The sequence below is a fragment of the Malania oleifera genome, chromosome 9, assembly GCF_029873635.1.
Source record: "Malania oleifera isolate guangnan ecotype guangnan chromosome 9, ASM2987363v1, whole genome shotgun sequence".
Lineage (NCBI taxonomy): Eukaryota > Viridiplantae > Streptophyta > Magnoliopsida > Santalales > Ximeniaceae > Malania > Malania oleifera.
The window spans coordinates 85814424-85886512 of NC_080425.1; the positions used below are offsets into that span (position 1 = coordinate 85814424).

General features: G+C 35.8%; 1 protein-coding gene and 2 long non-coding RNA genes across 10 annotated transcripts; all 3 read right to left on the reverse strand.

The window, feature by feature from the left end:
- Positions 1 to 5730: 5730 nt before the first annotated feature.
- LOC131164492 (uncharacterized) lies at positions 5731 to 7664 on the reverse strand. The gene is made up of 2 exons (XR_009139270.1): positions 7224 to 7664; positions 5731 to 6317 (listed from the first exon to the last, which is right to left on the reverse strand). It is a non-coding gene; the product is annotated as an uncharacterized LOC131164492 (long non-coding RNA).
- Positions 7665 to 19940: 12276 nt separating this feature from the next.
- LOC131164493 (uncharacterized) lies at positions 19941 to 38547 on the reverse strand. Its single transcript, XR_009139271.1, has 5 exons — positions 38510 to 38547; positions 33991 to 34058; positions 33783 to 33885; positions 31744 to 31828; positions 19941 to 20244 (listed from the first exon to the last, which is right to left on the reverse strand). It is a non-coding gene; the product is annotated as an uncharacterized LOC131164493 (long non-coding RNA).
- A 2569-nt stretch (positions 38548 to 41116) lies between these two features.
- On the reverse strand, positions 41117 to 51459 carry LOC131164494 (protein ELF4-LIKE 4). 8 transcript variants are annotated; one of them, XM_058121734.1, is made up of 6 exons: positions 51080 to 51446; positions 50796 to 50895; positions 49902 to 50263; positions 49313 to 49516; positions 43780 to 43839; positions 41898 to 42255 (listed from the first exon to the last, which is right to left on the reverse strand). In XM_058121734.1, the coding sequence occupies exons 3-6, from the start codon at positions 50222 to 50224 to the stop codon at positions 42213 to 42215; spliced, it is 630 nt and encodes a 209-aa protein (XP_057977717.1). In that variant the 5' UTR covers positions 50225 to 50263; positions 50796 to 50895; positions 51080 to 51446; the 3' UTR covers positions 41898 to 42212. The 8 variants fall into 8 exon arrangements, 7 of the variants coding, with proteins under 7 accessions (XP_057977717.1, XP_057977718.1, XP_057977720.1 ...); XR_009139272.1 differs by lacking the exons at positions 49313 to 49516; positions 50796 to 50895 and adding an exon at positions 41117 to 41209 and having other exon boundaries at positions 41385 to 42255; positions 51169 to 51457; XM_058121735.1 differs by lacking the exons at positions 41898 to 42255; positions 50796 to 50895 and adding an exon at positions 42760 to 43392 and having other exon boundaries at positions 49313 to 49438; positions 51169 to 51446.
- Positions 51460 to 72089: the final 20630 nt, after the last annotated feature.

Consider the following 72089-nt stretch of genomic DNA (forward strand, 5'->3'; position numbering starts at 1 on the left):
GAGCTGCAGATCCGCTACACTTTAGTTATCTCACACACCTGATCTGAGTTTTCATACACATATAGCTTACCAAAATACCCCGTCTCCGCGAGTGTAGCACTAAATGTTCCACAAAAACGTGGATTAACGAATTTTTCCATCAGTAATCTATGTTCAGTTTAGCTGTTTGCCGACGGCGAGCTACAACTCCCAACCTACAACGGTGGTATGCCAATATGAGGCTACTCATTTATTGTCATCCTATCTATCCCCCTTCCTTCTTCTCGCTCCGTCATCAACATCAAGACGCCCGTTACATACCTTCATTACGTACAATTCAACTTGTCTAACTCAACCTTTGTCTACACATAAATGTGGCCCACAATGAAATCACATTCTTCCGTAAACTCAATACAGCCATACATCACATAACTGTTCTAACAACACCATCATATATTTTCATTCTTGTGTTGCCTATTCAAACAATTTTGAATGAAAATCAATGTCATCAGAATAGTAGCATTAATTAATGAACGGTAGGTGCTAAACCCTTCTATTTGGTGTATGTACAAGAGCATCATGAATCTAGGATCCAAGAATTATGCGAGTTCCAACCTGATGAACAGAAGAAACCATCACCATCACGTCCCTGGCTCCTTCTTCACACTACATTTGCAGAAGTATAGAAACTGTCTGATTTTCTGCATTTCTTTCTTCACTTCAGACAATTTGATTGTGTGTGCCCTAATTCCCGCCAAATAAATAACTTATGGCTCTTAATTCCCAAACTGCCGACCCCGACCGACCGAAACTATTACCATGATCGCTCTGGAATTGCTTTTTCACATTCTTGGTTACATTTCCTTGTGAAATTTCATTGTAGTTCTTCTTTGATGAAAAAACCTGCAGTGGGTGTGCTTGTTAACCTCTACCAAATTGAGGGTTTCTTTCCCCAGGTTAGAGTAAGTAACAAAGATTTTACTAGTGTGAGACGCAGTTAGGAAATCGAATGCCAGCAATGTTTGTCATCTTCTCGACTCACATCAACTAGCATCAAAATCACTTACAATCTGATTGAGCATTGAATGTTGGGTTCAAATCTGAACCTCCAGCCTCTTAAAACCAATACCATTATAATGAAGACACAATTTGTCATTGAGACTTAGATATATCACGAATTTCAAGTTTTGGTCAAACAGCCGCAGGACGGTAGCCGAATCCATGACGTGATAAAGACATCATCGGCCAACAAAGTCTGATAGTCACACAAACATTCGATTCAATTCCTTCCAACTGTTTCATCCACCCCCCCAGCCTTCCGGTTGACCCGATAACCTGAACCTACCTTACACATAAAAATCTGTACATTTTTTGCCAGAGTCTGGAAGTTCCCATTCCAGCAACGAAAACATCAAAATTATAGAAAATTCCAGAAGCCATTATAACAAGCTCTAATACCAATTTTTGTGTGCAAATTAATATTCTACGGCAACAAACGATCTCACAATGCAACACTCAATAGTGAGATATACAGAAAACACAATCACACAGATTATATGAAAGCGATAAAACAATGACATGAATAATTATGTGGTTCGACAATGCCTACATCCATGGGAGCAAACGATAGTTTTTTTCACTATCTTTTTGTCCAAAGATATGAGAGTTACAACATATAACATACATATATAACCCTCCCAAAGGTTTTTCCCTCGAAACCCAACCTATGTAACTTCCTAGTTCAAAATTTAAAAACTAGCGCTGAAAAACCAAGCCAAATTGTCGACAGTTTCAGACATACCGTCGACCATTTAATACCAAGACCAAACAATTGAAGTAACAAAACTAGAATTGTCAATTGTTTCACTGCATCCTGACAAAACCGTCGACAATTTGCTCCTACAAACCATAGTTGCTGTTTTCTACCATGTTTTCTCATTTGTACATACGTTCCACTTAACATATGAGTCACATATTACAATAGGACTTGAGCATAAGGGGCGAAGCAAAGAGGATGAACATACTAGCGGGAACTAGCCATCGATTTCAACTAACCTCATTAGTAACTATTGATATTGATCAAGATCTTAGAATGAGTTGTTACTAAAGGTTTTCCTGTAAAAAAAGAAAGATATGTTCCAAAAGAGTTTCTGTTATAAGAAGTTTGGGCAACTTAAAAATATTGGCAAAGAAAGAAATGAAAATAGGAAAAGATTTGCACTTGTTCTGTTTTGTTACCGGGGGTGTTAAGTGAGAAAGGACATAAAAAATTTAGCAAATTAATGAACAAAAATTTTACTTACACCGTCCTTAAAGATTTGATTTTCTAATTTTTAATAATATTAAACAGTTCATTTTTAAGTGTAATTGATATTAGAGGAAGAAGAAAAGAGAAAATATAGTAAAAAATAAATTTCCTTCTTATTTTTCTTTCTTTTCCTTTCTCCAAGCAAAATCCTTAACAACAACCCATTTGAAACTTAGAACATATTGGGAAAATGAAAGGAAAATAAGAAGGATTCTATTTTTTCATATTTGGTTATCAATGAAAGTGAGAAAGAAAATAAAAAATATACCAAAACAATAACCAAAATTTAAATTTCACACATCCTTCATATTTAATTTTTATTAATTTTTAATCATATTAGAATAAATTTTTTAATTTCAAATGATATTTGATATAGACAAAAAAATATAATGAAAAATTATTTTTTTTTTCTTTTTCCTAGTAAAACCCTTGATCCAACTATCAAAGATTCTTAACAAGAGGAAAGAATAAGACACATAACTCCTTCACCTAAGATTAGAAACTAATCAGGATATCATGTTTGTACTTTAACTTATACAAGTGAGTAATATGTTTTAGTGTGACTTCAAAGATGTAACTTCCACAATATTTTCCCGAACCTAAATATTAGTATAACATGCCGTGAATTCCGAATTCTATTGTTTGTGAGCAATTATTTTAACTAAAATGCATGACTTACTTTCAATTAATGTTTGATGTCCTATGACGTAGTCACTTAGAATAAGAATGAACATTGGTGGCTTATAAACATTAATAAAATTTCACCTTAATTTTCGGAAAGAATAAAAAATAAAAAAACCAAAGCTAGAATTACGAATTCCAAACCAAGGGAGGTTCATTCCTATTGTTATGGCTCACAAAAATGAACCGCTCTTGGAAGTTGCCAACGAAGTGGTTTGCTTGGGCAAATAAAAAAAAAAATGAAGAAGATGCAAACCATGAGGGGTCTCTTGCAAGTAGTTGCAAAAATCAACAAGACTCGGTTGTAGAGAAGGGTGCAAGCAGCATCTAATAAGAATAAAATAAAGCTCCCTGGGCTACCTCTAAGTCAAGTTTCGGACGATTTAAAGCGGTTGTGCGATGGTTCCTGAAGAGGAAGTATGCATGAAGGTGTATGAGTCTGGTGTGAGTAAGGATCATTACAAAGAATTCGTGGCCATGCTACAAAGAGAGGGCAAGATATAGGAGAGTTATAAGCTAGGAAGGTAAGAAAGAAAAAATCAAAGTCCCTAGTGAGTCGGGGACAGGACAAAACGTGTGGCTGGTCCTGTTTGTTGTCTATTGTTGGTTTTTGTTGAATTCTGAATACTGGATCTTCAGTTTGCTGTAACACAGGATCGTTGGTTTTTGCAGCTGCTACTTGTAATTGATGCAATATTGCTTGTTTTCAGATTTTGAGTAATTGTGGCAGATTGCTCTTTTTTGGAATTTACAAGGTTTTCTTGTATTTATTATGGCTGGTTTTACCTTGTATTGATGTTTTTGGCTGGAATTGGTCTTGGTGCCCCTGGGTATGCCCAGATTTTATGTAACTTTCGTTCTTGTTTTGTTTGAATTGAAGCTTTGACCTCCTTGCTCTCTCGGGTATGTCCAAAGTCTCCTGTACATATCTTTTTTTATCAATATCATTATAATTTATGGATTAAAGAAAAAAAAAAAGTTGCTTTAAGAATGGACAGACGTCCCTCCTTGATTGGGCTTTACTTTGCTACAATCACCTCATTAGCTGGCAAACTTAGAATATGTGTGAACAGTTGGTGGCTTAGGAGTCCCAATCTCATCATTCTCCATGTAGACTTTCAAATCTAAACATTTCAAACGTTATCGTCCATTTACCAATTATTAAGCAAGTAATGGTCCTACCAGGAGAGAACCCATTGAATAGAATCTTACCTTTTGCATTTTTGCAACATAATGCTGGCTTAAAACTTTTGTCCTAATCAAAGTAATTTATCCCATCTCAGTGTTTGAATATGATGTCTTTAGAATATATAAATAAACTAATATAAAAATATGTTTACGAGCACATGTAGTGATCAAATAGTTATATCTTTTTTTGAGATCGACAGTTTCCATTCTGAAAAAAAAAAAAAAAAAAAAAAATGAAGAATTTGGTAGGCAGCCATCCAAAGGGATACAGTAGGTAAAGCAACCCTCTTCATAATTATCGCTCAAATCATTAAATGGTATCGAACAAAGGCCCTTGATCTGCAATTAATTAGTAAATTCACTTGTTTATACCTTTATTAAATGACTAAGAGCAGCAACATACCGACGAGATGCACTTAATCGCGGTCGGGATGTACCTACCGTGGTTTAAATTTTAAAATCCTTCCTGTCTCAAAACCCATATGAGGGATGAAAGGATTACAAATCCACAAGATCTAAGCAGGAGGACTGCTGATTCAAACAATCACCCCGCAAGGTTTTAACCCAAAATCAGGAATGATGTGGTGCTGAGGAATCCCATGGATAAAACAAAAACCAAAAAGAGAGGCAGAAGAGACAAGAGGGGCAAAAATGACAAGCGAACTAATAAAAGCTTCTATTCAATCACTGTGAACTTGTGAGGAGACTATAAATAATGGAGGAGATGACCGCCAAAATCATCAAAACGCAGCGCTAAAAGCCTGCATCACTTGCATTGATTAAGCTATTATTTGGATTCGCTGTTCAACAAACTTTTTCTCAAAAGAAATATATACCCATAATACCTGTTTTGAACAAATGGAAAAGGGCCCAAGTAAAGGGTTGGCTGATTCAAATATGGCTCTAAACTTCCAAGTGCAAATGAATCACTGGGCCCTTCTGTTGTTTTATCTTTCTGTCTCTTGGAACATTGATTTAGCTTTCTTGTGCATATCTTTATTGATTGATCAGTTTCGCCCACCAAAAGAAAATTCAATAGGCTACCATGGTCAAAAGGCTAATCATCTCCCTTGGGGAGGTCTGGCTAGAGGAAGGGGATTTGATTCTTTAAAAACCCAAAAGAAATGACCAAAGCAGCTTCCTCCAATGATCCCAAAGCAACTTTCAACCAAAATTCCACTCAGTTTCTCAATGTCATCACAGACACCCATGTTCTCTTTTCCCCCCACACAAACACGGCTCTGGGAAAATTGCCCTCTGCTATTTTCCCTAATCCAGGTCCAGGGGATGCAAACGCTAGAAGGAATCTCCTTTTGACAAACTCAGGAAAGGAATAAAGAGAGCTGTTGAAAGGCCCCTCAAAAGCAGGTCAGTGAAGAAGCATGATAGAGGAAAATTAACAAAAGCCCAAATCAGATTTTGGCATTTGGCAGTCTAGTGAGAAAGCTGAAAGGAGCTTAAACAGTTAAGGATGGGTTTTATAAAGCAATAATTAACAATTCAGAAAAGTACGATAGATGAGACGAAATAGAAAAGCGCCCACATTACACTACAAGGAACCGAATAAAAAAAGATTAGTATAGCACAAGCATGCGTGATTTTATAGATGAACAGAGTTACACAAATTACAATGGCTGATTAATCAAACTGTTATTTTCAAAGAAACTAGTGACAATTGAGGATCATTGAAAATCAAATAAAATTCTTCCAACCCAGTGAAAGAAAAGGGAAAAAAATCTCTTCTGCTCCTGTGGTAGATTGGAGAAAACAGTGCAGGTTTTCTAGAAAGAGGTCCAGTTGAGGAATTACCCAGATCTAACTCTCTTTTGACTGTGTTTTCCTCCCGATTCGCCTTCGGACGAAGCTTCCATCGATCTCGCGAAAGAGCTCGAAAGGTCAGCATAGAGATCCACCACCCTTCTGATGTTGTGTTGAGTCATATCTAATCGAACAAAACATTTTGCTCAAGTATCCGGCATCTTAGAGTCGCTGGTCATCTTATTTCGGATAGCACTCTTGTTCTGATCCAAAATGTTTGAACTTGCGTAAAGTTCTTCTGAAATGTCGTAAAACCTTGCCATCACTTGGGTTCCATTACCAATTCAAGGACAATAATCCCCTTCCTTTCAATCACTCAAGAGAATCAAAACCAGCCACGATCCTGCAGAAGAATATAACAATGATGAGAATCAAACAGAACACTTCACTGCTATGTCTATACATGATTTTTAAAAGGGGAGGCAAAAAGGGAAGGAACTAATCAGGGACAAGCTTCTCTGAACTTGAATTTTGATATTTTCTCTTCATGCTTTAAAACCCCTTCCAAGAAAATGAAAATTCCAAATGGGGATCGAAGGAATTATATGTGAAATTAATGCATGGCAAACAATGTGAGAAGAATAACTCTTCAAAGTTCAAACATGGGTCCGGCTTCATTATGTAAAAGCAGGCCCTTTTTCAATTAAAAAGAACCTTTTCTCTTTTGTGTTCCCAAAATACCAATCCAAAGCTCTATTTTAATGGAGAATCTAAGCATCGAGACACCCCCAAAAACCAGTCATTACACAAAACAGAAGAGAAAAAGTCATATCAGAATTAAGAACAAAAGAAAAAGATCAAAATGGCCCAATGACCAGCAAGAAATAAATCTTCTTTTCAGTGCAAGACAACAAAGGACTGAATTCGTACCTAGACAGATTAAAATAGGATATTATGCTACACAACTAGTAGCGAGAGCTATTCTCTTGGGGCAAAAAAAGAGCAAGTTCTTGCTGAAAGAAGCGTCAGATCTTCTGGAGAAAAAAAAAAAAAAAAAAAAAACTACTATTATTAAAAGCAAAATACGAAGTGCTGGAATTTACAGAACGGAGGAAAATTCTTCGGTAACTCGATGGAGACAAGAATAAGCAAACAAAATAAAATATTGTTTTAAAAAATCCCAAATCATAGAACAGTCATTTAGTATGGAAACCAAAACTGACCCATCAACGACGGAAGACCCAGGAGACTCCACATGATGAGAAAAGAAAAGAATCCTTGATTTTCTCAGCAGTTTCTGTTCGCTTACCTGGAAAATCTGGACCATTTTCTTTGGCAGTGTGGGAAAAGCCAGCCAGCAGCTCAATCGTCTTCGTCGTCTGGGTGCGCGACGGGCTTGAACACCAACTTCACAATGCCCCGAAAATCCAGAGAGGTGGTGAGGGAGTGAGATGTGAGCGTGCCGGCGTAGTATTTCGGGCAGCGTGGGTTGGTGTGAGAGAGAGCGAGAGAGGGAGAGAGAGAGAGCGTGTGAATTTGGTAGTCACACCTTTGGGTCCTTTACTAGTTTGTCTCTCTAGATATTTCCCTCCCTTCGTTCGACCTCGGCCTCGTTCGCTGCACCTCTCTCCTGCAATGCTTTACATTCATTCATTGCCTTCAGATGAAGGTTTTATTGTGTGGGACAGCATGATGTACTAACGAATCATTCTTTGCCGCGTGGAGGGCTTATGCACAATCTGGACCGTCCATCTAACTCATTCATCATGAGTTCATTTCAACCATCTGGGGTCAGAAACGATGGTCTTTCATACCCCGTTTGGCTTGATCCGCACAAACGATTTTACAATTGCACGCTGACCAAATTGTTGATTTTTTCTTTTAGTGAAATGTTGATTTTTTCCTTTTATGAATTGGAATGACAATTTTATTCCTATTTTAAAAAAAAATATTTGAAATACTTATAATTTATAAATTTCTAAGAATACATAAATCAATTATCTTCTAACCCTGCCACTAGTAGCCGATCTAGAATCAATATCCATAAATTACCAAAAAAGAAAAGAAAAGAAAAAAAATAATAGTTCATATGTTAGAATCTTAAGTAAATACAACCCACTTAAACGAATCATAGTTACATCAATGTGGACACACAGACATAAGTAGCACGATTTCTTTGTGAATGTGTGTCAACACGTGCAGACGGATCCAACATCTCGGCAGGATGACTATCTAAAAATGTATTAAATGTTTGTCAACACGTTCTGGAGGGCTGCTTCCTAAAAAGGAAGGGATAATCAAATCTCCGAACCGCCTCGACTAAATGTCGACTTCAACATTAATGGTGTATAATGAGTTTAAAACCTTATTCCATCTCTAAGTGAGGTTAGAATACTTTATTAATTACTATCAGTTAATAGGTCTCTAAACTAACCTAGGGTCAATGAATTGATAGTCAACATTCTGCACAACTAAATAAGGTTTAAAAGTACAGTTATGTGAGAATAAGATATTAACACCCTCTACAAACTTGTCTGATGGGTGGTACCTATTAACTTAAAATTATCTTTGAAATCAATCGCTTAAGACTTGTATTCTTCCATTCTTTGTTCAATTACCAAGCCTTTTGATATTGGATAGTCTTGCGTAAGACAGAAACTACTCTCACCTCAAGATCCCCAAGGGTATGCACGAACATAACCCCCAAGAATCCACAAGAAGACTTATTCTGTATTGAGTAGTTTTCCAATTTTTTATTCAGTGTGTTGTTTACAAATATAGAGAGATCTTGCACAGGGCAAAAACATCTCTCACTCTAAGATTCTCAAAGGTATGCAAATACATAACCCCTAAGTTTAATCAAGGATATATGAAGAGAAAGAAAACACATGCAAGTGAACATATCAAACTACTTTATACTCAAATACACATGCAAACAAACATACAAAACAAAAAAATTATTGAATACGTGTACTGTAATCAGAGGGTCTAATAGAATCGTCTCAAACAAGTTCAAAGTAATTCTATTAAACCTTCTGCCCCTCAAGAGATGATTGATGATTACATACCCTCATTTTTAAAAAAAGTTTCCTCATAGGGTTGTGCACACACACAAACATGCACATGCAGGGAAGATTAATATTTAAGACATTTTTTTCAAATATTTTTGAACAAAAATAACATTAACCACAAATATCTACTTTTTGGATTTTAAAAATTAATACAAAATGTAATCGGTCCCCACTAGAGTCTTTTATAGAGTCCAAGGGAGGGGTCGTCAGGAAGTGATATGGGACTTTTTGCCTATTGGGTTTTCTTTGCAAAATAAAACTCTTGACAAGATTACAAGCAATTATATCACAATATATAAAGAAAATCAAGCACAAGACAAAAATTAAAGCGGCAAGGGTGAGAGAGAGAAAGCTTAAACACCAAGTAATTTCACGGGTTTGCACAAAATCTTACATTCAGGTCTTCGCACAAATCAAGGTTCAACAATCTACTCAGCTACTCAGCACCAGCAGAGCAAGCTTACAAATCAAGTACCAAAAAACCCACACTCGGGAGGAAACAAATCCTACCCGCTCACAAAGAGCCTTTGGTTCACAAAGAACCTTCACCAACAACGGTTCATAAAGAACCTTTTACAAGATGATGGATAATACAAAACAATGCTCCTCACAATGAGCTGATATCAAATACAATCAAACCTCACGCTACTATCTCAAGAAATGATTCAAACAAAATAAGTGAGCAAGAGAGATTGAGGAATGAATAATTAAAATGCAAAGTGCTAGGTTTTGAATCAAAATGATATTTTTCACTATGAACTTGTATAATTTACTAAAACCATGCTAAACAAGTCTATGGACTTGTATTTAAAGCCAAAAACCCTTACTAGCCACTATTAGACCATTGGGAGCAATTCCTAAAAGAAACTATCCGTTTTCTAGCTGTTGGTGCACTGTTCACGATGCATATCGACTAGTCTACCCTACTCGTTGATGAGTGGCCCCCACTTGTCTACTAATGTCCTAAATCAAAAAAAGTCATCGACATGAAAGTTATGGGATTTTTTCGCTTTTCATAGATACCAAGATCGTCCTTTTTGAACTTTTCTAACAAAAGTTATGCCCCCAAATATCAAAGGGTGTTCAGGAAATTTGATAAGTGCATAACTGAGATTTTAAACCCAACTAAGACCAAGTTTGCAAAATATTATAATAATCTATATTTAAAACTGGGTCCTTATAAATTTATTTGATATATAAAGACATCTTATTTATGAAAACATATTTGAAAACTCATTTTGATATCTTATATGCTAAGTATGTCCTTTATAAAAGTGTATTTGACTTTCTTAAGGCTTTAGGACATAAAACATGTTTTTTCAAAGTCGGGACTAAGTATGAAAATGTTCTTAAAAATAGGATGTTGAAAACTTGTCCCTTATGAAAACATATTTAATTTGAGTTTAGGATTCTTTTGACAAACTCATAAGTTAAACTTTAAAAACCATGAAGGTTGAATTTGTGACTTAAGTGAAATCCTATAAACTCATGTGCCCTGGTATGCATGTGTGTGATGCCCCAATTTCCATAAAAAAAAATTTATTTAATTTTTTATCCACACCAATCGACCACGACATCAATTCTGATACCGTGCATATAACTTGACCCACATTGGGTATTGGGCGGATATACCAAGTCATAACATAAATAAATCACCTAGCAGCAGAAGTCATCATATATAAACATGCCACAGCAAATACACATACCGAAGTATATTTCACCCAAATCCATACTCATATCCAAAGTAAATTCCCAAACATTAAAACCCTAAAAAGCTATCCAACCCCATCTAACACACTCACCCTGTATATCAGGGTCCTTGCTCCACTCTATATGGGAGCTCTATCACCAGCTTGATCCCGATCCCCTGAAAATTTTAATACTTAGGTGAGACACATTTCAGTAAGATGAAATAAATTATTAACAGTGTGTGGTAATATGAGTATAGTTGTAATAATAAATAAAAGCTCTTTCAAACTGTTAATCATCTAAGAAAATAATGGTATATTGTAGAGACCTAAACCTTTTAAAACTGGATTCGTCGACGAAGGATCACATTCGTCGACGAAGTCTTTCAGAGCCTCGTCAACGAAATTTAGAGCCTCGTCGATGAGAGAATGCCGAGGGATTTTGATAGGTTCTCGGTAAATACTCGTCGACGAAATTCAGGTCCTCGTTGATGATTTGTGTGGTGGATTCGTCGACGAAGACGCTGCCTCGTCGATGAGTTGGATCAGGTCAAAGGCCCTATAAATATCCCATTTGAGTTGCTTAGGAGTTAAGATTCACCCAAAAGCTCTCTCTCTCTCTCTCTAGGATTCTTCGTCGTTCGCCGTACACTTCCAAAAAAGGAGGGTACTGCGTGGATTAGAAAAGAAAACTCTACAATTTTGGCGGATCGGATCGTCGTTTCGAAGATTTTTGAGTTTTACCCAAAAATCGAGCGGAGGTAGGTGATCTGTCTAGTTTTGATTGGTAGATTTAGATAGTAGTAGGAAAAGATAGTAAGGATTTATGTTAATGTGGTTGTAGGTTTTTCGGGATCCCGAGGTTGTCGATTGGACCGGTTCGTACGAAGTTTCAGGCGGAGATAAAGTAAGGGGAATTTGATTACAACAGTCATTTTTGGAAAACTAAACCGCTAAAAAAAACTATTTTATACTTATATGTATGATTTATTAGTTTATTTTCTAAATTCTACTGAGTAGAAATGCCGGTTTTACAATTTTACGATTTTTGGTAAAAACGAGGATTTCAGCGTATGATTCGAAAAACTTACAAAAAAAAAAAATCATTTATTACATTTATGACTATAGTAGGAGATGCTTCGAATCCTTTACTTATCATTTAAATGAGTTTACACTTGATTTATATCATTTAGCGGGTTTTGGCTAAACGTGTGTGTGTGATATATGTTGAAACTGGAAATGAATGGATTTTCTATTACTATGATATAGAATATGGGACACGAAGTTTCAATTTTATTATACTGAGAATGGATAAAACAGAGGCCGCCGGTGGTTATACACCGACTGATAGTAAACATAAGAGGGGGTAACTGAAGTGGATAAGGCGTCTTTTGAACCAAGGAGTATTTGAATTTGTGAAAAAATACGGAATTTGCATAGTTTACGTGTGTTATAATTGTATATATGAAACTGGAAACCACAGCTTATGACCAAAAAGAGGTTGAAGAACTTAGAAAAAAAGGCAGTGAAATACTCATTTCGGGGGTTAAATAAACTAAACTCCTAGGGCTGGTGTTACCGATGTTGGCAGACAGTGAACAATACATGAGAAAAGTAGTAGCGTACGTTAGGATGGTGCGATTTCGAGTGGGTAGTAAGCTATGGGAAAAATTACAAACTAGGGGCCTGGACGGTCGGATAATAAAAGGATGTCGGCTTTGTCGCTCACTTAAAAGGACACGCTCAGAGGCAATCGGTGCATAACCGTGGCCAAGGGTAAATAGGGAAAAAAAAATGGCCATACCAAGTTGGAGTTGTTCAAGAGGCGATGATTTTGAAATAGCTTATGTGTAAAAAATAAATTTATATGATACAGTATATAAAAAACAAATGTTGTGATGCATGAGGCTTATCAAAATTGCAATAGTATGTAGTCACACACGTTTGTACTTCCTTTTTCTTACTGATAGGTGTCTCACCCAGTATTACAACCATTGTTTCAGGTCCATCAGTGCGTGCATCATAATAGCTAAGGGACTGGGAGGGAGGATTATTTTTGGCCAATTTACGCAAGCATATGAATCTTCTATTAACTTTGATGAAGTTTCTTTTTGGAGTGTTGGTTGTAATAATGAGAATTAGATAGTCCAAAGTTATGTGAAATTATGGACTGTATAGTACGCTCTAGTATAAGTCTGCAGAAATACCAAGAATGGCTTGGTTATGTTTTTCTGTGCAGTTTACATCATTAATTAGGTATGATTTTTACCCGATGTCCCTGTTTAGGGTGGTTGTTTCCATATTTGAAACATGTATAGGATATTGAGTAGTATCAAGTGGAAGACACGGAGTCCATATAAAAGTGTTGGGTGTTTACATATATACAGATAATCACATAGATAGTCAACATAAGATTTTTATAAGCTTATCCATATTTTTCAATTCATTCATTTCCATTCCTTATTCTTATATTTTTTCCCTTTTTACCTATATTTTCCATGTTTCCTTTAGTAGGCACGGAGTTCCTCATACCTTGTACTATTCATGTCTGTAACTCATGGCCACTTCTTTCACATTTAGCCAGGGGTATCCTCATACCTTGTAACACGTGTTCGTGTCGTAACCAGACTGCCCTGAGGATTTATTCCCCGCCATGCTTCCCCATGGTTAGAGTTGTGCGACTGAAAGCTGGAATCTAATGCGGTTGCAATTCGCGTTAGATCAATATACCATAAGCATGTCTGTAGAACGACGTGGCCTTACCTCATACCTTGGTCAGCAATCCAAGGGCAATATACAACCCCATTTCCTAGCCTCACTCGCCTGCACACCACACACTTACGAGTCATGTGGTTATTAAATTACCCAAATGGGTGTGGTTGTTTGGTTAATGAACATGCATGGTTGTGTTTTGCATGCATGCAAAGGAACAGGGTTACAAGAAATTGTTTCCAGGGTGAAAAAGTGTTCGGCTCTATATTCGAGGGTTTGAAATATCACCTGCGATGTTTAGAAAGAGTGTCCGGCTCTATATCCGAGGGCGTGAGCTTTACCGGCTCATCATCGAAGGGTGTGGATCTACCAGTTGTACCAGTACCATGCCATGGGAGCTTGGGACTACGCCATGTGCTGGGGACGTCGTGTAATGCAGGCCGGTTTCGGGCCAAAGGGTGTGATGACACCGGGTTACTTGATTATAGGGGGGACGTGATATGCATTACTGGTGGACTATATTTTGGAGAATAGTAGAATAGCCATTGATTATGTATGTTTATGTCATGATCACACTCACCACGCCCCACACTGATAGAACGATTGCTTACTAAGAGGTGTCTCACCTCTATCGTACGCACATGTTTTTTAGGTCCTTCGAGTAACCAGAACTAGCGTCCTTGTGTTGGAAGCGTAGTGGTCGGTGTACTGCGGGCAGCACTTGTGTAAGTACTAGGACTATAACGGGTTGTCTTTTTGGGGTTTTGGTTGGCACCCGGGTTTATGTGTTGTAATATGGAACTTAGACTCTTTTTGTATAGACTCCGGTATGGTACAAGTTATGTATAGAAAGAACATTTTTCGCCGTGTATGTGTTATGTATGTGAATGTGTATAGGATGTATGTGAATCCCACGAGATTGGACCCTCGTTCATTATTGTATCATTGGTATTTTATATATAGTACAGAGACAGGTTAGGTTACTAATTCACCCTTGGATCCCATTACCAGGTTCGAGGTGTGATAGTAAAGCCATCATGTAGGCAACTGGACCCACTCGCTCAAGAATCTCAAATGATTCCCATAATATAGTGCTCAATTTCCCTTGCCTTCCCAAATTCATATCCCCTTCGGATGCGTGCCACCTTCAGGAATACATGATCCCCAATGTCAAACTCTAACTCTCTCCAGCGAGTATTAACATAACTTTTCTGCTAGTTCTACACTGTACTGATTCTGTCTCTAATAAGTCTGACTTTATCCCGAGTTTGCTGAATCAGCTTTGGCCTCAATAGTTGTCTCTCTCCTGTCTCATCTCAATATAATAGGGATCGACACCTCTTGTCATACAATGTCTCATATGGTGCCATCCCGATGCTGGCATGAAAGCTGTTATTGTAAGAAAACTCAATTAGTGGCATATATCGTACCCAGCTGCCTTCAAAGTCTAGCACGCATGCTCATAACATGTCCTCTAAAATCTGTATCACCCTCTCCGTCTGCCTATCTGACTGAGGATGAAACGTCGTGCTGAAGGATAACTGAGAACCCATAGCTCCTTGCAAACTCCTCCAAAAACAAAATGTGAACCGTGGGTCTCAATCTAATACTATGGACACAAAAACGTCGTGAAATCTAATTATCTCCTGTACATACAAATCTGTCAATTTGTCTATGGTGTAGTTAACTCGTACGAGAAGAAAGTGGGCAGTCTTCATTAGTATATCAATGACCACCCAGATGGCGTCCTGTCTTTGCTGTGTCAACGGTAATCTTATGACAAAATCCATCGATATATGATCCCACTTCCACATTGGAATAGGAAGTAGCTGCAATTGTCTCGCTGGTCTCTAGTGCTCAACCTTTACTTACTGGTATTTCAAACATTGCCCTATAAACTCGACTATCTTCCTCTTCATGCCGCTCCATCAGAATGATTCCCGAAGATCCTTGTACATCTTAGTACTACCCGGATGAACAGTATACAGAGATCTGTGCACTTCTTCCAGAATAACCTTTTTAATCTCAAGATCGACAGGTACACACAATCTGGTACGGAACCTTAATGCTCCATCGTTAGAAATACTGAAATCTACCTCCTGACCATCTCGTACTTTCTCCATAAGCTCAACTAATTCCGCATCCTCTTTCTAGGCTGGTTTAATTCTGTCTTGTAAAGTCGGCTGTAAAATTATATTGGTGATAAACACCTGATGGTCACCCTCAACCAACTTTACATCGAACCTCTCTAGATCCATCTGGATCGGGTGCTATATTTCCACTACAGCTACTGATGAATTCACTAACTTCCAGCTCAAAGCGTCAGCCAACACATTTGCCTTCCCTAGATGGTAGCTAATGGTGTAATGACCTGGCCCTTTATACGGACCCAGATCTCACTAACTTACATCGAATACCTATACCTACTCAAGATACATAAACAACTCGTCCTAAACAGGGACATACGGGTGTAACTCATACATAACTCGAATGCAAATGTTGCGGAAAAACATAAACATTCATCGAGATTTCTAATAGACGTATACTACAGTTTACTTGTCGTATTTATAAATTACATACATTCACCTAACACATGTCCAATACTTACAATCTCCAAAAAGTACTCCAACTACGTTCAATACATTATCAAAACACTTACGTAGGCTAAACCCAAAAACAACCTCCTGAGTACCTTTAGCTACTAGGATTGACGTCCTGATAGACTTGAAAATAAAGGTTAGATATGGGGTGAGACACTTCTCAGTAAGGTGGAAAGTATTACAATAGTGTGCGACTGCATATGCTCATTTTAATCAAATCCAATACATACAATGACCATTTTTCAATATGGTGGTGCAACCGGTATAGTAACGTAAATACGATATATATTTCTTCCATAAAAGCCTTTAAATCATGTATATGAATATTAGAACAACGACCAGCTTGGTATGACATAATTACGCTTATTTACCCCATGGTATGGGTTGTGCACTGATGACTTTAACATGCCCTGTTTGTGCAGACATTGCCGAACATCTATTCTATAGTCTGACTGCCTCCCTTGGTCTATAATTTCACCAGTGATTACAAACTCCTACAAGCTGACTATCTTATGTCCCCACACTGATTCACATGTATGATTGCACTGTACTTACTAGCTACGGAACCGAGCATCTAGGAGTATTTTTCAACCCCCGCACTGAAGTATATTTCAACTCCATTTTCTGAAGTATATTTCAACTCCTTTGATAGCAAGCTATGTTTCCATTTATCATATATACGATTTACAATGAAAACATAATAACCTATGCATTTCCAATATTTTCACAACTTATATAATCATTTCGGGCATAAATCAGCACACATCCTCTTAGTTTATCCTTTTCACGTTCATAGCTCGGTATATAACTGACTTTTGTTTTCCACATTTTCAGTATAGCAAAATGGAACTCCAGTTTCCATAGTTTATACAAGTATTGTAAAAGATTCTCATAATTCATTTCCATGCACATGTCACACTCTTTTAATCAAAAGCCTGCTATATAATACATAATACAATAAACATCATTTTAAATAGGAAATAATGGATTCCAGCATCTCCTACAATAATATTAGTGCAAATAAAGACGTTTTGTGAAGTTTGGAGATCATACGCCAAAATCCATATTTTTAACAAAAACTGTAACATCGCAAACCAGCATTTCTACCTAGTGGAATTTAGTAAATAAGCAATCAAATCATACATATAAGTGTAAACTATCTTTTTAGAGATTTAGTTTTACAAAAATACTATTGTAAACAAATTCCCTTTACCTTAAACCCGAAACGAAACCACGTACGAAACGGTCCAAACTGACAACCTGAGATCTTCGAAACCTAAAAACCACAGAACATTACCTTACTATAATTTCGACCACTATCCAACTATCTAATCGAAATCGAAATTAGATCCTTACCTCAATTTTTGAAAAAACCCAAAAATCTTCAAAACAACGATTTGATCTGCTAAAGTTGTAGAACTTTTTTCTCTGATCCACGCAGGAACCTCTGTTTTTAGAAACAGATGTCGAACGACAAAGAATCATAGAGAGAGAGAGAGAGAGAGAGGAATTTCGCTGGTTTAGAGAGAGAGAGAGAGTGTGTGTTTTTGAGTTTCTTAGCCCTTGAGCAACTAAAATGGATATTTATAAAGCTTTTGACTGAGTCAAACTCGTCGACGAGGCAGCGTCTTCGTCAATGAGCCAACCACACAACTCGTCGACGAAGCTATTGTAGTGATCCGAAGAGTAATAGTATTTAAATAATAATAAGGGAGAGAAATGGAAACAGAAATAGAATGAGGCAGTAAACTTCGTCGACGACATTGCATTTTGGAGATAATAATTTCAAGGAATTTCTAGGCTTCGTCGACGAAGGTCTTCAGTACCTCGTCGACGAGAAAATTCTGAGAGAAGGATTTGGCCTACTCTGAATTTCATCGACAAAGGGTAAGATTTGTCAACGAATTTACTGAAGGACTCGTCGACGAGGTGACGTGTCTCGTCGACGAACCTGGCTTTATAAATAGTGCAAACTCGAATTTTTATTCAATTTCAGTGCTTCTCTCTCTCTCTCTCTCCTCTCCTCTCCTCTCTCTCTCATACTATCTCTCTCCCTTCTCTCTTCATTTTTGGCCCCGCCAGTCGCCGGATCGACGATCTGAAGCCACCACGACGTTCCTGGTGAAGTTCTCTTCAAGTTTGCTGGGGTGGATCGTCGATGGGATCGAGTTGGATTTCATCCCAAATTTAGGGTAAGGCCTTTTAGTCAATTCTTAGCCTTCTAACAATTATAGGAAATGATGCAGGCAAAGAAATATTGATATTCTGTTCTGACAAATGTTGTTTTTAGGGTATTGTGTAGGAGGCCCTGCAGGTGTTAGACCAATATACCATAGGGGGTTTTCAGTAATCAGGTAAGGAAAATATGCTATGCTAGGCAATTTTTCTATGTTTCAGTATAAACTATACGTTTTATCAGATGATTATTCATGATAGAAATTTATACAGATTATTATTTATGTATAATATTTTTAAAATTACTGTGTGGTTTGAGAATATAGGTATAGTAAAAAAACATGTTTTATAGTATTTTTAAGATATGATTTACAGAATATACAGCAAGTGATTATGTTTTATAGTAATTACAGTACCATGATTATACAGTTTACAGTATCATGATTATACAGTTTTCAGTACCATGACTTACAGATTACAGTTCAGTTCAGAGATACAGATAATACAGTTATAGTTTATTTCATTGTCGTGGTTTATACAGTTACAACAGAATCATGGTAAACGCCTAGTTGTATATAGAAATCTATTATATAGTATCAGACCCTGTTAGACCATACAATTATAGAGCATGGTACCGTAGCTACATATAGTTTATAGAGTGCAACCACCTATTTAGATAATACGTGGTAGTAGGTCGATTGTATAGTGCCCTAGAAGTGGACAGACTCCCCATCAGATATAGGTTGAGGAGGGCAGATCAGACCGAGAGAGTATAGTGATTTACCCTGATCGGCCAGTCAGGGTAGATCCCGCCTACGGGCCGCACAACCCTGTCATGAGGGGTTAAATCATGACACACAATTATCCACAAAGAAAGTTTTCAGTTACTATTATGTATATACATATTTACATAAACAAAGAATATACTTATGTACATTAGAAGTATTTTGAATGATAACGTACAATACTGTTATGTTAAGCAACATGGAAATGATGGTGGATTTTATTATTTGTACTGTATTTACATATCCAGTTATACATGATTAAATAGAAACAGATTTTCATAATATTGTAACTCATTTTCCACACACTAGTAATAATATATTTCGTCTTACTAAGCGTTGGCTCATCACAATGTTGAATCATTTTTCAGATAATCCAAGTTGGCTCGCAGATAGAGGGGCTTCAATATTGCCCTGACAGTGAAATGAGTATTGTGGGAGTATTTTTGTATAACCCTAACCAGTTGAGGGTGTTTTGGGAGAACAAATATGTATATGTATATTTTGAGGATACATTCTAGCACTCTGGTATTGTATATATTTATATATGGATATGTTTATTTGATTTTTACTTCTCGCTGCTTAGGGTAATGATTAGGTTTACCCTAGTATGGTATTAGAACATGTTAAATGTCATAGTATAAAAAATAAAAATAAAAACCCAGAAATAGCTGGTCGTTACAGCTATTCCTTCGTCGACGAACCTCATTCAAATATTTTCTCCAACCCACTCAGTATTTCCTCGTCGACGACGCTCTGAATTTCGTCAACAAGGTACTGAAGGGACTTCGTCGATGAACTTGCTGCCTTCATCGACGAACCCTGCTAAAATATCCTGTATTACCCGTTTCTTATTTATTTTTCTTCATTTACGGGTTCGAGTTTCTACAATCTCCCCTTGTTATAAGAATTTCGTCCTCGAAATTTACTAAATATTACTAAACATAATATTTTCTTATAATTCCGATTTACAAAAGAGTCGACATGTAACAACCTGCTATTTAACTGAGATATTTTTTTATACTGTAAAATTTACAATGCTCTGATATCAAACTGGATTAACCCAACGATTAACCTAAGCAGCAAGAACCAGAAATCAAATAAACATAACCGTATATAATTATATACAATACCAGAGTGCTAACATATTTCTCAAAATATACACATATGACTATTTCCCACATATCATCAACTGGTGAGGGCTATGCAAAAATACTCTCAAAATATACTCACTCTCTACTGATAGGGCAATACTGAGGTCCCTCTATCTGCAAGCCTAGTCTGCTCGCCTACCTGGATCACCTGAAAAATGTTAAAATAACGGGATGAGTCAACGCTCAATAAGACGAAATATGCTATTACTAGTGCGTGGCAATTGAGTTACAATACTGTGAAAATCCATTACTATATAATCATGAATCACTGAAACTGTAAAATACAATACTAGTAATATAACCATCATTTTTCTCTTGTTGCTTAATATTTATGTACTTTAGGTTTCTACTCAAAATACTTCTAATGCATATATATATATATACTTTCTATCTCTATAAATCTGTATAAACATAGTAATAACTGAAAACTTCCCTGTGGATAACTATGTATCATGATTTAATCCCTCATGATAAGGTTGTGTAGCCTGAAGGCTAGATCTATCCTGCCTGGCCAACTAGGAATAAATCACAATACTCCATAGGTCTGATCAGCCATCCTCAACCCATATCTGATGGGGAGTCTATCCACTTGTGGACTCTATACGATTGACCTTTATACCATATATTTATCTAAATAGTTGGTTGCACTCTATATACTGTATATAGCTACGATACCATGCTTTGTAAACTGTATGGTCCAATAAGGTCTGATACTATATAATACATCTCTATATACAACTATTTGTTTTACCATGATTCTGTAATAACTGTATAAACCATGATGCTGTAGAAAATTGTATCTATATCAACTGTGTTTCTGTAATTAACTGTAAATATGTATATCATGGTACTGTAAAACTATATAATCATGGTATTTCTGTAATTGCTGTCAAATATATTCAGTGTCTGTATATTCTATAAAACATATCTCTGAAAAATACTATAAAGCATGTCTCTGTACTTTATTTATATTCTCAAGCCACACAGTAATTTAAAACATATTATACATAATAGATAAACTATAAAACTGTATTAATTCCTAGTGTAAATAATAATCTGGTATAAATATATATATATATAATGTACTGAAAATCATACTAAATTTTTCTAACATAACATATTTCACTTACCTGACTTCTACTAAAGTCCCCCTACTGAGACGGGCCCTACACCCGCAGGGTTCTCCACTCAACACCTTGAAAACCATATATCCTAAAACAAAACGTCACTATTTTTACGTCTACAGCATTTCTTACAACTACTCGAAAATCAAATTACGAATAAAAGACCTTACCCTGGATCTGAGATGAATTCCAACTTCATCCCACGAACGATCCGCCCCAGCAGACTTAAAGAGAACACCACCCGGAGCGTCGTGGTGGCCTCAGATCGTCGATCCGACGACTGACGGGGCCGAAATCGAAGAAATATGGAGGAGGAGTCGTAAAGGAGAGAGAGAGAGAGAGAGGGTTTCGGCTGAAATTTCTACGATTAAAATTAGTTTAGAATTATTTATACTGCGAGATTCATCGATGAGCCACGTCATCTCGTCGATGAGTCCTGTAGAAAGTTCGTCGACGAACCTGCACCCTCGTCCAGACCTCCAAAAATTCTCTCTCGGTATCTTCTCGTCGACAAAACTAGCCCTCGTCAACGAGACCCTCTTGTACCTTGTCGCCGAATCCCCTGTGTTCGTCGACGAGGCCTTGAGAAAATTCCTTGGGTTATTATATTTAAAATGCAATGTCGTCAACGAACGCTGCCTCCTCTATTACTGCTTTCATTTCTCTCCCTCTTTATTATTTAAATACTATTATTCTTCGAGTCACTACACGACAATCACCCACGAAGCGACTTCGGCCCAAATTCATTACGTACCCTCACATATGGCGAAGGAATACCGTGGTTATAAAAAGATACTCCAGAAGATTACATACACATACAAAACTCTCCCGAAGATCATGCCATTTAATCTAAACCATCTATACTACTACACATACTTACGTACTACCAAATAATTGCGGGTACTTTTGGCATATTTCAGATTCTAACTTCTATAAAGATTCTTCCACTGCATAGTTACGCCATAATACATTTACTAACAGTATTTCCTTAGTCCGTAACTGCTAAACCTTTCGATCCAATACCTGTACTTATACCTCCTCATATGATAAAGCATCACTGATCTCTAGATGTTCGTAACTCAGTATGTGTGATGGATCTGGTACGTACTTTCTCAGTACAGACACATGAAATACATCATGGATTCTAGATATTGCTGGGGGTAAAGCCACTCGATAAGCAACCGAACCTATCCTTTCTAGGATCTTGAAAGGCTCGATATACCAAGGATGTAGCTTCCCCTTCTTTCTGAATCTCATCACCCCTTTGATCAAAGCGATCCTCAGAAACACCATGTCTCCTACCTCAAATGCCAACTCACATCGACAAGTATCAGCATAACTCTTTTGTCAACTCTGAGCTGCCTTGATTCTTTCCCTGATCAACTTGACCTTTGCAGAGGCCCGTTGAACCAATTCTGGACCTAATAACTACCACTCACCTACCTGATCCCAGAACAGTGGAGATCGACACCGACGACCATATAGTGCTTCGTAAGGTGTCATATCTATACTAGCCTAGTAACTGTTGTTATATGCAAACTCAACAAGCGGTAAATATCATATCCAACTTTCACCAAAGTCCAGTACATAGGCCCGTAACATATCCTCTAACGTCTGAATAGTCCTCTCCGACTATCCATCCGTCTGCAGGTGAAAAGATGTACTGAACGTCAGTCGCGATCTCAAGGCATCCTATAGACTCTTATAGAAACAAGATGCAAAACGCGGATCTCGATCTGAAACAAAAAAAATAGGAACACCATAGAGTCGTACCACCTCCTGCACATAAAGCTCTGCCAGCCTATTCAGAAAGTAGCTAACTCTAATTGGAATGAAATGTGTAGTCTTCGTCAACCATCTACTATAACCTATATAGCATTCTACCCATGCACCACCGCAGGTAAACTCATCACAAAATTCATCGTGATGTGCTCTCATTTCCACTCAGGAGTACCAAGTAGCTGAAGTGGTCCTACGGGTCTCTGATGTTGTGCTTTGATCCGCTGACATGTTAGGCACTACTTTACAAAATGGGCAATCTCCCTTTTCATGTTGGACCACTAGAAAGATTCTCTCAAATTTCGGTACATCTTTGTACTACTAGGATGTACGATGTAGAGTGAACAATGTGCCTCCTCCAGAATTACCCGTTTAATCTTGGCATCATTTGGTACACAAACCCTGCTGTGAAATCTCAATATCCCATTGACAGAGATACTGAAATCCGGCCTCAACCCCTTCTGAACTTCTTCCATAACCTCAACCAACTTTGTATCCCCCTTCTGCGCCACACAAACCCTCTCTTGCAAAGTTGGCTGCACCACCAAATTGGAAAGAACAGCTTGATGATTTCCTTCCACCATCTCCAAACCCAACTTTTCAAGGTCTATACAAATCTGATGTTGAACTTTCATTGCTGAGACTGACGCATCATCAAACTTCCAACTCAGAGCATCGACTACCACATTAACCTTTCCAAGGTGATAGCTAATAATACAGTCGTAGTCTTTTATCAACTCAAGCCATTTGCGCTGTCTCATGTTCAGCTCTTTCTAGTTAAAAAAGTATTTAAGACTTTTATGATCGGTAAAAATCTCACATCTTTCACCGTATAGGTAGTGCCTCCAAAATTTCAATGCAAACACCACCGCTACTAATTTCATATCATATATTGGGTAGTTCTTCTCGTATTCTTTGAGTTGAAGAGAAGCACAAGCAACTACTTTGCCCTGTTGCATTAGAACACAGCCAAAACCATTTTTAGAAGCATCATTGTAAAAAACAAAGCCACCAACACCAGATGGAATAGTCAAAACTGGAGCAGTAACCAATCGCCGTTTCAGCTCCTGGAAATTCAGTTCACATTCATCAGTCCAATCGTACCTTACGTTCTTCCTCATGAGTCGCATCAAAGGACCTACTAAACTGGAGAACCCTTCTACGAACCGACGGTAGTAACCCACAAGATCCAGAAAACTTCTGATTTCCTAAACATTCTTTGGTCTCGCCCAGTTCACTATTGCTTCTATCTTACTCGGGTCCAATGATACTCCTTCTTTAGACACCACGTGCCCTAGAAATGCAATCTGTTCAAGTCAGAACTCGCACTTCTTTAGTTTAGCATACAACCTCTTATCCCTAAACATTTGCAATACCAACCTCAAATGAACTTCATGTTCTGCAGTACTCTTAGAATACACTCAGATATCATTGATAAATACCACGATGAACTAGTCTAGATATTCGTGAAAGACCATATTTATCAAATCCATAAATACTGCAGGTGCATTAGACAAACCAAAGGGCATAACCATAAATTCATAATGGCCATACCGAGTTCGAAATGTTGTCTTCGAGATATCCTCCGCTTTTACCTTCAGCTGGTGATACCCAGATCGTAGATCAATCTTAGAGAAGATCTGCGTACCCTGAAGCTGATCGAACAAATTATCGATCCTGGGTAGCGGGTATTTATTCTTTATCGTCATCTTGTTAAGCTCTCTATAGTCGATGCACATTCTCATCGACCCATCCTTCTTCTTCACAAATAACACCGGTGCTCCCTAAGGAGAAACATTTGATTGAATGTATCCATTGTCAAGTAGCTTTTGAAACTGTTCTTTCAACTCTCTCAATTCGGCTGGAGTCACCCCAGCCTGGGCCGTACCCCCTTGCTGACCACCATGTTGTGCCTGAGTATTTCCCCTTTATGGCTATTGCGAGGTTCCACTGTTTCCCTACACACGACAGTCTCTCAACTGATGCCCATGCCTACCACACCGCATACAAGCCCCCATAGTCAACCAACACTGCCTAGCATGTTTCTTACCACAAAGAGAGCAACTACGGTAAAATGTGATATTCTGTGACGTACCACCACTGTTCTTCTTCCAATTACCTTGCCTGGCGCCAGACGAAAAAACTAGGAGGCGTTGGCCTCTTCTTCGAGACCTGAACCTCTGTGTCCTCCAGCAAACTCTCCTCTACCATAGTGGCTTTGTCAACCAGTGTAGCAAAGTCCTACAACTATAAGATTGTCGTCTGCCTACGAATCTCCTTCCTTAGACCTATGAAACTTTCAGGTCTTCTTCGCTTCATCCGGTATTACGAATGGAGCGAATCGAGACAGCTCCTAGAATTTGGCAGCGTAATGCTGCACCATCAGCGACTCCTGCGTCAGGTTCATGAATTCCTCCATCTTCGCGTATCTGATCGTGGCTGGAAAATACCATTCAATGAATAACTCTTTGAACCGAACCAACGTCAACGTTACTGGTATCGGTCGGTTCTCCTCCATCTTCTTCACTGATACCCACCATCTCTCAACCTCCTCTGCCAACTTGAATGTGGCAAAGGTAACCTTTTGCTTCTTTGTGCAATTCAAAACATCCAGGATCTTCTTGATCTCCTGGATCCAATTCTCAGCACGAACTGGATCTGCACTTCCCACGAAAATCGAGGGCTTCAACCTGGTGAACTGTTCAATGGAGCGGCCCATCTCTGTCGAAGAACGGTCCTACCCTCTATTTGTTTGCACCACCTTAGCCATAAGCTGTTGTGCAAAATCCCACAATACACTAGTGGAGTCACTACCCACCTCATGGTCGGCACCTTCACTACTACTACCTCCCACGTTGGCAGTAATGTCCCTGGATTCCATCCTGAAAAGCAATTACAAGAATCCATTAAAAGAATAATAGCCTAAACATCGGCTAATACTATCATACTATAGATTCATTCTCCTAAATCCACCTCCTTAATATTGACGTACTCCATTAATTTGACATCATCCTTCTAACTCAAGTTCCGCCCTTCCACTTGGAAATAAAATCATCAATGGATTGCCGCGATTTTTTGAACCTTTCGATTGATCCAGAAAAACACAGAAGTCTATCAATGAATTTACGTTTCTAGGTATACAAAACAAAACCCAAGGTCTTATCCATGTCTTATACTCTGGTATATTCTAGACTGCAGAAACTAGCAAATCCTAAGTTCTGCACATATCCCTAACCAGGCAGGATGAATCACACCTCCGACTGGTTAAGGGCTCTGATACCAACTGTAATGACCCGAACTTTTATACAGACCCAGATGTCACTTACTTATACCGAATACTTATACCTGCTCAAGATACATAGACAACCCGCCCTAAACAAGGACATACAGGTGTAACTCATACATAACTCGAATGCAAATGTTACGGAAAAACATAAACATTTATCGGGATTTCTAATAGACATATACCAGAGTTTACTTGCTATATTTATAAATTACATACATTCACCTAACACATGTCCAATACTTACAATCTCCAAAAATTACTCCAACTACGTTCAATACATTATCAAAACACTTACGTAGGCTAAACCCAAAAACAACCTCTTGAGTCCCTCTAGCTACTAGACCGATGTAATGATGGACCTGAAAATAAAGATTAGATATGGGGTGAGATACTTCTCAGTAATGTGGAAAGTATTACAACAGTGTGTGACTACATATGTTCGCTTTAATCAAACTCAATACATACAACTATTCTAATGCATTTGAGGAGTTAGGAGGCAGCGACTCAGATGATCATGACGGAAGATTAAACGATGACGAGTAGGATGGGTCTAAGGCTGACCACTTAAGATCCAGTTTTTACTATGCTCCTCATGTGCATCGTGCTTCTGCGACACGCTTCTACTTGTTTTTCTTTCATCTTGTTTTCTTTTTGTTGAATTTCCTGTTCTTGCACCGCATCATGTTTTTGTTGGCAGTACTGACACTTGTAATGTTTCTTTCTACAATGTATTGCCTTGAATATGAATGAACATACATGGTGCTTTGTGTCTTCTATGATATCCCTATGCTTGCATGCATAATGTTTCCGGTTTCCATATTATATATACTGCAGGCACACTGATTGTTATTATTAGCACCAGGCCGTATCTCCTCCTGTTCCTCCTAGGTTCTTCCTTTCCACACTTCAGTGAGGACACTGAAGTTCTAAGTTGGGGGTAGGGGGTAGGCAACGCTACATGGCACTTGTTAGCACAAAAATGAAAAAAAATTTTTAAAAATCATTGAACACTTTTCATTGTCATGATTAACACTGACTTATACCCTTTACATACTTGCATATAACCTAAAAGTTACATGTGTTGACTCATCATTAACATGACCATGTTATGCTCACTGACAATGTAGTGGGGTACTTGTGTCAGTTTCTAATTATCTGGCTAATCTTGGATTTGTAACTTTATGTAGGTTGACTAGTGGTTCATTCTTATTAATCTGGTTATATAAACTCTTGTATTTACATGGTATCTCATAAGGTTGAAAACACATTTACATGCGATTCGTTATACTTAGGGTTCCTTGAAAGCACTGAGAGAGCAACCGTGGCGTCGATGACACCCTGTGAGGTACTGTTGAGTTGTTCGTTCATATCTTGAGTTATTTACGTCAAACTCTTGAGTTCTTGAAACTCAACTTTCCTTCTTCTGGATATTCTTTGAATAATTGTCTTTATTCTTGACTTTCTAGCTTAGAGGTGACATCTAGTGGGAAGATAGAAACCTAAGTCTTGTAACCTACTCAAGATGTGAAGACTGAGTCACCCCTAGAGATAGATTTATTTTATGGACTCCTGTTCGAGCTTAATTCCCATTGGTGGTATGAAAATACGAAGAGTTGTAATGATTGTCCTAACTAACCATGCAAAGGAAATATGTAAAATGAAGAAAATAAGCAGAAGACTAAAAACACATGCTCTATAAATACAACAAAGGTCAAGCTAGGGACACAACACACGTTTTACATGTATAAAGATTCTTCACTGGCCTAATGCTTAAGATGTATTCACGTTTGGTCTATGAATAAATTGATCTAGGGTGGTCTTGGTTGGACATGACCAATAGGTGAGAAAATGCTAAGGTGAAGGACCCAACACCTCACACTCCATACCTTTAGAGTTTGTCCTTTAAAATATATGGGATGTTTGATCATGATACTCTTCCTCACATATGATGAGCGAACCTATCTTCCTGGGTGTTTTTTAGGATATATCAGTGAGGTTGAGTCAAAACGATCATTCTATAAGTGCCCATGGATATCCTGAATATAATGCGCTATACACTTTACACATGCTTTATGCGCTCACCTATTCATACTTGAATTTATATGACTACATTAACCCTGAAGTGTAATTGCTGGATGACTCTCTGGGAATATTTTATTCTGGATGGTTGTATAATGTGAATACTTGCATGAGTAATTTGCTTCGGAGTTGCGTGTATAGCAAAGTTATGTATGAAAAGGCTTACATGTAATTAGGCGATATTCATGTATGTGAAATAATATATCTGTGTTGCATATCTTTTCATTTGATATTTCATTGGAATTGGTGTTTGTGGGTATCGCCCTGGAAACCCTCACAAGACTAGAACTCATTCATTAGAATCAACCTAGGGGTTTAAAGCCTTGTTGCATACGGTAAATGCAAACGTGTTTCCCACAAAAGAGGAGGTAGATAGGATTTTAGAGTTTTCTTAACTTTTGCTTTGCTCGAGGAATAACAAAGTGTAAGTTGGGATTGTAATGAGTCCCTAAATGCATGATTTTAGACCATCATTTGCCTTTGTTTATCCTCACTTTATTGTATATTTACCCATTGTTATCATTGTTCGGGATTATGTAAGGTTTGTTGGTCTTTTCAGGAAATATAGGATAAAACCAAGCCTTGTTGCATACGGTAAATGCAAACGTGTTTCCCACAAAAGAGGAGGTAGATAGGATTTTAGAGTTTTCTTAACTTTTGCTTTGCTCGAGGAATAACAAAGTGTAAGTTGGGATTGTAATGAGTCCCTAAATGCATGATTTTAGACCATCATTTGCCTTTGTTTATCCTCACTTTATTGTATATTTACCCATTGTTATCATTGTTCGGGATTATGTAAGGTTTGTTGGTCTTTTCAGGAAATATAGGATAAAACCAAGGAATTAGGCATATGAGAAGCTAAAGGAGTATTGGGAGTACACAAAGCTCAAAGTCAAAAGTTCAGCCAAGCTCCCAAAGTTTCAAATCATCAGAGAAAAGGAAGTCTTTGTCCGACCAAGTGATGCAACCAACAACACTAGGGGCGACCTAGTCTTCCACTACAAACTTCGAAGTTCAGACTGAGATCAAAATGCTGCAAGGGTCGACCAAGTGATCGACCATGTAACCCTCAAAGGCAACTAAGGCAAGATACTGAGGTCTCCTGAGCCTAGCATTACCAAGAGCATTGACCAAGTGGTCAACTAAGAAACCTTAAGGGGAGACTATGTCGAGTTCTTGAGAAAATTTTGGTAGTTAAGGTCCCAAACCTTGGGGAGCCTATAAAATTTTGGTGCCGTTGTCGAGGTCTTAGCTACGGTTATAAGCCAACTTCCATTTTAGAGTATTATTGCTTTCTTTTTATTTTTATTTATTTATTTATTTATTTTTTGCTAATTCTGAAGTCTTAAACTTGTGCGCTTCAAGTGTGTATGTTTGGTTTGCATTCTTTGGATCCCGAGATACTTCCTCTAGATCCCGAGATTGAGAGATCTCGTAGGTCCTCTAGGAAACCTACCTCTAATCTTGAGATTGCAAAGTCGTCTAAACTGAAACTCATGGCTGAACGACCACCGGTTCCTACTAAACAAATCCCAGAACCCCAAGCTCCCTGCCTACCTATGGTGGGAGAGCAACCACTTCAGCCGCTTAGAGACTACTTTGTACCTAATACATACACATCCGCTTAGGGACTTGGATTTGACCATCTTTGAACTTTCTAACCTCCCCATGCACGTAAAGGCCATGCCTTTTCAACTCTCCTCTCTTTTTTTAAGCCAACAAAGGCTCCCAACGCCCTTTCCTTTACAATTTTCTCTATTTTCTCCGCCTATTCCTAATTGACTCCAACCCTAGACACACAAATGGCTTCAAAACTCAATCCTTGGCCTAACTTTCATGTAAATCCTAGATTATCCATCCACCATCAAGAACACCCTCAAACATGCTTTAATGGATCATCATATGCAATTATATCCTAAAAATCAAGATTTTAACATAATATTGATATGAAAAAAAGTAGCTTTATCCTACTACATGAAAGAGAATTATAAAACCTCACCTTTAGCATGTCATTCAAGGGTTTTACAATATAATCATGGGTGTATATTTTGAACTCATAAAATAATGCAAAAGGTTTGAGAACTGGAGATATAACCTACTTTTCATGGGGTCTAGTCTCTCTAGCCTTTGAATGAGTTTTCTCAGCTTAAATTTTCAACCTTAAGCTTCAAACTTTTCTCCTGTATCTCTTTCTTTCTTTCTTTCTCCTCCTTTCTCTCTCTTCTGCTCTCTCTCTCTCTTGCTCCTTCTCTCTTGGAGCCTTTCTTGGAGTGAACGTAGACTTAATCCCCTCTTTTGTGTGTCTTCTTACAAGAGTTATAATTTTTTATTTATAGAGAAGTTAGGGAGCTTGTTATGATCTCTTAATTTCAAAAATGCCCCTTTAGAGCAAGGAAACCCCTTTTATGTCCTAAATGGGATTTTTGACAACAATAGAAACTTGTTCTCCCAAAAATAGAAACTTATTCTTATTTAGGATAACTCCTAAATCAATTAAGACTCAATTAAGCCTTAAAAGTGTAATTAAATATTCAACTTTAAAATTTATGAAGAAAAAGAAAGGTAAGAGAAACTTGAATTATACTCTCCTACTATCTAAATTAATTTTAATCCGGATAAAATTAGGTGTCTACAAATAAGTCCACTTGGATTAAAGATTTTGTTCAAGGAACAAAAATAAGAAACAATCTCTTTTCCACAATATTTTCTTTCTTTATCAAATACTATTAAAAATAAATTTTGTTTTAATGTAATTAAAAATTAAGAAAAATCAAATATTATTGAGGTGCAAAATTAAAATTTTATTCATTAAATGGGTTTTTTTTTTTTTTTTTTCTCCTTACTTTCATTTATAATCAAATATAAAAAATAAAAAAAAATGGATCACTTCAAATTTTCCTTTCCTTTTCTGAGTTTATTGTAGAAAATAAGAATAAAATTTTCTTATTATAATTTTAACCTTTTGAAATCAAAAATACAATTTAAAATTACCATATAGCCGCTAGAACTAAGCTAGAGAAGTAGATTAGGACTTGGGTGGGTGAGAAGATATAACAATCATAACCATTGTTATGAAAACAAACAAAAAACAATAATAACAAAATTGTATCCAAACAAAATTATCACTTTATCATTTATTATTATTGTTATTATTTTTATCTAAAATATGAAGACCATTGCAAGAGAGAGAGAGAGAGAGAGAGAGAGAGAGAGAGAGAGAGAGAGAGAGAGAGAGAGAGAGGATGATGTACTACAGAAGATGAAATAAAAATATATAATCGGAAAATTTAAATTTAAATTTCTAAAATTTGAATTTTTTGAACCTTACTAGGAGGACACAAAATGAAAATTAATTCATGATCCACAAGCCAAAAATTACCTTCAGAAACTGGTGATCACTTCCCTTCCAGATACAGATTTATGTAAAGTGGATCATCTGAGACTACACAAGTATTTCTTCTTACCTGGTAAGAAGAAAAAGGAGAGATAGGTTGTAGTTAGATAGAGAAAGATGATGAAAAAATTGAACATGAATAAGGTAGGACTCCACTGAATTCTAATCTAAGGTTTGCTCAACCATATTCACTTATTCATCAATAAATAACTAAACTACCAATCTCATCTAAATTTATTGACTTATTTATCAATAGGAGGGTTCATGGATTGCCAACATAATAAGTTGGGAATTTCAAAGACCGGAAATGATTGTACAAACAAATGTCTAGTTTACATCTAGAAAATGTTTCACCATTATAATCTCATTGCATGCAAAAGTGGACCAATAAATTATCTTCTCTAGAGACCCCTATTGGACATAATTTCGTCATTCATGCAACCCAACATAGCCTACTTTCTCAATCATAGATTTTTTAAGATACTTTCTGCAAAATATATAGATAATAAGTAGCCAATTTGATAAAATAAAGTGTTTTAAGAGCGAATCACAAAATCAAGTTCTAAACTTGTGAGCTGCTTTTGAATCATCACGGACATTAAGTGAGAGTGCTATTTCCGATTATGGGCTTTAAGTGAATATTAAGAGGTGTAATCAAACATTCATGAATTCAAAAGCTATGTAAGTTTGGTAAAATAAATACATCTGAAGAGAATTGTGGAGTATCAAAACTATGGGATGGATCCAAAAGCTAAAAAGGATGAGTAGCTAAGGCAAAATAGACATGACTCTAAAAAGAACTATGGAATACCCAAACTATGGAAAAAAAATGGGATAGAAAACTAAAGATAGGTATCTGCTAAATATATATAGCTTATAAAGATAGGTTTCCGCTAAATATATAGATAATAAGCCGCTAGTTTGATAACTTACAAGTGTCTGAGTGCAAATCACTGAATTAAGTTCTAAACTTGTGACCATAAGCTGCTTTTGAATGATTACAAGCACTAAGAAAAAGAGTTGTTATTATATCTTTATTGGCTTTAAGTGAAAATTAAGAGGTGCAATTAAACAATGTAAATAGGATACAAAAAACCAGTGAAGCCACGGAAAAATAGATTCAACATCATAAGAGAACTATGGAGTATCAAAGGGATACAAAAATACTTTCTCTGCATACTGCTATAGGGGCAAGCCTGCACAGTAGCATTGTTTCCAACTAATTGGTTGTTTCAAAATGAATTCAAACTTGTGTAGCCCAACCATCATAGGATCCTGCCAAGAGAACCTCTGAGGCTGAATTAGGCCAAACTATGCAGAACAAGATTGATGATGCTCATAAAGCTTTATGCTATATATATATAATCTACTTGCTCATCTCAATGGATTGAAGACTTGGAGCTCGAAAATTATAACAGGGTCAAGCTAATGGAGGGTGTTTGTTTCTGGGTTTTGATAACTATGCTTTTGGTTGACTGATTGTTGCTTTTGATCTGATTCATAGCTCAACTTAGGCTAGCTGTTTGTGCATCTTAGTATAGGGCTTTGCAGAACCTTTGAATGTAAGCCCAAAAATAAATAATAAATAAAGAGATAACCACAATTGAATAAAAATTTGTTGTATGAATCTCACACAGCGCAACTCCCAAAATCAGCTGTTCTTCTATTTCTTCTTTCCCAGCGAGCACACGGAGTTATCGAGTTGCACAAAGTTTTGATCCAGGCCTGGAATCATTGACTTAGTTTCGCTATTTTTCTGGGTTTCTTGCTTTTTCTGGGTTTTCCTTTTTTCTTTTTTTCTTTTTTTTTGTGGTTTCTTGCTGTTTTACTGAGTTCTCTTGCTTTTTTTCTGGGTTTTCTTGCTGTTTTTCTGTGTTTTTTATATTTGCTTGGTGTTTTCTGGATCAACTTTGATGTATGTTCAGGAAAAAAATGAAGGAACAATCATTTCCATTCAAAGGAATACTATAAGCAGCATAAAGTTCAAATTAATTGATCTTCAAGAGAAATATCCTAGAAGATACCGAGAGTGATCACTTGATCCATATCCTCGTCAAGAGAAACCTCATGAGTTAATTGATCTTCCTGCTCTACAAGGTCCAGTTCGGCACAAACAGCAGGATACCCCTGCAGATATGGTTTAAGCATTTAAAAATTGGCTATTCTTGGATGCTACAAATGATCAGAGGTTAATATGTCAAATTAAACAACAGAAACAAAATGGGACTGCACCTGAAATTTGGCTTTTCTTATTGCCAAAAAGCCTTCAACCAAAAACTGAACCTGTTTATCGAATTCTCCTTCATGAAGAATTTCATAAAAACGCTGAAACAGCTGCATAGGACTATAGGAGTACAAATTATAAAGACAAAATTCCCAAGGAAGAGAAAATGAACCAAAAGTTTGATAATGTAGAATACATATGATGCAGTCAGGAAAATGTAGCAAGAAAGGACAAATTTATAAACCAAAAGATCTGATTCTATCAGATGATGACTCGACTGAATGGCCAGTTCAACCACTGTTCACAATACTGTAGCTTTACTGTTCACAAGCACTGTAGCAGTGCTGTTCATGGCTGTTTCTTAGGCCCTTCTTATTTTTTGCTTTGGGTCTCATTATAGGCATATATTGGGTACTCATTTTCAGTCATTTTTTTATAAAAAAAATTTCATTTATGCAAGAAAAGAAAGAAAAAATTACAGGGAAAAGAGGACAAGCCAACCTCCTCTGCAGCCAAAACTAAAGGAAAAAGAAACAAAGTATTTACTTCAATCCTGCCTTCCAGTCCCTTTGGATATTGCACAGAAAAATACCCTTAAAACCCCTTAAAGAATAAGCCCAAAATATAGCCAAAAATGAATCTTTCTTCCAAATCAATTGCATTGGAGTCTTCTGATCTCTGAATACCACAGCATTCCTTTCAAGCCAAAGAGTCCACACAATATAGCAAAAACAACACAAAACCAAAACTTTTTCCCTTTTCTCTTCCTTCCGAAGCCCTAAAACTGTACCAATATGAAAACATAAGTAGTCGTTGGAACCACCCGATCCTCGCCACTGGGGGAAAACAAATTATTCCACAGCACCCTTGCCACTTCAGTGTCGGAATAAACAACAATTAGCCTCACTTTCCTTGCCCCACATCAAGCAGACGTCAGGACGGAGAGTCTTATAAGGCCTCCTAATCTGAAGCAAGTCATTTGTATTAACCCTGTTGAGAGCCAAAGTCCATATGAAAGCTCGAATCATGGTTTTAAATAAAGGCCGCAACCATTAGGTAACGCCATTACATAACGGTTTTTTGGGTTACCAATACCATTACACACCGCAAAATCGGTGGGAAGAAAAATCACAGCCATAGCAGCCGTTACGGACCGTGACCGTTGCGTAAAGGCCGCTATGGCCGTTATGGACCGTGACCGTTACGTAAAGGCCGCTACGGCCGTTACGTAACTACTATAGGACTGTTAGACCAAAATATCATTTTATTTTTTACTTTTTCTTCTCACTTTTTTCCCCTCTTTCATATATCATTCTCAATATACCAAGGGGCAGAAGGGGAAAAAGATTATAAAGAGGATGACAATGATACAAAATTAACTATTTTTTTAAATACTCACAATAAATGCATTAATTAGCAATATGAAAATGCTAACTTGTTAGGAAAAATTTTATTTTGGTAATATTAGTAATGTGATATTTATGTTCTATATTTTTCAACTTCAACCTTCTTCATTTTCTAACTATTTTATATTTGTATTATTCATATGTCTTATGTGTCTAATAGATTAATGGAGTGTATAATGTATTTTGTTTTATTAATTAATTTAGCACACATAAGAATTTATCACAGATGAGAACAATGAGAAGTATAAATACACACACACGCGTAACTTTTCTATCAATGGTGGTTTAAAACAAATGTAAACTTGTTGCCCTTACCAAATAACTTAGTTGCTCAAACTAAACGATCCAAAATACACTAAAACCCTTTCTAAGAAGGCCTAAAAGCTTAAAACATGCAAGTACGCTAATATGCACAAGGTTGTGTGCGCTTCAAAAAAATTCACGACCATTACACCCACTTCCCGTTATGTAACATCCGCTACTCCAGCTTCTCGTTACACCCGTTACCATTACGTTGCGCTACCCGCTACCGCAATTTAAAACTAAGGCTCAAATCTTAAAAGGAACAGCAGCCTTCACACTTTTATTCAGATAAAAGGACTGCAATAATAGGTTTGGCCAGATGAAAAAAAAAAAGGCTTGGAAGAAAATGAACCTGAAGAGTCCCCAATCCAAAGACTACTATTCCCCCTTGGTTTTGGGAATGAATGAATTCAGAACACTCAACAGGCAAGTGACCTCTTCTTCTATCTCTCTCTCATTGAGACTCCTAAAGAAATGGAAGTCCCAAGACACAAGACCCCTCTCAGAAGAATATAATTCAGAAATAGGAACATCAGGCACAGATGAAAATCTATACAATTGAGGCACAAAGTATTCCAGCGAAGTCTCACCTGGCACCCACCCAAATATCTTCCCAAAAGCGAACCCTATCCCCAAAACCAACAGAAAAACAAATGAGAGGAAAGAAAAAAACCATTTGTAGAAACTTAAGGGATAAATTTCCAAGGGCATGCACGAGAACCAATTCCATACCCTTTTGTATGCAATCCATTCCTATGAATACCCTACTTACTCTATTAATTTTGCCATAAGGAACTAGACTCTCAAGGAGAATCTCTCTAACCATTTGCTTGTTAAAGAAATGTTTTTAGAAACCAAACTACTGACGCCCAGGCCTCCCTCAGATTTTGGTCTCCTAATCGCCTCCCAACTAACACGATGATCCCTCTTATCCTCCCAAAACCAGACCATAAAAAAATCCTTCATAAGCTTCTCTAAACTCCTCGCTACTTTCATAGGAATTTTAAAAAAAAAAAGGTAGTAAATAGGAATATTAGAGAGACAGCACTGATGAGAGTAATCCTACCACACAAGGAAATATAAGCCTTCTTCCACCTCTCTCTTCCCTACCCTCTCAAACACTAGATCCCAAAAAGCATTGGTGATGGGGATCAACATGCCTTGTGTATCCCTTTTACTGATATGATGACACGTGGACGGCCTCCCGATGTCTACTCCTTTGTTGACATGGTGACACGTGGACGACCTCCAGATGTCCACTATTGTTAAATCTGTTTTGCAGGAACACATGGGATTATTTGAAGACTACTTGAATACTTTCGGTTCGAGAAGACCCAAGTCGATGTATCGAGTCCAAGACCCATGTGGGCCCCACTCCCCACACGAAGCCTTCCTTTTTGGCACATGTTTGCGTTTCAAATTTGAATTGTAATAGTGCAAGACAACTAAGCTTGAGTTGTGTGCCTATGAGTTCGAATTCCTTGTTTTTTAGTAAGTATTAAATGTGTTAGGTTGAGAGTTGTTGAGAGTGTTTAATGCTTTGTCTCCCATGCTAGTGGTTAGGTTGTCTTTTAGTGTGAGAGTTGTTAAGAGTGTTTAATGCTTTCTCCCATGCTATGCCTATATATATCCTTCTCATTGTAAGAACAAAGACATGAAGTTGAAGTTGAATATAAAAGAAGCATTTCTTTGCTTGACCTTGTTAAGCTTGTTCCTCTCCTTGTGAGTGAGTAGTGCGAGCCTACAACGTCCACACCAATGCTCACATGTTTTAGTGATCTCCAAGTGTTTATGCCATCTATAAGTTTTGATACACTTGTAAGTAATTTACAAACAAACACAAGTAACATTTTTCAGAATCACATTTATCACTTAAAACCTTGAGGCATGGTACCTTCTGCCATTATGCCAAGGTTTAGCTCTAATACTGGTTATGGGCCTTACAAACCAAGTCTGTTCTAATACCAAAACTAAAGTCATAATCCCAACTTTTCATTTGATACCAATTAATTTTTGCAAATAGTGAAAGTAACCAACTAATTCTCATCTAACTCATAAATAAATTTGAAAAATGTTCCAATTAGGAAAACATGCAAAGAGATCTTGCTTATTAAACCTTCAGATCACAATATATTGATTCACCATCTACATATAATGAATGCAAGGAATATGATCTTCCAAATTTGGAAATTGCTATTAATATATATTGCATCCTTCCATAGTGATCAATTTTAGTGTAATATGATCTTCCACAGTTCCACCACAATCAACCTCAACACCAAGAAATCAACATTACTAGAAAAATCATGTTTTATTAGTGAATTAAAATAAGAAGCTTCAGATCAAATAATAAGAACCTTCAAACATTTAAAAAGAAAAAAGAAAACAAACTGCAATAAAGTAAAACATCAAAATGAAACCAAGAGGAAAAAAAATGTTGATATGTTATAGTGCCTTATATCCCACCCTAAACATTCAAATGACCATGGCAATAAACCCTCACATTTAATCACCATCAATGAAAAGGCTCCTATATTAATCACCATGGACTCTAAAAAAATCAAAAATTGTATGGCAATGGATGTATTTTTGTTATGTCACCATTCTAAAAGACATTCACAAGCTCGTGCTATGAAATGTATGCTTTCTTTTTTGCTGGGTGTACCTTGCAACCACTTCTACGTGGCCTTCATTAATCAAACCAAAAATATAAGTGAAAAGATAAAATCAATTAATGTGAAAATAATATTTAAAAGAACCTTTTCATCAAAAAAAAGGAAATGAATAGCATTAAAAGAAGTATATCTAGAGAAACTACCTCCGTTCATCCGAGAAGAAACCCTGGACTGTTGCTTTTTTAGCTTCATGCTTTCTCCACGTTAGGAATATGATAGAGGTGTGAAGCCTTTGTGCATTAACAAACAGGGAAAAAAATATTCACACACACAGCAGCAACATAAGTTTTCTAACGAAGGAAAACTGAGTCCAACAACCAATGCAAACATCTTTGATGCAGGCATAAGCACAATTTATGACAATAATGTGAACTACAATGATAAATGACATTTGACAGCATGCCTAAACAGAATATTGAATTGTATAGCTCCAAAATATGGAAAAGCAAATTTTAAAAAATGAAATTCCATAGAAAATTGTCCATGAAGAGTGCGTATTGGAATTCAAGTTTGAAGGTCTAAGCATGACTGAACAGAAGCTACAGTGGGGCTATAATACCTTAGTGTAAACTCCTATTTGGTATCCTCACGAATAAGGTTAATCTGCTGATGTGTTTCACAGGGTGATCAGGCTGACAATTGTTTAGTATAAAAGTGCACTTTATTGCAGCCAATGAACAAGAATATTTAGGGAATTACCTGTGCCACATACTTGGGAGCAGCATAACCATAAGTGTAATGTGTGAATGAGTGACTGTTAGACCCAATCTCACTTAGGCAAAACATGATATCTTTGCATTTTAGAACTGCATTAGAATCAAAAGTTCAAGTTTAACACATTCATACATTTTTGTAGTAAAATGTCAAACTCTAATGGCCCATTTGGATTCTGGCAGGGTATCCTCTGGATAGAGTGGCAGAACGCACAATTCAAAAGGATGCGATTTCAAGAATTGCAAAGAATTGGGGTGAACTTTGTCATGGGAGAATCAGACCTCCCATTCCCCAAGCAAATTTGTAATCATATCGCACCACCTAGTCACGAGTTACAAGATCTAGTGGGAAGTTATTGTTAGATTGTCACTTTACCCCAAAGCTTAAGCTGTTAGGTTGTGGGCCAAAAATGTATATCAAGTTTTAACAATCCCCCACACGTGCAGCCTGATGGCACATGGAGAGATAAAGACACGATAATATCACCCATTATAGGGAATACAATAATTTTTTAAATACCATATAATAAACACGGGCAACAAAATTAGAACCCAGGACCTCCTAGTAACTAACTCTAATAACATGCTAGATTACCACTTAAACGCTTAAGCTGTTAGGTTGTGGGCCAACAATGTATATCAAGCTTTAAAAATTATTAAGGTCCATAGAGGAATTCTTTGCTCCATGCAAAACTAAACATCATTGGGAATGCATTGGGTTTTGTTATAATAACAGACTATGTCTATGCAAGTTGGGAACTCTGCCGAACTGGTACTTCTATGTCCACTCAGCATATTGGTATGTTGAATTTGGGCTGCAATATTAGCCATGCGTGGAACTACACTTTCTAAAGATTGCCACCTTAAAAGGTTCATGTGCAGCCAAAGCAACCATGCTTTTCTTCATTAACTTGTGGTTTTTCACAGGTTTCAAAGAGGAAACAACACGACTTAATTAATTAGATGCAATAGCAAAAGCAAGTGTCAAGTATGGGTGAATGTGTATTGACAACTAAAAGTTCATCCTTTTAACCATATTCTAACCAAGTAACTAATAAAACATACAAAAATACAGTTCTCTTCTTGAAAATATAAGAATGATAATTAAATAATTGAACAAAAAATTAAAAGCCAACTATGGTGGACAGCAACACAAGTATGTAGATTCAATGCTAGGTTCAGTAAGCAGCTGCATAAAACATACTTCTGCTAAATATCTAAGAATTGAAATTGAAAGTGTTATAACAACTCAAGAATCATATTCAACAGCATCGACACAACAAAAACAGAATCAATGACAATAAAAGCAAAATAAATAAAAACTTAGCCACAAAGCAAGTAGTAGTAAGAGCATGTCTTTAATAAGAACCAACTCAAAAGAGTTTCCTAAAATCCAAGTCAAACCAGACATTTAAAAAAAAAAAAAAAACATTGTTAGAGAAACATAAAAGCAAAATCTCAAGAATTAACTTAACATCGTCCATAGCCATAAGGTGACAAGATAAAAAGGAATTGCAGAAAGAAGACCAAAGCAAGAAAGCTATTAATCTAGCAAAAGTTCTAATCATTAAACCATAGCTGATGAGAAAATTAGCAGAAAAATCCATAAGGGGTACATTGAAATTGCAGACTATGCTTCAGTGTTGCTTATAACGTGCTGATCATTGGATTGCATGAATTAAATCCAACATTGGACTTCAAAAATATGTTAGAAATTCAGAATTTCAAATTCAAACACAAGATTAAGGTTAAACATACTTTAAAAAATGAAATTGCTGAAGAAATTTGAAAGAAAGGTCACACCTGCAACATGATTGCTCCATTGAGAAGGACTCAAAAAGTAAAAACCAAATCTAAACCAGCTAATGTCAGAAAACCAGTTACGCTACAGTCTTTTTCTGTTAAGCTATGTCCATACATAGAATCCATCTGCATTATCAAGTTCAATTAGATTAAAAGGGGCTATATGCTCAAATAAATAAAATATATATATATGCATATTAATAGGTTAGAATGGGAATGTACAGAGTCACCTGCATCCAAACTTGTTAACATACTTCCAAGCTTCTCTAACTTTTGTGGATCAAGCTTTCTTTCATACTCTGCAGATAACTCATAAGAGTCTTGAACCTATATAAATATAACAAATAATATGCTCATTAATTACTTGCTACAAATCTTTAAAGAAATTAACATTGAAGGATCTTCTTTGTTTCAGAATAATTGATTTATTAACTGAAAATTATGCATACACATTCCATGTCAAACAAAGAGTACAATTTTAGTGTTTTGGTAAAATACAAACCTGTTGAAAGGGTATCTTAGAAAGATATGATCCATTAGAGTCATGCCCATGTGAAACTGCATTTGAATGTTGTCACATGATAAGATGACCTAGGTTTAACTGCACATATGGAGCACCATTATCACTTTCAATTTGCAACAGTTTCTCCTCCGCTTCTCTTGCAAACTCCACATTTCAATTTATCTTGGAAGCATTTAAAAAAGCCCCCCAAATTACAGCATCTTGTCGCACAGGAATCCTTTTCATAGATGTAGCCGCTTGTTGAATTCGATTAGCCTTCCCATATAAATCAATCATACATGAATAATGATCAATTTCAGGCGATATGGCATAATTTTCTATCATGGAATAGAAATACTTCTCACCAACTTCTACTACCAACTTCTACTAAACCACAGTGACGGCAAGTGGACAGAAGTGCAAGAAAGGTGACGGCATCAGGTTTAATGCCTCTCCCCAACATTTCTTCAAACAGTAGGATAGCTTGTTTTTCTTGTCCATGGTGAGCATAACCAACAATCATTACATTGCAAATGATTAAATCTTTCTCAGTTCCTTCCTTGTTTTCGAGTTTATCCCAAATGGATCATTAGATTGTTGAATTTTCCAACAAAGAGAAAGGCGAAACTGCCAAGGATGTTGCTTGTCATGGAACTTAAGTTACAGAGTTGTCATTGATGTAGCTAAGGCACTTTCTTACCTTCATCATGATTGCAAGTCCCAAATATTTCCTCCTCCATTGCAAGTCCCGAATATTTCCTCCTCCATAGCACTGCAAACACATCTCAGCCCTAAAATCCATCTCTGTCACCCCTTCTCTATCTCCCTCTAAGACTTATACCCATTTGTCCTACTTCTTTCAGGATCTTGCCTGCAAGCAATTGGTGCAAGGGAAAAAGGTAGAAAGATATTTTTTATGCTGACAATATCTCCTGTTACTTAGTTCAGTAAAATATTCATTTAATTACCCAAAACCCATCTGTAACAATCAACAGAGGCAATGGTTGCTGATTCCTATTTTATTTCAGTATGTATCTAACATAAATATTAATTAAACTGCATCAATGATAATAATTCTTTTGAAACTCCAAGAATTTCTTCAGACTCCGTTTGAGTTTTGCACGGGGGACCCCACACCCTTAGGACACTTGGCTGACCATCTTTACAAACACTGATTTCAACATAAGCCCTAACCAACCCATCATTCCTAACATCAGCTCCATACTAAGGAGTAGGCATCTCTAGCTGCCCAATAATTTCTTCTAATAATTTCTTCGAAGAGATGAATATAACATTCATTCCTATAATTACAATAACTAATAAATCACAAATCTAAACAAAATACAAAAATTCAAGCCACTCACTTCATAAGGAATTAAAAGGAAGAAGAAGAACATATCCAAATTTTAATTTAAAACACGCACAAGATTGTTGGCATCAACAACAAAACATTAATGCAAAATCCAAATCCAACCATGATCCTTCACCATTCCCAAAACATAAAATAAAATAAAATAAGGGAAAAAAACTTTAAAACAACAAGAACAACCATTTCTTTAGATGTCATCACCACTCGAATCCTCCGAGGGCATCGAAGATTCTCCATGGAGCAAACCTTCACACTTCTTCTTAAGCATCTCGTAATCCCATTCCAATTGTCAATGTTTAATCAATAAATCACTATAATCTCTATGCACCTTAAGAAAAAATTCCCTAAGACAAGACATTTTGTCATAGTTCATATCCCTAATTTCTAAACCAAGCCACTTCAATTCCTCTATAGCCAACATAGCAGCCTGCTGTTTGGATACCATGCTGCTTTGAGCAATTGGACCCCAAACTTTAATAACCTCAAAAAGAACAGATCCAACATTACGGTTCATTTCAACAAAGGATCGCACTTGACCATTTGCTTCAACCTTGGAGCCATACACCGGGTTGGGGAAACCCAATTTGGTCACTATCTCTTCTAGCATATTCTTAAAAGACAATTTAATTGTAGCCATACCTGCAATATCACCCAAAAAAGGAGGAAATGAGGAAAAACAAAAATAACAGAATCATAATTTGCATATTTTTCAAGATATAGATTCGACCAAGGCCACTCAATTAGACTATGGTTCAATTATTTTAAAAGTTCCAAAGTTCATAGCATAACATTAGTATAATAAATTTAAGGATTACACCTCTCCCAAGAAGTTAAGTTCACTTAATTGAATAAGTGAGTTTGTAAGTGTGTGTGTGTGTGTGTGCGTAATAGAACAAGACAGAAAGATGTGAGGAAACAGTGCATGATTAGGGGCAGCATGCTTGTATTAGTCAGGCAATAATTTTGCAACCAAGGAAGCATAGGCAAACATAATTAAACACAAAATGAAAGCGAAAAAAAAACTACCTCTCAAAGATGGATTCCGAATAGGTTCCAAAAGTTCTATGAACCAAACACAATTTAACCCTGTGTCACACACCAAAATAAAGTAAAGATTAAAAAAAAAACAGAAATTATTGTTAGGACACAAATAAACAAAGCAGGAAGGAACCATTGCCACTGTCTTAGCCTAATTACTGTGGCCCATATCTTAAACAGAGCATAGAGAAAAATCAGAATTACCTTTAAATACAAGCAGTTCTTGCCAACATGGATGTGGTAAAGGTTATATATATAACCCAAGGAAGGGTTTCATGCAGCAATATTTAGAATTTTTTTTCCAGATTAGACAACCCAACCAACCTACATTTGAATGAATCAGAGTTAAATATAAAATCACAATAAGATATTCCCTTTTTTTTTTTTCAGATTTTTGTGTTTATAGATTCATAGAAGAAGATAGATTATACAATTCATGGGAGGGATTTTTGCAGGAACTTTTTGTTGTTTTTTTTTCCCCACATTAGATTAGACAACTCAGCCACCCTCTTTTTTAGATTTGATGATTAGATTAGACACAAACAATCATTTCTTCTTCTTCTTCCTCTTCGTCCACTTCTTCTTCTTCTTTTCAAATATCAGACAAAGAATAAATGGAGGGGAAGAATCACCTGGCCTGGCTTTGAGCCGCACAAACAAGGGTTGGCCATCATCACTGGTCTATTCCATTCCCAAGCTGCAGCCATCAACTGGCAGCAGAATGAAATGATGCAATAGCTGCTGAAGTCATGACAACAAGAACCTGGGAAGATCCGCAGCAACACTGCCCATTCGAAGCTCCATGAGCCAAAAAACACTGGAACATCCATGACAAAACTCGGCCATTCAAACGTCGATGAGCCAGGTTCCCTCGAATTGCAGCCATCATCTGGCGGCAGATGCAGCCATACCACCCTCAAAGTCACAATCGCACAGTCACTGTCCTCTCACAATCGCAACCCCTAGTAGACCACCACTACTGCTGCGACCGCAGTGATCATTTGGGATACTCAACAAGCAGGTAAATACCTAAAACAACCTTACAAGAAACCCACAAATAGGGGTAATTTCATCCTCATAGGAAAGAACAGAGTGTACTGTTCATTTCCCTCTTCATAACAAAATTAATGCAGATAACTTTTTGATAAAAATAAATAAACACCTGCCTTTCTTCATCTCTTCATCTCTTCATCTCTAATACTACAAAGGGGATACCTCCTTTGGTGTCATTTTTTTTTTGTAAATGCCAAAATTATCCTTATATAAATATTTTTTAATTTTTTAAAAAAATTAATAATTAAGGGTATTAATGTTGAAAAGAAAATCCAACCCTTTAAAAGGAGGACACAATTTGAGTTCCAAATCTCTACCTATGATGCCCATGTAATTACCCATAACTATCATAACTATTGTTTTAAAAAAAAAAAAAAAAATTAAAGACCTTTCAACTCTTAATTATTTTTTTATAATTTTTTTTAAAATAAATATAAAATTTTATAAAAAGCATGCACATAGTACGTGCCCATTACTAGTAGTAGATTAAAGCAAAACCATTAAAAAGCACTTCAAATTATACTTGGGAAGTACCTAAGTACTGTCATACATTATTTGCCTAAATTATGACTACTTTTAAAATTTATGATGTTGGAAGTAATTTGTACTTTTGTAGGATAGTAGAATTCGAAACTTAGGACACGTAAGCTTACAAACCATGCTGATGGGAGTATGTAGGTGGAATTTAAACTTAGATTTAGGGTGTTTGGTTCACTACATCTTTCAAGAATCTCAAGAATGTGATGTCCATGACATTACATTCCCAAGTTTGTTTCAGCATGGGAATCTAATGTGACAAGAATGTTAACATCCCAGGGAATGAAAGGATTCCCATGAAACATGGGCGTCTTATTTCCATCTCCCCTATAGATAAATTTCATGAAAATCTCATTCCCATGAAAATCCTACTCTTTGGAGTAAATTGCCCTCGCTATTTTGGCTTTTGAATAACATCTCTATAATATAATCACACTCTATTATTATACTTAAAATAATAAATTATTAATCAAATAAAATTAAAAAAATTTAAGTTAGTATAAATAAATAGTTTTTAATTAAAGATATAAATTATTTTTAAGACGTCTATCGCAAGTGTAAATATTTATGTTAATTAACATTGATATTTGTAATTTACTAAATAAAATTTAATATAATAGTTGATATTTAGATGCTATATTGCCCTCAACTATATTGATTAATCAATTATTAATAATTTAATTGTTGACAATATGAGGATATAGATTTAAGTAAGTACGTATTTTTAGTATGTTTTTGGATTGAAAAATATAATTGTTCTTCACATATTCGCATATGTCAAGGGTATAATGATTATTTTCCTTAAAATATCTATCAGGATTTCCATGTTGAACCAAACATTGACATGAGAATCGTGTGTACATTCCTAGGAGTCTTACAATGCGAACCAAAGAAAAATATTCCCATGAGGCATGCATGTTATTCTCATAAATGAGATTCCCAAAATTTCATTCCATGGGAATATTTTTAATGCCATGAACGAAACAACCATTTATTGATTTGAGCCAATAGTACATATCTAATCTTATATCTCACTTTATAGTAAAATACCTGAACTTTTGTACTTAGGAGTCTCGAGTAGTGAAAATTGAATTCAAATTTGTACGAATTTAAATAAAATATAGTGTAATATGCTTATTGTGTTGTTTCAAACAATTCAAGACCAAAAATTATACTTCTAAATGCAGGATAAGGAAAGTTTTACAATTTATGCTTCATTTTATTATAATTCACCATAACACATTAATGATTTGAGAATGTAAAGACTAATAAATTAGTTTGAAATCTAAGTTGACCAATAAATAGACTTATGTAGTCTAGGACACATTAGAGGAAAACTTTCTAGAAAGATGCTACTTAGGGGGGATTTGTTTGGTAGATAAATGACCCCTAACCCAAGGTTGCGTCTGAACAGGTTCATTAAATAAGTGAACCGGTTAGATATCAGAGTGTTTGGTCACAACTTGAATTTTTTTAAAACTCCTCTAACTGAAAGATGTATGACTTAGATTCAAAGGTCTCCTTTTCAATTGTTTCCCTTATAAAAAATGAAAATGACAAAAAAAACTCAATATCAAAGTGATTAAAATTAAAATAATAAATTTTATTCTTGTATGATAATAAACTACATTATTTTTTATTTATAATTATTAATTAGATATAATACAGTAAATATTATTTCTTTTAAATTAAAAACTTTAGCTTATGTAATTGCTCATTAATTTTATCAAATAATTATACTTTTCAGCATCAAGAAGGTTAAAATTGAAAAACAACACATATTCGGATATTATATACCAAACAATTAGAATAATTCAGAGTTTAAATTTAGTAACTGGTTCAAGTTCAATTTAGAACTCGTTCACAAAATCATATTCGGATTCAGCTTTCAGCACTTAAGACTTAATTTTACCAAATGCCCCCTTATTATAGTGATCTTATTAAAGTGACCATTGTGGAATTGGACTTAGATAATAGTTTAGACTCCAATCAAAGAAGCGTATGTGGGCAGATCAATATTTGCTTAGTCAATTGAAAACACAAGCTAGAGCCTCAAACGACTATGTGTCAGTGCCACTTGGTAGGAATAACAAAGCTGCCTCCCAATTGCCACTCCTAAGAAACTTGAAAAGCAAAGGAAGCTCTTTTTAATGGTAGATGGAAAATTAGGATCGAATATACTGGAAGTGAGATTATATGACAGGAAGGTTATCATGGTATAGTGCTTTTAAGACTTTGAGGCAGTCTTTGCAAGTAGACCCACATAGGTTTGTACCAAATCAGGAAATTTATCTGTGATGCTGAGCAACCACATGTATAAATTTATTTTTTTTTTAAAATGCAAAGGAGATAAAATGAGCAAAAAATGACAAGCCCACTAATAAAAGCTCCAATTCAATCACTGTGAACATATGAAGAGACTATAAATAATGAGGAAGATGAACACTAAAATCATCAGTGCTTATTTTAAAGGGTATTCACTCTTGTTGTAGTTGGTAGAATAACAACCTGCTTCCCAATTGCCACTCCTAAGAAACTTGAAAAGCAAAGGAGGGATCCATTTAATGGTAGATGGAAAATTAGGATCGAATATGTTGGAAGTGAGATTATATGACAGAAAGGTTATCATGGTATTTTGCTTTTAAGACTTTGAGGCATTCTTTGCAAGTAGACCCACATAGGTTTTTACCAAATCAGGAAATTTGTCTGTGGTGCTGAGCAACCACATTTTAAAAAAAAAAAAAAGCAAAGGAGACAAAATGGGCAAAACATAAGTCCACTAATAAAAGCTCCAATTCAATCACTGGGAATTTGTGAAGAGACTATAAATAATGAAGAAGATGAATACTAAAATCATCAAAACGCAGCGTTAAAGAGGTACATTACTTGCATTAATTAAACTATTATTGGGATTTACTATTCAACAAACTTTTTCTTAAAAGAAATATATAGCCATAATTACTGCTTTTGAACAAATGGGAGAAGGACCAAAGTAAAGGATTGGCTAATTCAAATATGGTTCCAAACTTCCAAGTGCAAATGAATCACTGGGCCCTTCTGTTGTTTTATCTTTCTGTCTCTTGGAACATTGATTTAGCTTTCTTGTGCATATCTTTATTGATTGATCCTTTTCTCCAATCAAAGAACATTCAACAGACTACCAATGGTCAAAAGGCTAATCAACTACCCTTTGAGGTTTTGGTCCACTGAGGGATGATTCATAAATTTCAAAAGAAATGACCAAAGCAGCTTCCTCCAATGATCCCAAAGCAACTTTCAACCAAAATTCCACTCAATTTCTCAATGTCATCAAAGACATCCATGTTCTCCCCCCACACAGACATGGTTCTGGGAAAATTACCTTCTGCTATTTTCCCTAATCTAGGTCCAGGCTTCACAAACGCTAGAAGGAATCTCCTTTTGAAAAACTCAGGAAAAGAATAAAGAGGGTTGTTGAAAGGCCCATCAAAAGCAGGTCAGTCAAGAATCATGATAGAAGAAATTAAAAAAAGCCCAAATCAGATTTTGGCATTTGACAGTCTAATAAGAAAGTTCTAAGAAACTTAAACAATTAAGGATAGGTTTTATAAAACAATAATTAACAATTAAGCAAAATACAGATAAGATGGCGAAAGAAAGAGAAAGCACCCAACATCCACAGACCCAAGGCACTGAAATTAAAAAAAAAAAAAAATAGATAGCATTCGCATGCTTGATTTTAATAAGATGAACAGAGTTACACAAGTTACAATGGCTGATTAATCAAACTGTTATTTTCAAAGAAACTAGTGACAATTGAGGATCACTGAAAATCAAATAAAATTCTTTCACCACGTGAAAGAAAAGGAAAAAACAAAATCTCTTCTGCTCTTGGAGTAGATTGGTGGAAACAGTATAGATTTTCTAGAATGAAGTCCAGTTGAAGAATTACCCAGATCTAACTCTCTTTTGACTGTTTCCTCCCAATTTGCCTTCGGATGAAGCCTCCAATGATCTCCCAAAAGAGCTCGAAAGGTCAGCATAGAGATCCACCACCTTTCTGATGTTGTTGAGCTCTCTGGTTAGACCAACATTTCGACTCAAGTTATCAGACATTTTAGACTCATGGTTCTGGTTTATTTCATTGGCTAGCAATCTGTTCTGATCCAAAATGTTTTGAACTTAAACAATTAAGGATAGGTTTTATAAAGCAATAATTAACAATTCAGCAAAGTACAGATAGGATAAGAGAAAGAAATAGAAAGCGCCCAACTTCCACTAACCCGAGGTACTGAATAAAAAAATATTAGATAGCACAAGCATGCGTGATTTTAATAAGATGAACAGAGTTACACAAATTACAATGGCTGATTAATCAAACTGTTATTTTCAAAGAAACTAGTGACAATTGAGGATCATTGAAAATCAAATAAAATTCTTCCACCAAGTGAAAGAAAAGGGAAAAAATCTCTTCTGCTCTTGTGGTAGATTGGTGAAAACATTGCAGAGTTTCTAGAATGAGGTCCAGTTGAGGGAATTACCCGGATCTAACTCTCTTTTGACTGTGTTTTCCCCCCAATTCGCCTTCGGACGAAGCTTCCATCGATCTTGCAAAAGAGCTCGAAAGGTCAGCATAGAGATCCACCACCCTTCTGATGTTGTTGTTGAGCTCTCTAATTAGACCAACATTTCTGCTCAAGTTATCCGGCATCTTAGAGTCATGGTTATGCTTTATTTCACGGATTAGCACTCTGTTCTGATCCAAAATGTTTTGAACTTGTGTAAAGTTCTTCTGAAATGTCTGTAAAACCTTGCCATCAACTTGGGTTCCATTACCAATTCCAGGAAATATATCCCCTTCCATTTCAATTACACTTCAAGAGAATCAAAACCAGCCACGATCCTGCAAGAAGAATACAACAATGATGAGAATCAAGCAGAACACTTCACTGCAATGTATATACATGATTTTTATCATTTTACAGAAAAGGGGAGGCGAAAAGGGCAAGGAATTACTAAGGGACAAGCTTCACTGAATTTGAATTTTAATCTCCTCTTCATGCTTTAAAACCCCTTCCAAGAAAATGAAAATGCAAAAATGGGGATCGAATGAATTATATGTGAAATAGATGCATGACAAACAATGTGTGAAAAATAACTCTTCCAAGTACAAACATGGGTCCAGCTTCACTATGTAAAAGCAGGCCCTTTCCATTTAAAAGAACCTTTTCTCTCGTGTTCCCAAAATACCAATCCAAAGCTCTATTTTAATGGAGAATCTAAACATCGAGACACACCCAAAAACCAGCCATTATACAAAACAGAGGAGAAAAAGTAATATCAGAACTAAGAACAAAAGAGAAAGATCATAATGGCCCAATGACCAGCAAGAAACAAACCTTTTCAGTGCAAACAAGAAAGGACTGAATTAGTACCTAGACACTTAAATCGTATTCTGTTAATCAAACAGTACCGAGAGCTATTCCTCTTGGGGAAAAACAAGAGCAAGTCTTGCTTTGAAAAGAATGCGTAGATCTTCTTGGAAAAAACTACTATTATTAAAAACAAAATATGACGTGCTGGAATTTACAGAACGAAGGAAAATTCTTCCGCAACACGATGGAGACAAAAAAAAAAAAAAAAAAAGCAAACAAATAATATATTTTTTAAAAAACCCCAAATCATAGAACAATCATTTAGTATGAAAACCAAAACTGACCCATCAACGACGGAAGACTCGGAAGACCCAAAAGGGTGAGGAAAAAAAAAAAGAATCCTTGATTTTCTCGGCAGTTTCTGTACGCTTACCTGGAAAATATGGACCATTTTCTTTGGCAGTGTAGGAAAAGTCAGCAGAGCGATCGAAACTCCGACTGTCTGGGGAGGACGGGCTTGAACCACCAAATTCACCAACGGCCCAGAAATCCAGAGAGAGAGTGTGCGTGAGAGAGAGAGAGAGAGAGAGAGAGTGTGCGTGAGAGAGTGAGCGCGTGTGAATTTCGTAGTCGCACCTTTGGGTCATCTACTGGTTTTTCTCTCTCTTACCTCCCCTCGTTCGACCTCGACTTCGTCCGCTTCACCTCTCCTGCAATACTTCCATTCATTGCGTTCAGACGAAGGTTTTATTGTGTGGGACGGCATGATGTCCAAACAAATCATCCCTTGCCGCGTGGAGGGCTTATGCACAATCTGGGCCGTCCATCTAAGTCGCTCATCATCAATCATCATGGATCAGAAAAAATGGCCTTTCATGTTACCTTGTTTTGTTTGACCTGGACAAACGACTGTAGAATTGCATACTGACCAAATTGTTAATTTTTTTTCATTTAATGAAATGCTGATTTTCCCTTTTATAAGTTGGGATGACAATTTTATTCTTAATTTTCAAAAATTAAATTAAAATATTTATTAATTACAAATTTTTAAAAAAACAAAGACCAATTATCTTCCAACCGTTTCGCTATGATATTAAATCTAACAATAACAACATCAATAAAATAATCATTATTGTTAATGATTATGATAAAAGCATTAACTATAATTTAAAGTAATATTAAATTTTAATTATATTACAATAATAATAGCATAACAATCAAAACTTTGTTATAAAAACAAACAAAAAAAAACATTAATAAGGTTACGAGTTTGATTTTCCCTTAAATTACCAGATGTGCATTTATGGGCAAGCGACTTTCACTCTTGAGTTTTTTTTTTTTTATTACACACCGGGTATCCACGTGACTTTCACCCCTGAGTTTAATGTCGTATTATAGTATCCAAAATAACGCGATGATAGTTAGAGCCTCCAAAGTATTAAAAAAATATAACAAAATTATAATGATAATATCTAAACAAAATTATCATTTTATCAAATAATTCTATATTAGGGCTTGGCATTTTTGAAAAATTTGTTCTTCACTACATCTAGCCTTGAAGAAGAATACAGGGCATTGAAAAGAGACATAGTTGTGATTTACACAACTATTCAAATGCAATATTCTTATTTCATAGTCATAGGAGTGGTTTGATTCCACTCCTAACTCAATTATTTTTCTACTCCATTTTCATATTCCAAGGGGCTTACATAAGCAGTCTTGGCTCTTCAAACGAATCAAACCTCTTCATCCTTCTCCTTTTTTAGGTTTTGACTTGGGCTAGGCTAACCTTTTTTTATGCCATTTAAAAACATATTTTCCTTGAATTATTGTATTGAAGATAAAAAATAAAATTAAAGTATCAATAGTTGTTATATGTTAACTTTAGTCAACCATGATATTGTTTGTGTCCTAATTTTCTCGGTCTCCAAAGTGTACATTTTACCGTCAAACTTCAATATTAGTAGTACTACAAAATTTGAAATATATAATTGAAAATTTGAATTTTGAATTTTTAAAATTTAAATTTTTTATCCTTATGACAATTATAACACTACAAGATTATTGCAAATCATTTTTTGGTAAAAGTAAATAAACACTGTCTCTCTTTATAGCAAATTAATTAAAGTAAAATCATTGAAGAGCATTTCAAATTATACTTAGGAAGTACTGTCATGCATCATTTGCCTTAATCATGACTACTTTTAAAATTTATGATATTGAAAATAATTTGTACACTTGTAGTATGGTGGGTGTACAAATAATACTTTAAAGAAATACAATCGGGTTCGCTCAAGTGACAAGGGTAACTTATGACTTTGGTGACCCCAAGGTCACAGGTTCGATTCTCCCTTAAAAATTTATCCGAATGAATTACCAGGGGTTCGTAAATGGGCGGCCGACTTTGATCATCTCGGGTTTGGTGCCGCATCATAGTGTCCAGAGTAACGCGATAGTGGTTGGAGTCCTCAAGTTATCAAAAATAAATAAATAAATACTTGAAAGAACAATGGAATTTAAACTTAAATTTAGATGCATTTGATGCACAACATCTTTTAAGACTCCGAGGAATATAATGTCTATGACATTTTTTTTCACGTTTGTTTAAACATGAGAATCTAATGTAATAAGAATGTTACATTCGAGGAATGAAAAAATTTTCATGAAACATGAGCATCTTATTCCCAGTATAAGTAAATTTCATGAAAATCTCATTCCTTTATGAAAATCCTATTTTTCAAACTAAATTGTCCTCATTATTTGGCTTTTGAATAATAATGTCCCTATAATATAATATAATATAATATAATTACACTTTATTATTGTACTTAAAATACAAATTATTAATAAAAGAAAAGAAAATATTTAAATATCATAAATAAATTATTTTTAATTAGAAATATATATAATGTTAATTAAAGATATAAATTATTTTTCAAATTTCTATTACAAGTGTAAATATTTAAGCTAATTAACATTGACACTTGTAATTTACTAAATAAAAAGAGTAATATTATTACTTTCTTATACAATATAATAGTTCATATTTAGACATTATATTGCCCTCCATTATTTTACTTAATCAATTATTAATAATTAAATGTTCTAAAGTACTCGTAATTGTTGAAAATTTATTTTCTTTTAAAAATTAATAAAACATTATATAGATCTCAAATATTTTTCTCAATCAATTTTTTAGAATTAAATTTTCTAAACTCATAATTATTGAAAATTTTAGGATAAATTTAAGCAAGTATATATTTTTAGTAAGTTTTTTGGGTTGAAAAATATAATTGTTCTTCACATAATGGTTACACACATGTTAAGGGTATAGCGGTTATCTTCTAAAAATACTTTTCAGAATACTTTACTTTAATTAGCGAGACTTGGGGGCGAAGGACGCTGATTCGTAGGTTTGGTGCCGCACCAAGGGGTCTGAAAGGCTTGTTGGTAGTTGGAGTTCCTACGTAATCAAAAAACTAAAAAAAAGAATCATGTGTACATTTCTAAAAATCTTACAACTCGAATCAAAGAAAAATATTTCCATGATGCAAGCATGTTATTTCCACGAATGAGATTTCTAAAAATATCATTTTGTAGGAATATTTTTCGTGTCACGAACCAAACAACCTCTATTGATTTGGGCCAATAGTACAAATCTAATCATATATCTTACTTTACAGTAAAATACCTGAAATCTCAAATCTTAAAACTTAAATTTAAATTTGTCTGAATTTGAATAAAATATAGTATATTTATCATGTTTGCTTGACTAATAACCTTACGTAGCATAGGGCATATCATATGAAAACTTCCGAGAATCCTATTGAAGTGATCATTGTGGAATTGGACTTGGTGAAAGCACAACTGCACAAGCTAGAGCCTCAAACGACTATATATCTGCTCATTTTAAAGCGTAGTCATTCTTGTTGTAGTTCGTAGGATGCCAAAGTTGTCTTCCAATTGCCACTCCTAGTAAACTTGAAAAGCAGAGGGATCTTTTTACCTTTGTATGTCATAATGATTGACTTTATAGGACCACCAAAGGACCTTATGGTGGGGGGAGTAGAAACCAATCTTAGGCTTACAGTTGGTAGGATTAGTTGTGGAGCCTAAAGTGAGTTGATAAGTACTGTTCTTTATTGTTGATACTAAGGATACAATATGCTGCTCCAAAAAAGATTGGATCCTATCTTACTTATGTGTTCCTTACTCGTATCAATATCTATGCAGCCCCCTCCATACATGACAATGTGTCACAGTCTCACATTAAATGTGTACTAGGGAGATCTTTGACTAATAAAAATGGTTTAAACTCTACTTATATGAGACACCTTTTATAGGATAAGCCCGTGAGACCAGTAAGCTAAAACAAACAATACCTCATCGAAGTTGGACCTAAGATCGTTACATTTGATATCAGAGTCACCCTGAGGGTACTATCATATGGGTGAATTCTACACAGAGATGTAAGCCACTCTGATGGGGGCATCCAAGATCGGAGGGGGAGCATGTCACAATCCCACATCGGATGTGTACTATAAAGATTTTGAGTTTATAAGGATGATTTAGGCTCCAATTATGTGAGAAGCCTTTTATAGGATAAACCTACGAGACCATTGGACAAAAATGAACAATACCTCACCGGAGTTGGACCGTAGACTATTACACAAAGGGAGATTTAATGGCATATGAAAATTTGTTCATAATAAGATTTGAATATGTTGGAAGTGAGACAATACGACGAGGATGTTGCTTAAAAAAGGTCGAGCGAGAAAGGTCGTCATAGTATTGTGCTTTTAGGACTTTGAGGCAGTATTTGCAAGTAGACTTAACAAAACCAACAGAAATCCATTAATCCGAATTGAAATTGACATGTTTAAAATAACTCATAACAAATCCTTACGCTAAATGAGTCACGTATTGTAGAGACCCGAAGAATTATAATATTTAAATAATAAAATAGGGAAAAAAAGGAAATTTTTAAATGGGGTCACAGCAGGATCTCGTCAACAAACGCAAAGAGTTTGTCGACGAAGCGGCTTGATGGGATCGTCGACGAGGACACGTATCTCGTCGATGAGAAATTACCGAGAGGGGTAGTTTCAGGGTTTGAAATTCGTCAACGAAGGTTATGAGTTCGTCGAAGAACAACCTTCTTGGCCTCGTCAACCAAATGACGTGTCTCGTCGATGAAGCCAGTTGTATAAATGGCTCAAATTCGGATTTCAATGAACAAATTTGCATGCAATTCCTCTTTTCTCTCTCTACTTCGTCCTCCACCCCTTCTTTCTAGGATTTTGGGCTGGTTCTTTGCCAGTTCAATGATCCGAAGCTGCCACGTCACTCCTGGGAAGATTCTCTTCACATCTGCTGGAGTGATTTGTAGGTCAGGCCAACTTGGGAACCATCCCAAAATTTGGGTAAGTTAGTTAATTTCAGTCTTATTAGGTTTTTGGTGTTTCTAGACTGAGGAGAATATGTTAGGGAAGATAATACGGAAGTTTTGTTAGGAAAATATCAATTTCAGGATGTTGAACTGGGGACCATACAGGTGTAATTTTGGAGTAATTTGTAGGCTTTTTCATAAGTCAAGTGATGGGATAAAGTAAGTCAAAATTTCTATGAAATTATTTATTAATAATCATTTTTTATTTTTCAAAGAAATTATGCATGTTATAGAACTGAGTTTGGAAATACTGTTGTTAATAGGAAAAAAAATTTAACACAGTTCAGCAGGAATTATGATTTTGTGTAAATTTTATGAATGGAACTATATTCACTTTTGCGTGGCATAAGTATGAAATTCTATGATTTTATGTAATATCAGAATATTACGTTTTCGGAATAAGCATGTTATTACTGTTTACAAACTATGAGTTTTATATGATATGTCGGCGTAAGGGCCGTGTGTAAGAACCCTACCCGAGATATGTAGACTGAATAAATGAGAAAGGATAAAAGGGTAAAGTTTGTAGGTTTCGTCGACGAAACCATTGTTCTCGTCGATGAAGGCCCTCATACTCTTCGTCGTCGAAATTTAGAGTCTCGTCGACGAAGAGATACTGAACGTGTTGTAAAATATCGGAATAGGGTTCGTCGTCAAAGGAGCCGATTCATCGACGAAATGTGTGGATGATTCATAAAACGAAGGCGACGTCTCGTCGACGAGGTTGGCCGGGTCAAAGGGGCTATAAATATCCTCCTTCATTGCTTAGTTGCTAAGAAAGCTAAAACTCTCCCTCTCTCTCTCTCTAAACCAGCGGAATCTCTCCTTCTCTCTTCGATTCTTCATTGTTCGTCGCTTGATTCAATGATCCAATGTTACTGCGTGGATCAGGGGAGGAATCTCTACGTTTTTAGCGGATCGAAAAGTTGTTTCGAGGGTTTTCGGGTTTCAACCCAAAATCAAGGTAAGGGTCCGATTTCAGTTTTGTTTCAGTATATATATAGTAGTAAGAATTATAGTGAAGTATAGTTCTTAGATGTTTAGGTTTTGGGAACTCGATTCATAGATTTGGAGCCATATATAAAGTTCGTATTTTGGTATTCGGAAAAAGGTAAGCGGATTCTATTTATATCAATTATTTTTTAAATCGAAATCGGTAAACATATAGTTTACGATTGTATGTATGTTTTGACTACTTATTTGGGAAAATCTATCGAGTGAAAATGCGAGATTTTCGGGTTATAGTTTTTGGGAAAATTAGAGGCTTAGGGTATCTTCCTTATTTTTGTTGGAAAATCGTACATTGTATAAAATTGTAGTAATGGGATGACCGTACTTATATTTGTATTAAATTGTATTTCTCAAATTAAAAACAATATGATTGTTGTATACTCAAATAAGTATGGAATGAAATGTTGTATGTAAAATGTTTTAGGTTTTGTAAAACAACTAGGGGCGGTTAATTATTGTACGCTGATGGGTATAGGGACATGAGTTTCAAAATTGTTCCAAGTTTTGTCAATCAGTTAGGAGCGGCTAATTATCATACAATGACACCATATCTCGGCTAATTACCATGGGCGAGAGTGTCTGGTTTTATATCCGAGGGTGTGAAATATCACATGTTTATTCTAGCTGGTCACCGATGGGTGTGAGTGGACACCGTATTAGCATGATATCGTTGTGAGGCTTTGGTTATTGCAAGGTATTGGTTCCTTAAGTGTGATGACACTGACCATATGTTTGGTATCGTATGTACTAGAATTGGATTGTGAAAATACTGGAACTGTATTGTGTTATGTTTTATGTCGAATAACAGTTGTATGTCACACACTGATATAACATGTTTTCTTCCTTACTGAGAGGTGTCTCACCTCGAATATACAAATGTTTTTTAGGTCCTTTAGGTAGCCAAAACTAGCATCCTAGCGTTTGGGAGCGTGGGTGTCGGTTAGCTACGTAGAGTACTTATGTAAGTACAGATTTTGTAATCGGGTTGTCATTGTTGGGTTTTGTAAACACCCGGGGTATATACTGTATTTTAGAGCATATACTCTAGTTATATATAGACTCTGGTATGGTACGATGTATGTATTAGAAAGAATATTTTCGTTGTGTATTTGATGTGTATAGATGTGTATGTGATTGTGTATAGGGTGTACATGTACCCTACGGGGTCGGGCCCTCATTCAGTGTAGTATCATGTATGTTTTAAATGATATAGAGACAGGTTAGACTACTATTTCACACTTGGGGCCCATTTGCAAGTTCAAGGCGTGACACCGTGGTTTTATATGATATGTTGGCGTAAAGACCGTGGTTTTATATGATATGTGCCGGTGTAAGGGTCGTGATTTACAAGATACAAAATGCTGGCGTAAGGGCTGTGAATTTTATATAATATGTTATGCAAAATTTTATGAAAATATTATCATGACAGATATTATTATGAAATAGACATGTATCATTATTTGAAAATATACTATATGTTAGCATAACCCGAATGGCTTGGTTTAGGCTTTCACAAAGCATGGTACCGTAGTTATATGATCACGATCATGTATATGTTAGTGCTACCACGTGTCGTAAGGGACAGTAGGAGATTGGTAGTCGATGTGATTTATGGTAGTGCAGGCGTCCCTCTGGCATCCAAACCAGGAAAGGTAGACCCATCGTACTTACAGACTTATGTTGATCTAGCATGGTCGGCCATCCATTGCTAGGTCCTGCCTTCGGGCTGCACAACCTAGTCATGTAGGGGTAAGACATGACATCAGTCAACTATCCATCTAGGGTGTTATTTTATTTACAATTATATGAGATGATTTTTATGTATAGTAATTTAGTATGTTATATCATGTTATAACAAATCATGTTTTCCCCAGATATGATACAAACAGTTTTACCACAGATGATTTATGTACTGTTATATGTATAACACAAGAATACTCATGTTGCCACACACTGATATTAGTCAACTATCCATTCAGGGTGTTATTTCATTTACAGTTAAATGAGATGATTTTTATGTATAGTAATTCAGTATGTTATACCATGTTGTGATAAATCATGTTTTCCCCATATATGATATAGAAAGTTTTACCACATATGATTTATGTATTGTTATATGTATAACACGAAAATACTCATGTTGCCACACACTAATATTAGTTTATTTCCCTTACTGAGAGGTGTCTCACCCTAGCTATATATAAACATTTCAGGAAATCCAGGTAAAGGAGCAGATAGAGCTCCGCGACAATAGAGTCCGACTGAGCTACCCTGTTAGAAGGGTGAGTTGATGAGCTAGGGTTAGATTTATTTTTGGGAAGTGACCCTAGGCTACTTTTGGTCTTCTTGTGGACGATTGTATATATATAATAGTTTAAGTAGGACTCTGGTATTATGGTTGGTTGTATGGTATGTTGTAATTTACGTTTCTAGATGCTTAGGTATCTGAGTTGTATTTTAGGTATATCCTTGGTACCTATGGGTACAAGTTTATTATGTTATTCAATGGTATAGGATTATTATATTAAATGTTATTATGAAAAAAAAATTATCTTGGTAAATTAGACAGGTCATTACAGTTTGGTATCAAAGTCTAGGTTGCTAGGCTTTGTAAACCCTAGAGTGCAGCGAAAACAATACTAAAGTATAGGAAAAGGTTTTGAGGTTTTGTTTTGCAGTTTAGAGGCAAAACTTCCGTGGTGGTTTTTATATCTTTCCTGGGGTGACGATTTCAGAAAAGACATAGTAAACTATTACTGGGTTGTGTTTCTAAAGTGTAGAACTGAATCTTGAAATAAGATAAAGATGTCAAGATAGGAGATTTTGGTTAGATGTGTAAGTTATAAGGATAGGGTCCCTAAGTCATGTTTATTATATTTTTAGGATGGACCCTGGAGGAGGTAGTGCCCATGCGAGCGGTAGTGACGGTGCAAGGCCCTCGAGTGAGGAGCTCATGTGTAGACGTGGAATCCACCAACTGGTCGATTTGTGGAAGAGGAAAACTATCTATAGGGCATGACTTGATCAAGTCTGTGAAATTGATGCAGGTCCGCTATTTTATGTTTGGCTTTTTCACTAGAATCACGTTGCTGAGCCATTCTAGATAATTGACTTCCTTGACAAAGTTAGCTTTTAAAAGCTTTTTACCTCTTCATCAATTACCTCGACTTGCTCCAGGGCGAAACTCCTCTTCTTCTGCTTCACGAGCCGATGGTTCGGATCTACCTGTAATTTATGCTCAATGACTGCGGGGTCGATTATAGGCATATCATCAGCTAACCAAGCAAATATGTCTGCATATTTGCCTAATAATCAGATTAGCTCTTCTTCCAGTGACTCCGGTAAATGACTCCTAATTTGAATGCACCTCTCTTGGTCGCCCTTTATTGGAATACTCATCAGATCCTCCTATAGCATGCTAATCTGCGGGTATTCCCCTCTTACCTTTAGATCTTCAATTACTAGGGCCTTCTGTGCCTCTGTCTTCCTATTTAGCGCCATTACATAACAGTTGCATGCCGTCGTCTGATCCCTTTTCACCACTCAGACTTCGTTTAGGGTAGGAAATTTTACTTTCAAGTGATAGGTGGAGATCACAGCCTAGGCTGCATTGAGTGTTGGGCAACCCAGTATAATGTTGTAGACTGAAGGGCGATTGGCCACCAGGAAATATTTCATGAGGGTAATCTGCTGCGAAGATGTTCCCATTGCCAAAGGGAGTGTTATCGTACCCATAGGATGGACTACGTCTCCATACTCTCCCTCAAAGCTCACCAAGGGTGTGGAGATTGGTTTTAGCCGCTCTTTTCCAATCTTCATCTCTCGTAGTATCGACCAGAAGATTATATCGGCTAAACTCTCATTATCCACCAGCACCCTCCTTACTTGGTAATTGGCAACAAGTAGTAACACTACCAAGGCGTCGTAGTGAGGCTGTTGCATACCTTCTTCATCTTCTCTAGTGAAGGTGATGGTATCATCCTGCTTTTTTTTTTTTTTTGTGATTCTGCTCCTTTCCTTTCATCATTAGCACCTGTTTTGCGTCCTTTTCTAGGCACCTCCACTATCTCCCTCATTGGCTGGTCCTTCAAAGATCACAACGATCTCCCCCACAATTTGTTATCCCTTCTGCTCTACCTCTCGCTTCTTATGCTCATGAGCTTCTACTCGGCTATCTCCTATTTTTAGAAATCCTTATAGATATCCTATTTTTATTAGGGCCTCAATTTCGTTCTTCAAGTTGATGCGTTCTTCCGTGTCATGCCCATGATCTCTATGGAACTAACAGAATTTGGATGTGTTTCGTTTATGCAATGGTGCACACATAGACTCGGGTCACAAACATATCCTCTTTCTTTTATGTGCATTAGGACTTTGGTTCGTGAGACATTTAGGGGAGTGTAGGGTTGGAACTTAGTTGCACGTCCTAACTCCCTGGAACTGCTTTGCGGCTAACTACTCTCGTGCTTCCTTCATGCTCTGGTGGTTTCCTCCATATCTCTCGAGCCCTTCCTATTCAAGTCAGTTTGACTTCTCCTTGTGTTCATCACCTCCTCCAGATTGATATATTTCTGAGTTCGCACCATCAGATCTCCCATATTGACTAGGGGTTTCTTCCCCAGTGAGTTCAAGAAGTCTCCTGGCTAGAAAGCTATTGTAAGGGCCGTCACTACTACCCCGTGATCCAAGTTTCGAACCTCCAGGTTTGCTGTAACGAAACGGTGCATAAACTGCTTAAACGTTTCTCTTTCTACTTGGACTAGGCTCATCAGATGAGCTGAGGTTTTGGTTATTCTACGGCTGCTGATGAAGTGTCTCGTGAACTACTGCTCCATTTTGGAAAAGCAACTGATACAGCCAGGCTTCAGGGCTATAAATGCTCTACACATAATAGCATCTAGTGCACCTTGCAATTGCATTAGAACTTTAAAAGTATCCAAGTGGTCAACAAGATCGAATAGGCCTTCGTACCTTTCAAAACTAGGCATTTTGAACTTACAAGGCAGGGGAACATTCATTACTTCTCTAGTGAAGGGCGGTTCTGAAAACTTCAGCGAAGACTCCCCGAAGAACAGGTTGCTTGTGACGACCTCAAAATTTACATTATATATATAAACTGTTTTGATACCCTTTGGTATGAAACTCGGGCCTCGAAAGGCACTGGGGTAAATCTGGATATCAAATCATACCTATGTAGAGGAAACATAATCCATACATCCATACACATCATACAATACCAGGTATTTGTGTTTCTAAACCATAACTATATATAATACATCTCTCTCTAGAAACATCTGTCCCAAAAAACAAAACCCTGCACAAATTTACCTTCTAACCAGGGTAATCAAATAAACTTTCTATCTGTGAGCCTGATCTGCTCACCCAGCTGGCTCACCTGAAAAATGTTAAAGTCATGGGGTGAGTCGACGCTCAGTAAGTGGAAATATGCTATTACTAGTGTGTGACAACTAAGTTAGGAATACTATTTAAATAATAACTGAACTATAATACAATAGTAAATCTATAAAGCATACCTTTCTTTTCATAATTTAATATATAACTGTATCATCTGTATTTACTACTTTTGGTACTGCTAATATCATACTATACTCATCAGATACTGTAAAACTGTATACATATACATAACTGTGCTTTATCCTTGGAACTCTGTATGTTATGATTTGACCCCTCATTACAGGGTTGTGCGGCCCATAGGTAGGACTTAATCTGGTCAGCCTTTCGGATAAGTCAATATACTCTACACTACCTTAGCCCGGCCAAACTGCATACTCTCCTAGGCGCAGGACTGGCTGCTACCTCGTCAAATCGGCTCCCTCAACCCAGCGAACTGGGGAGCTGCATACTCTCCGAGCACGGTTGACGGTACCCACACCTATCTGAGATATGTGGTTGCACTTTATCTGTATCTAGCAAATGTACCGTGCTCTATATTCTTTATATGTATCTATCTGTAATCATTCCTCAGGGATCTAATACTATATATATACATATATACTCTTTTACTATTTTCATCACGTTTCCAAAATTACCATAACACTATCTTTCTATACTGTAAACTCTGTAATCTCTATATTTTGTATCAGTAGCATCTTGATGCTATCTCTGTATATCTTTCTGTATACTCTATCTATATACTCTGTCCGTATACTCTGTATGTTATGGTAATAAGAAACATGGCAAACTATAAATATCGTATATACTGTTCTGAATAAAGCTATGATATATTGATCTGAGTAAAACTGTAATATACTGTTCTAGATAAAAATATGTAGTATACTGTCTATATTTATGTAATCGGTATAGTATGATATACTATAAAAATTATATAAGTTCTTCATAACATAAATATCTACTCAGGCCACACAAGCATTTAAATCGCATATTCGGTAAAATTGGGTAATAAGCTGGTATATACATATATGTAAAATCTCTGTTAACATTATAAAAAAATTCTTAGCATAGCATATTTCCCTTACCTTATCTATGAAAAGTCCCTACTGTATACTAACCCTATACCCGCAGGGTTCTCCACTCAACACCTGAAAATCAAATCCCCTAGAACAAAACATCAGTATTTCTTCATGTATTATATTTCTTATAACCGAGGAAAAGACAAATAATAAATAAAATGTTTTACCCTGAGATTGGGACAAAATCCAAACCAACTCTACCAACGATCAGCTCCAACAGACTTGCAGAGAACTTCGTCAGGAGCATCGTGGTGGCTTCAGATCGTCGATCCAGCATAAAACGGGGTCGGAATTGAAAAAAGAAGGAAAAAGGGACATAGAGAGAGAAAAAAGAAGTTTCTTGCGCCAATTTTTCATCAAAAATCCGGGTTTTCACTATTTATAGAGTCGGATTCATCGACGAGATACGTCACCTCGTCGACAAGTCCTTTAGTAATTTCGTTAATGAACTTCCTCTCTGGTTGACGAATTTTAGACTATCCAAAAACCCTTCTCGATATCTTCTCGTCGACGAGGTCCCCTTATGTGCTCATCGATGAACTCCTTGCATTCGTCAACGAGGCCCTGTGGAAAAATCTTTCGGGTTATTATCTTGACGAAGCCTACTACATCCTTCTATTTCTGTTTCCATTTCCCTCTTTCTTTATTATTTAAATACCATTATTTTTCGGATTGCTACATTGCTGCTAGCCTCCTTCATAATATTCTCCTGCTGGTCAATTCTTTTGAATCTTTCCTCCAGTTCATTTGATTATTCATGGACTCCCACACTATTTGCATCATCCACCTTCTTTGCAGGGTCTGCCTTTTCATTAATCTCCTATGGGATTGCAGCCTTTCTGTGTGACTTAGGATCTGCTTGCTTAGAGTGGGGAACAAGTTCTTTATGATCCTTTTATTGTATGATCATATTGAACATGTCCTCCATCTTTTTACAGGAAGCCACCATGTCCTCCATCATTTTATGAAAAGCAAGAAACTCACCTCTCACCGCGCTGAAATGGTCACCTGGTGCGGAGTGTATGGACTAGGGTGACTAATCACTCATGGCAGGCTTTGACTTCGAATTATTTGATGTGCTCATGATTCAAAGATTGGCAAGAAAAACCTCTCAAGAATTTCCCACATATGGTGCCAACTGTTGCTGAATAAAATTGCAATAGTAAAGAATGTGTTTGAATGAGATGCCCTTATCTTTTCTTTGTGTCCCCTTTTTTAGTGGTGGAGTTTGACCCTGTGGTGATATGGTTTTTATGAGAGCATTATTGCGCAGGTGTGAATCGCTCTAGCCTTTAAGGACATTGACTTGGATGATTTTGTAACTGCCCCCATCGATGTGAGTGATTTGGTATTCTCGTGTGTTTATGGAAGGCGTTTTAATGAGGAAGTCAAATTCTAGTCTCCAACTTTAGTGAGGATATTTTTCGGGGTGTATCAATTTATATTTCACAATATAATTAGGTTAATTTGTTAATCAAAATTATAAAATGTCAATGCTTCCAAAATTTGAATAACTAAACTTTCTACAATTCTATATTGAATTGACCGATCACAAATTAATAATCAAACTGAATTAACAAAATTGATCTTTTATAACGAATTAATTCGATAGATACCGAATATTGCATCTTCATATGTGAGGGAGAAAGTTAAGAAATAATTAAATATTCAATGAAGAATTCAAAATGCTAACTATTTAATCTAGGTTCATATAAATGGCTAGACATGTAATCACTCTTAAATGCAATTTATTTAATAAATAATAAAAAAACTTTACAAGTGTAACACACAAAGAAATGAGTATTACATACCAAGAGAGATAGAGAGAGATTTTACATGCAGAGAGAGAGAGAGAGAGAGAGAGAGAGAGAGAGAGATGCATTGTGGCCATTAACCTTAATTTTTCCTTCAAGGGATAAACTAATATGAAGGATGGACAATAACACTTTTTTTTCCTAGCGGATGGACATGCTTGCTCAAAATTATGACTCAAAACAATGAAAGAGAAAAAATAATAAAAGAAGCATAAGATAGAAAAAAAAAAAAAATATAAAGGCTTGTCCAAACCTTTAGAAATTAGCCTAATTTTACAACAACAAAAAAGAAAAAAACTTTTTCAAGCCCTAAAAGTTAAAACATACCTTTAAATAGTTTACAAATTTTTACAATTTATTACACCTTTTGTTGACACAAGGAAACCTTGTGGATGGTTTTTCTCCAACTCCCAATGCAAGAGGCACACTTATCTTTCAACACTAAAATGAAAATACAAGTGAAATTTGAATATATAAATAATATTCACTTTTGCCTTTGTTCTTTAAAGTAGGGTACATGTTAATATGATCACGGCTTTGTATTTATGTCCTATTTGAAATTCGAAAAATATGGAGAAAATGAAAGGAAGATATTTAAAATTCAACATTTTTGTATTTAATTATAATGGAAATGAAAAGGAACATAAAAAATATGTCAATTTATAAATAAAAATTTAATTTTACACATAATTCATATTTATTTTTTCTAATTTCGAATAATATCAAAACAAACTTTTATTTTTAATGATATTTAATATAAAAGGAAAATACAATGAGAAATGAGTTCCTTTCTTATTTTCCTTCTCTTTCATTTTTCAAAAAAAAATCATGAATCCAAATGGACTTTTAAGCTTATGATGCAATAATTATTGCGATAAGTAATGATATATAAAGTTTAAGTTATAACAAGTCTCATTGTCATTTAACTATGTTTTTGATAAAAGTGATTTCTTTTAGGTATTCGTAGTAAGAATTGTATTCAAATGTTAGGATATTTTTATTATTAACAAATCACATGATGCAACAATATGACAGATTGTGCAATGAGTTCGGATATTTATAAGAAATCGCATGCACATTGCCCTTTTTAAGTACTGTAGATAAAAATAATTAAATTAGATTAGCAAAGTTTATTTTAAAAATGGAAATTACAAGCTTGTATAAAAGAAGTTATAAGCCAATTTAAACCATAATAATAACATATTACACGAATTTGGATTTGCATGAACTGTCAACAAGACTATATGTAGTACAATGACGTGGTTCATATTTATTTTTGTTCGAATTTATTAATTAAAGGACCATTTGTTATGAATGATTTTGACATTACCAATTTGATCTTGTAGCATTGTCTTTTGAACACTTCTAATTCTAGGTGCTCCTTTTTCTATTTCGGCTTGATTTTGAACGTAAAAAGCATAGCAGCCCCAAGGTGAGTAGATCTACTCTTCCTTATTAACTTCTTATTTAAAAGTTCTTTAATTTCTTTTTTACAATATTCGAGTAACTCATGATTCATTTGAATAGGCATTGCTTTTGTAGGTATTTTGTCTTCAGTAAAATCTTTAACATACGATAGTCGTACCATATGTTTTTTCCTTGACCAAAATGCATTAGCTAGATTTGAGCAAACTTCCTTTTATAATTTTTCTTTAAATTGATCAACTTTACTTTTGATTTCTGAGGTTTGAATTCTTTCTTCTATTTTTTTATGATAAATTTCTTTAGATAATTGTTTAATATGTTTTTTTTTTTTTAATCAAATTAGATCTTTTGACTGCCAAATCCTTTAAGGTATTGACTTCTTTTTCTTTAATTTTTTCTATGAATTTAAATGTAATCTTTTGACCACTAATTTTTGTATGTATACCTTTTTCATCAACCTGAAATGGGTATATAAGCATAAAGAAAGGTGTTCCTAAAATAATTTCCTGTTGTATATTTTTGACAAGTATGAATGTTGTTTTTAGACATATTTCTTTTATTGCATTTGGGAAAACTGTTGAAATTGTTACTTTGTAATAAACTCGATATATCATTTCTAAGTTCGATGATCTTGAATCATATTATAATTTTTTGTTTGTATGTCTAATGTTAATAATTTATAAATCGATTCATCATGAAGATTTGCCTTAATGTTTGGATAACATTCAAAATAGAATGGACCTTTAGCTATGTTTGATTCTAACACTCCTAACAAGGAATCGTTAAACTCATGATATCTTGCGTCTCTAAGTAAGACACATATTGGTTTGTTAAGATCTGCTCTTGTTAAGGCAAATAGTCCTACTTGGACCATTTCAATATGAATTCTATCATATTTTGATCTAAAGGCTTCTAAATCTTTTATCCTTAAATGTCTCTTCTCTTGTCTGGCTTCATTCATAACTAAGGAATCTGTCTTGTTAACAATTTTGACCAAATATTTTTCATTTACTTCTAAGGCACCCTTTTGTTTAATTACTTATGCTTCTGTTCTGGACATCTTCCAGATTTCTTTTGGATTTTGTTTTGGGTAAGTCTTTTCCATTCAATTTGCTAATCTGTAACGACCTGCCTAGTTATCTGATTTTTTTTTTATTTTATATATCAACACTGTAATAATTATCATACTCTAATACCATAACATTATCCTAGGCAGCGAGAAGTATAATACAAATGAACATTTCCATACATAATGATTTACCCTACTGTACAATACCAGAGTGCTATCATGTTACCCAAAAGAATATATACATGAGTTACTAAATCCCCAAAATTGCCCTCAGCTAGTTAGGGCAAATACAAAAAAACCCTCCACTGTACTCACTTTGCTGTTAGGGCACTACAGACGCCCCTCTACCTGCGAGCCTGATCTGCTCGCCTACCTGAATCACCTGAAAAATGTTAAATCAACTGGGATGAGCCAACGCTCAGTAAGGCTATATATGTTATTACTAGTGTGTGGCAAGTGAGTCATCATATCATAAAAATTTGTTTCCATATAATCATGTACATCTGGATCTATAAATACAGTATAAATCATGATATTCATTACCAATTTCATGTCATTTAACACATCTGTATTTAAGTTAATATTCAAAATACTTTTTAACATACATAGTAATTCCCTTGTCTTTGTAAATCATAATATACATAATAATAACTATAAAACTTCCCCTGTGGATATCTGTATGTTATGATTTAACCCCTCATGACAGGGTTGTGCGGCCCATAGGCAGGATCTACACTGGCTGGCCGACCAGGTAAATCACTATACTCCCTCGGTCGATCTGCCCACCTCTACCCATATCTGATGGGGAGCCTGTTCACGTCAAGGGCACTATACGATCGACTTACAGCCTATTATCTGAATAAGCGATTGCACTCTGTAAACTGTATACTGCATGTAGCTATGATACCGTACTTTGTAAACTGTATGGTCCAATAGGGTCTGATACTATATACATAATCTTATATACTCTTTCACTGTTTTCATCATGTTTTCAAAATTACCATAACACTTTCTTTCTGTACTGTAGATACTGTAACTGTAGCACTTCGATGCTACCTCTGTATAACTGTATATATATATATATACTCTATAAATGCTCTATCTGTATACTCTGTATGTTATGGTAATAGAAAACATGGCATGCTTTAAATTCTATAAATCATAGTACTGGAATTATATAATCATAATATTGAATCCGTAATTTGTATAATCATGATAATAAAATCCGTAAAATCATGGTACTGTAATTCACATAATCATAGCACTGAAATACATAAAATCATGAAACTACAGTTCATAAAACATACTCCCTTATTACATACATATACTCAAGCCACAACATATTGTAATACATAATTTTCGTAAATAAATACACTGCATAATTTTTAGAAATTTCCTAGCATAGCATATATCCCTTACCTTATCTCTGAAAAGCCCCTACTGTACTTTAGCCCGATACCCACAGGGCCTCCTACAAAACACCCTGAAACCAATATTTTCCAAAACTAAACATCAGTATTTTTTCGTCTCTAACATTTTCTCTAACTGCCACAATGCCAAAAGGAGACTAAAAGGTCTTACTCTGAATTTGGGATGATTTCCAACTCTAATTTCCAGATGATCCGCTTCGGTAGATGCGTAGAGAACTCTGCCAGGAGCATCGTGGTAGTTTTGGATCGTCGATCTGGCTACTGGTGGGGCCGAAAATGAAGAGAGAAGGGAGAGAGAGTCGTAAGAGAAAGAGAGGAGAGAGAGAGCGACGAGAGAATGAATAAAAATCCCGTCTTTCCACTATTTATACAGCTCGGCTCGTCGATGAGACACGTCAATTCGTCGACGAAGCCCTGTGTTCATTGACGAAATTCAGGCTATCCCAAAATCCCTCTCGATACTTTCTCGTCGACGAAGCCCTGTGTTCGTCGACGAAATTCTGAAGGCCTTCGTTGACGAAACCCTGTGTTCATCGACGAAGCTTGGAAATTTCTTGTATTTTTTATTATTTAATATTATCTCCAAAATGCAATGTCGTCGACGAAGTCTACGACCTCTTTCTGTTTCAGTATCTATTTTCTCTCCCTCTTATTATTATTAACATGCTATTATTCGGGTCACTACATAATCTTTTTTCAATTTTTTCTAATGAAACTTGAATTTCTTTCTTGTCGGATCTTTTGCTTGATGTAGATTCTTTTTATTCCAATTTTACTTCTTTCAAGAACTTTCCATTTTTCTTGATATTTTGAACCAATCTATCCATGATCTTCCTAAATTTTTCTTTAGTTTTACAAGTTCTATTTTTTCCTAATCAAGACCACCACCGAGACCACCCTAGATGCTCTCTTGGCTTAACGGGCTGACCAATGCTTACTGAAAATAAAACATGCGATTTTCAGAAAAATTTTGAAAAGATGATGAATAGTTCTGACTCTGATACCAAATTCTCCTAATCATTCACTAAAGTCATCACGGGATCCTTGCAAGATAAGTGAGCTGACGCAAAGAGACAAATAACTTTAATTATTGGTGACAACACATGGATGACTGCATTTGTGTGGAGACCCACCACCTTCAATTAATTTAATAAAAGAAAATACAACCCTAGCCAAAAGGTGGATAGGTATAAAAACTTTGAATAAATCTTTAGACAACCGGAATCTTTCTTTTGATAAGATTTTGAATAAAGCTGAATGTAACCGTACTTTTGATAAATGGATGCAGAAATTTGTCGTCTTTTTATAATTAAAAATTCTTTAGATTAAGGCTTTTTTGCAATAGGTAACTTCAAAGAAGTTTCTTCTTGATCGCTTTGAACAAATTTGTACCACCTATCGATGTCAGATCCCAAGAGATTGAAATCAATGGCTTTGGGAGACTCTTTATCTTTTGACGAATCAGAGTTGTCTGATTCGAGTTGTGCAAGCATCTTGAGTAATTTCGACTTTGCAGTTGATTTTGTCTTCCTTGATGATACTGTTGACATAGTATCATCGTTTTCAAACACTTTCTTCTGGTCTTTTGATGCAGTATAAGAATGTTCAGGACAAAGTGACTGAGCAAGCCATGCTTGAACCTTTCCTTTAGGCATGGAGAACTTATCCCATCAATGGACCTTGAAAATCCTTCGAAAAGTTTTTGAGTGGCCTGATGAACTTTCTTCAGGAGGAACCATAACATAGTCCCAACATGTGATCCAGGTAATCATGAATATTGAACAAAAAAATAACAAACTTGCAAAGGCTTTTGAGAATTCAGAAGGGAGCTTGAAATTCTTTTGAAATAACTTTAAATCATTTTGAATAACTTGAGGAAAATTTTCTTTTTCTGGACCAAAGAAATTAAACCAAGTGAGGAACCTTCTGAGAAAGTGTTTGATAATCTTTTGATCAAAGTAAATAAACCATGAATGAGTAAAAAAAAATTCCCTTAAACTTCTTGGAGACGCGTGGGTGCTGACCCCACTCAAAAGGAGTAATAATCTTTAAAAATTTTATTTTTGAAAAATTGATTTTTGAAGCATCTTGCAAATCATAAGTATGATCAATTATGACTGAATTTTTTTTAACCAAAATGAGTTCATAATATCTTATGTTCTTTAGGGTGTCCGGAGTGTCAAAATGACAACCCTAAAAGTAGCATTTTTTGATAACTTCAAAGGGGGAAAATGAATCCCATTCAGGCTCAATGGGAAACAGATCTTCAAAGATATCTTTAATAAAGTATCCTTTTGAAAACTTCTGAGAAGGAGATTGTTGAGGGGAAGGCAATTACCCTTCCATGATTTCTCTGAAGGATGGGGTTTGTAGGTTTGATGGTCTTATGAGAGGTGAATACCTATTGTAAACAGGGATTCCTTTTGACGGTTTTGAAGGTGAGGCTTTTGAAGGGATAATTTCTTTTGAGTAATAATCACTAGCTTTCTGTCTTATAGCCATTTTTACCCTGTAAAAAGTCTCTTGTTAAAAAATTTGGTATCGAATTTGAAGAACCTTTAATAAATTCAATTTTGAAATCAAAAACAGAAAGAATGGCTTGCCAACGGGAAAAAAACTGTTTTGAAACCAAAATTTTGACATTTTTTTCTCAAATGTCTTTTGC

What these genes read in the sequence shown, in the direction of transcription:
- LOC131164494 (XM_058121734.1), bottom strand. Translation starts at nt 50,224, where the DNA reads ATGGAAGGGGATATATTTCCTGGAATTGGTAATGGAACCCAAGTTGAT. An exon ending in CAAAAGAGAGTTAGATCCGG is followed by an intron (nt 49,517 to 49,901) that starts GTAATTCCCTCA and finishes GGATCAGAACAG; the next exon opens with ATTGCTAGCCAATGAAATAA. An exon ending in CAAAAGAGAGTTAGATCTGG is followed by an intron (nt 43,840 to 49,312) that starts GTAATTCTTCAA and finishes TGTGTGACACAG; the next exon opens with GGTTAAATTGTGTTTGGTTC.